This window comes from Papio anubis, chromosome 1 (assembly GCF_008728515.1).
Source record: "Papio anubis isolate 15944 chromosome 1, Panubis1.0, whole genome shotgun sequence".
NCBI lineage: Eukaryota > Metazoa > Chordata > Mammalia > Primates > Cercopithecidae > Papio > Papio anubis.
Window position 1 is genome coordinate 211,289,039 of NC_044976.1, and position 69,852 is coordinate 211,358,890.

The 69,852-nt window shown below is 41.9% G+C and overlaps 1 protein-coding gene across 1 annotated transcript; it reads left to right on the top strand.

The window, feature by feature from the left end:
- Nucleotides 1–1,610: 1,610 nt before the first annotated feature.
- On the top strand, nt 1,611–38,889 carry EXO1 (exonuclease 1). Its single transcript, XM_031667760.1, has 16 exons — nt 1,611–1,931; nt 2,312–2,607; nt 3,978–4,155; nt 5,893–6,012; nt 6,966–7,089; nt 9,814–9,951; nt 10,965–11,177; nt 12,967–13,154; nt 13,845–13,941; nt 14,484–14,709; nt 19,564–19,838; nt 21,230–21,384; nt 26,146–26,253; nt 26,629–26,704; nt 34,437–34,690; nt 38,608–38,889. The coding sequence occupies exons 3-16, from the start codon at nt 3,995–3,997 to the stop codon at nt 38,741–38,743; spliced, it is 2,271 nt and encodes a 756-aa protein (XP_031523620.1). The 5' UTR covers nt 1,611–1,931; nt 2,312–2,607; nt 3,978–3,994; the 3' UTR covers nt 38,744–38,889.
- Nucleotides 38,890–69,852: the final 30,963 nt, after the last annotated feature.

Sequence of the window (69,852 nt, forward strand, 5' to 3'; positions counted from 1 at the left end):
GAGTCTTAAGCTGGAAACGTATGGGATACACCATTTATTTCAGCATTTAATAACATGCCATCACGATTTGTGACTTAACTGTTTGATAAACATGTGTTTTGTCTACAGAACTAGACCTTCAGTTCCTTGGAGACACAAGTCATCTCTTTATGTCCCCCATGCCACCTGGAACTGACAGGCACACTTAAGGCAGTAGTAAATTACTGCACACATTGATGCAAATGGTTTTGTCCTCCCAAAGAGTAAAAATATTCTGTTAGTGAAACGTATTGTAACTAGCGTTTCTTTTTCAATTTTAGTCTTTGAACACTGCAGCCAAGAATCCAGTTTGAAACCTTGGGAGTCAAATTCATAGTAAATACAAGAGCCGTTCACAGTGCAGCAAACTCTCATGTTAGTTTTATGACAGATTCAGTGACACTGGAATGGACACCTTTTTGATTCTGGGGTTCCTTCCTAAGACCCCCATGTGTGACATATTCATGGCTGGATTCTAGATACTGAAGCAGTTACTACAGCTGGTTAGTCCAATGATTATAAATAAGAAGGCTTTTCTACAAACACACGCTGCCCACATTGAAGTTCCTCTTTAATCTACTGCAGTTTGAAACTGTCCCCCACTTTCCCCAAGAGTCCACTCCAAGCTAGTTTAGGATGAGTCTACCACAGCCTTTGGAAGAGGGAGGGAAGATAACTTTTCTCATCTCTCCTAGTCCCAGCTCTAAAGACCAGAACCAGGGAGGAAGCAACACTACTCTTCCAAACACATTCCCCAAACGTCGCACCTTTTCAACAATTTTAGTAACAAATTTAAGGCATCATAGATGCCTTAAAAATTGGCATGATAGATGTTACATTGATCGTGAAAAGACTTTAAAAGAAGGGAGAAAGATGTAAAGAAGGTAATCAAATGGGGAGCATTTTTTAACAATGTGCTCACTTCTTCCCCTTCAATTCCTTGAATTGAGTCTGAATTATCACTCCTATTGATCTCTGAGCCCAGAACATTACTTTGTGGTCTGGCCTCAGGTTTCTTCCAATTTTTTAAATCACAATATTCCTAAGAGGGCAGCGACGAGGTCTGGGGTATTATGAGGACTGGAAACCTAGCCACAAGTGACCATGAAAGTCCAAAATGCCTTCAAAGTCTGTCTCTAAGGCCCATTTTCAAGGTCTTGTTATATAGTTAATTTTCCCCCGACTTATGTCAAAAATAAACGAGGCTGTGTTCTAGGTAAAATGGTAGGGACAGATTTTAATCACTACTACTACTGCAATGGGGAAAAGAGCCCAGCGTGAACTGAATTCAATTGCGATTTGTACAGAGGCGACCGGGCGTTTTAAAGAGAATGAAGGAATCAGGATGGGACTCATGACGCCAAGGGGGGACTGAGCAACTTTTCCAGGTTTGAAAAACCTCAACACAAACGCGCGACGGCGCTCTATCAACGTCAGCCTCCCGAACCGGGGCTGTACCCAGGAGAGAACTACAACGCCCAGCAGCCCCGACGGGTGTAAACACTCCCAACTTCCGGGGCGTTGCTCACCATCTGCCAGCAGCGCCAGTGCCACTCGGTCCCTCAAGAAGCCGCAGGGGTTCGGGCCGGCAGCAGAAGCTGGAGTCGTAAGGCAGTGGGCCGCTGTCTGCCCAGCGAGACGGAGGGCTCAGGACGCGACCCTGTGTGTTGGAAGCTGCAGGAGGCGGAGCCGGGTTGCGGGGTACGCGTTGACGTCACATCCGCTGGGCGGGGCCGCAAGGAACCCGCGCAAATTGAAAGGTCAGCCTTTCGCGCGCGGTGTAGCCAGGTTTCCCGTGTTGTGCGTCGCTGGCCGTGAGTGCTCTGGCTACAGTGAGTTAGGGGCGTCGGGGCGGGTTTCTCCAACCCCAATCGGCTCCGTTCAAGGGGAGGAGGAGAGTCCCTTCTTGGAAGGTGAGAGGAGCGGGCTGTGCGGAGGCTAATGGGTGGGTTCCCTTGGGGGTCGACCTGTGCGTCACCTCCGACCCTCCTCTCGGGATTCGGGGTCTTCCAGGAGGGGAAGGAGAGAGTCTGGTGTGATCTTCCCATCCCGACAGCAGAGCCCTTAGCCTGAGCGGAGTGTGTGTTGTTTTGTTCCGAGGGGACGTCCGGCCACGAGAGGTCTGCAATTCAGTGAATGGAGGGAGAGAGAGAGCAGACGATTCCGGGCTGGAGCAGGCGCCGGGGTTGCCAGACTTCTCTCATTTTCCCGCAGAAGCTGGCAGTCCGGGTTTTACACGCAGTCTCTGCACCTTTAAATGTTGACAAGTACATTTTCCCATAATGTTGTGCAGACCTAAGGAAACGTGTCGTCTGGAATGGGCTTGGGGGCCACGCCTGCACATCTCCGCGAGACCGAGGGATAAAGTGAAGATGGGGCTGTTATTACCGCGAGTGCCACATGCGATCTCTTTGAGATATGTACTCCGTCATTCTTACTGTTGCACGCAGCCATTCTTACTACGCTAAAGAAGAAATACTTATTCGAGGATATTTGCCTGGCCCCGAAGAAAGTTATGTAAATTTCATGAACTATTATATCCGTTTTCCTCGGAGTGAGAGAAAACTCTCTTTAGATAGCATCTGAGAGGTAAGAGACTTTTTCTGAAACTGTGGCTTGAGGACCACCTGCATCCAGATTAGCTCCTTTGTTTAAAATTTATTCACAGGCTGGGCGCGGTGGCTCAAGCCTGTAATCCCAGCACTTTGGGAGGCCGAGGCGGGGGAATCACGAGGTCAGGAGATCGAGATCATCCTGACTAACACGGTGAAACCCCGTCTCTGCTGAAAATATAAAAATTAGCCGGGCGTGGTAGCGGGCGCCTGTAGTCGCGGCTTATCGGGAGGCTGAGGCAGGAGAATGGCGTGAACCCGGGATGAGGAGCTTGCAGTGAGCCGAGATCCAGCCACTGCACTCCAGCCTGGGCGACAGAGCGAGACTCCGTCTCAAAAAAAAGAAAAAAACAATTCATTCACAGCAGAACTAGTGAATCCCAGTCACAGAGTGGAGTTGAGAGTCTAAGAACCTCTGAAATTTGAGAACTGGACTAGAACCTTTAGAGCTCTGATAAGGTGTCAACAGGGTAAAGCTGACTCCTGATCTTGTACTTTCTTTCTTCCCTTCCTTCCAAACTTAACGTTTGGTAGGAGAGATTTGTATTACGAAATGCTAAGCAACTGCTCAGTGCCCATTACTAACTTTTTATTGTAGAGTTGTGGAGGGGAGGTCGTTTCTTAAGAAACGGCTGTGACAGTTCCAGAATCTCTGTATAGAAAGGGCTTAGGGGCCTGGAATGGAAGGGGGTGGAAAGTTAAAGCATTTGTCTTGAAGCTGTATTTGCATAGCAGACGCAGTTTCACAATTCTTTGGGGTAGCTTTCAGAGAGACTGATGGAGTTGCCCCTAGACACCACCACTGTTTATTACCAGAATGTTCGTGCTTAGAATAATGCATTCTACTAGCAGTGAATTTCAGTCCTAAACAAGTACAGGATCATTTCTGTAATCCTTTTTGAATTTTTCCTTTGTTTTTTCATTGAAATGCTTATGTTCCTACAAACTGTTTTGAGTTTCTGCTCCTATTTGAATTTGCATGTTGACCCTTATAATTAATACCCTTTGTAGAGGCAATGTGATGCCATCCCACACATGGTTTTTTTTGTGCCTGGCTCCTTGAAGCCTGTGTTAGGAGTGAAAGTGCCAAAGCACTTTGGAAAGAATAAACAAACATTAAGCAAATGTCAAGTGGCATTAGAGGTAGTATTAGTGATTAATGTAAATTCTACCCTATGGAAATTGTTTGACAGGGAGGAGCCCAGCTAAAATACTAAAGAGCAGTGATTCTTGAATATCTGAACAATTTCTGCCTTGGACTCCAGGCTTTCTCTTTATTTGTCTAAAATGTTTTGATAAATATTTTTCTTTAAATATTACTGTTCTCCCTGTGTCTCTTCATATCAGGTAGTTAATTTGGCACCATGGGGATACACGGATTGCTACAATTTATCAAAGAAGCTTCTGAACCCATCCATGTGAGGAAGTATAAAGGGCAGGTAGTAGCTGTGGATACATATTGCTGGCTTCACAAAGGAGCTATTGCTTGTGCTGAAAAACTAGCCAAAGGTGAACCTACTGATAGGTAAGTCTAAACCTTATATTAATTCTTTGACAATTAAGAATGAGACCTACAGTACCTTTTTTTCCCCCAGAAACGGATTGTTTTCACTCAATGCCAGAACTTATCAGGAAGTGAAAGTTGTATGTTTTAGAATATTCCCAAATCAGGGATGACTGCCTTCTGTGATAATAGGCCTAGTTTTCTTTCTTTATAATAAGCCGGAGTATCAAGACACTGATGGACAAAGACTATTCATATCTCCTTTATTTTATTTATATATATATATATTTATTTTTTTATTTTTTTGAGACGCAATTTCTGTTGCCCAGGCTGGAGTGCAGTGGCACAATCTCGGCTCACTGCAACCTCCGCCTCCCAGGTTCAAGCAATTCTCCTGTCTCAACCTCCCAAGTAGCTGGGATTATAGGCACGCACCACCACGCGGGGCTAATTTTTGTATTTTTAGTAGAGACAGGGTTTCACCATGTTGGCCAGGCAGGTCTCGAACTCCTGACCTCAAGTGATCCACCTGCTTTGGCCTCCCAAAGTGCTGAGATTACAGGCATGAGCCACCATGCCTGGCCCAATTCTTAACCTAAGATAAATGTTTTAACAAATGCTTTGAAATCCATGATAATTTCTGACTCCCACATTCTTGGGTACAGAAAACATACTGCTAATCCTGGTTAGCAAAAAAACAAATGTGTTATAAATTTCATTATTATTTCTTATTTGCTTTCTTCTAAATTTTGCTTATGATCAGCAGGTCCCAATCATTGTTCCATGCCAATGCAAGTTCACTGTCACTGATCTACAACAAATAGAAAAAATAAGGATAACAATGTAGTGAGTCTTTCATCAAGATGACTATATGATTTAAAAGGTCATCTTTTATTTTCTTTATTTTAGCTGCTAAGTTTGTGTTATGCAAAAAGATTACCTTTAAAGATTGTTTTCCCCTTCCTGTTTTTGAGCTAAAATGTCCTTTTCTTTATAAAATGATAGAAGTTGTAAATGCAGTTGTTTTTGTTCCAATACCTAATGTAATACCTGACCCTCGATTGGATCCTGGATTTGGAAAAAATAGTGGCAGTGGTGTCCTGGAGCCAACTCATATGGGCTGTTTATACACCATGTCTTCTCAGCTCAGCATTCATTGAGTTCACCTAGGTAGCTCATCTGCCATTGAGGAATATTTATCTCAGGGAAATCAGGCACCTCTTCCCCGAGAACTGGTTGTTAAACATTTACCAGGACACCACTGAATATAAGAAACATTACTGAGACAATTGTACCAATTATAATATAAATAGTATTAAATAGTATTATATCACTATTAAATTACTTAGCCATGATGTGGTATTGTTGGAAGAATCCAGTGTTTACTGTACTATTCTTTCAACTTTTCAATAGATTTGACATTTTTTAACATAAAAAAATGAGGGGAAAAGACCAGATTTGAAACCAAAGATGTGAGAATTAGAAGGGATATCAAAGCTTTTTAATTCACAGGTAAGGAAACCAAGGCTTGAAGGATCAAGTAGTTCACCAGACATCACTTGGCTCATAAGTATCCAAGGCAGGATTTGAATCCAAGTCTAGTAAGTTAGAGTTCCAATTCCTACGAAAACATTTGCTTAAAATAACAAAATAAAAAACTTTCTCTTTTCATAGTTTTCTCATCTGGCTTAAAATAGGGCAGAAGTATTACCTTAAGAAAGGCGAAGCACTGAAATGTATTTTTCTTTTTTTCCATAGGTATGTAGGATTTTGTATGAAATTTGTAAATATGTTACTATCTCATGGGATCAAGCCTATTCTCGTATTTGATGGATGTACTTTACCTTCTAAAAAGGAAGTAGAGAGATCTAGAAGAGAGTAAGTTAATTCTCTACTTAATCTCTAACTTAATTGCACTAAGATCAGACACTATAGTCTATATGATACCAATTTTTAAAATTTTAAGCCAGGCTCAGTGGCTTGCACCTATTGTCCTAGGTACTCAGGAGGTTGGGGCAAGAGGATCACTTGAGCCCAGGAGTTAAACACTTTAGTGCTCTATGATCATCTCTGTGAATAGCCACTGTTCTCCAGCCTGGGCTACATAGTGAGACCCAGTCACTAAAAATTTTCTTTTTCTTTTTATTTTTTGACAGTCTCACTCTATCGCCCAGTCTAGAGTGCAGTGGTGTAATCTTGGCTCGCTGGGACCTCCACCTCCCAGATTCAAGAAATTCTTGTATCTCAGCCTCCCAAGTAGCTGGGACTACAGGCACGTGCCACCACGCCCGGCTAATTTTTGAATTTTTAGTAGAGATGGGGTTTTGCCATGTTGGCCAGGCTGGTCTCAAACTCCTGGCCTCAAGTGATCTACCCGCCTTGGCCTCCCAAAGTGCTGGAATTACAGGCATGAGCCACTGTGCCTTGCCTAAAAAAAATTAATAAATAAAATTTTAATTTGTTGAGGCTTATTTTATAGCCTAGTATGTGAACAGATTCCCTTAAATGTTATTGTATCTGCTACATTATTATCACTTTTGTTTAAAAGTATCTTAGTTACTATATTTTCTTTGACATAAAGAATTGCTGTGGAAAAGTGTAATGGTAATCTTGTGTGTTTGTGTGCATATAATCATTCTAAATCACTTGTTCTTTTTGCCTTAGAAGCCCAGAGCATCTGGGTTAATGTTCTCAAGGACCTGGGGTGTACTTTCTAATGAGTCAAAAACTTTTTTCAATTCTAGGAAAGCTTCTTGAATTATAGTTTTGTTACAGTTTCTTGAGTCAGCGCCTTAAATGTTTTATATTTTAAAAATGTTCTTCCCTTGCAGAAGACGACAAGCCAGTCTTCTTAAGGGAAAGCAGCTTCTTCGTGAGGGGAAAGTCTCGGAAGCGCGAGAGTGTTTCACCCGGTCTGTCAACATCACCCATGCCATGGCCCACAAAGTAATTAAAGTAAGCCACTGGAAAATGAAGACAAAGGGGCAGATGGGCAGGTTCACCAAAGCTAGTTACAACTTGTTTATTAATGGGAGAGGAAGAAAATCAAGGGTGGAAAATTGTTCTAGGCCTAACTTCAAGTAAAGGGCAGATGTCAGAAGAAGAAGGGAACAGCATCATTAGTTAGAGAATTCTGACTTCAACAATTTCCGAGGAGAAATCCTAAGGCATAAGTAAGGCTCTCTCTTTAGTCATATTGTTCCATAGCAGTGGAAGGAACAGGGCCAGACACGGTGGCTCACACCTGTAATCCCAGCACTTTGGGAGGCTGAGGCAGGAGGATCATTTGAGCTCAGGAGTTTGAGACCATCCTGGGCAACATGATGAGACCCTGTATCTATTTAAAATAAAAAAAATAAAGAGATAGAAGGAACAAATTCCTGGAGGCATCGGTCTCACCCAACTCACCTATAGTCTTCAGCACTTACTGTAGCTGGCACTCCTGAATGACAGATCTGTGATTTAGCTTCGTTGCCCCAGGCACCCTACAGACTTCTGTTCCCTTTCGCCGCCTCCTTGCAGCAGCTTCTTTCCTTATTCCTGTACATCTTAGTGTCAAGGTGCCCACAGTCCCAGCCCTCACTTTCCCCTTTTTAGAGCCTACTTGGTAAAGGCGTTGTGGTTTTATTGTTCGTTTGCTTGTTTTGAGGCGGAGTTTCACTCTCGTTGCCCAGACTGGAGCGCGACGGCACGATCTCGGTTCACTGCAACCTCCACCTCCTGGGTTCAAGCGATTCTCCTGCCTCAGCCTCCCAAGTAGCTGGGGTTACAGGCATGCGCCACCACGCCTGGCTAATTTTGTATTTTTAGTAGAGACGGGTTTCACCATGTTGGTCACGCTGGTCTCAAACTCCCAACCTCAGGTGATCCGCCCACCTCGGCCTCCCAAAGTGCTCGGATTACAGGGGTGAGCCACCGTGCCCGGCCTGTTAAAGGTATGATGAGGCCGGGCGCGGTGGCTCAAGCCTGTAATCCCAGCACTTTGGGAGGCCGAGACGGGCGGATCACGAGGTCAGGAGATCGAGACCATCCTGGCTAACACGGTGAAACCCCGTCTCTACTAAAAATACAAAAAACTAGCCGGGCAAGGTGGCAAGCGCCTGTAGTCCCAGCTACTCAGGAGGCTGAGGCAGGAGAATGGCGGGAACCCGGGAGGCGGAGCTTGCAGTGAGCTGAGATCCGGCCACTGCACTCCAGCCCAGGCGACAGAGCGAGACTCCGTCTCAAAAAAAAAAAAAAAAAGGTATGATGATAAAGGTGGAGTCAGCTTTTTCTAGCTTACAGTTCTGACATCCAGTTCCTGAGCTAAAATAGGCACTACAGTTCCGATTTTGGCTTTGTCATTTGAGTCTCTGGCTCTTTCTGTATGGGTCAAGCTAGAAGGAAAGGGTGAGATGCAGGAGAGAGAGAGTGTGATGTATAGGGAAATGTGTGCTCTGTGTAGTCGGGAGAAGAGAGGCTGCATCGTGTGCGGAAGTAGAGGAGAAACCCTGATTGGACATAAATAGTGGTGTAAAAGGATGAGAGTAGGACTATTGCTGGACAAAAAAAGAAAAAAAAATGAGAAAAATAGCAAATTGCAAATTGTCACCAAAATTGATAGCAGCAGGATCTTGATACCTCTTTCCTCCTCTTTTTTTCTTCCCCCTTTTTTTTTTTTTCCCCAAAGCCTCTCTTCAGGCCTTGGGAACCATTTTTCCATAGTTTAGAACATGGAAGTTCCAGTTCCAACTGGCTAGATTTTGACACAGAGGCTATGATAGGGACTGTTTTTCTTAGCAAGGTTATTTTAAAAGTATTTTTTCATAATGCATTGGTTTAAATATAGTGCTATAGTCTATAATATATATGTAAGATATATTATTAGAGGAGAGTTGTATTTCTGTGTATACATATACACACACGTGTATATATTTTCCCCTAAGACATTGCTGAATATGGTCTATAATTTTATCAATACTATGTCAGTACACTGATTTTCGTAGCCTGACAGGACAACCTGTTATTTTTATGGGGAACATATATTCAAAACTCCAAACAAATGTATATTTTTGGAACATAGCCATTCTTAAGATGGAAGCTTTCTATAATATAAAATAATTGGGCCAGACACAATGGCTCAACTCTTACAATGCCAACACTGGGAAACTGAAGCGAGTGGATCACTTGTGTCCAGGAGTTTGAGACCAGCCTAGACAACATGGCAAAACCTTGTCTCCACAAAAAATACAAAAAAATTAGCTGGGCATGGTGGCATGCACCTGTAGTCCCACCTACTCGGGAGGCTGAGGTGGGAAGCCCAGGAGGTCAAAGCTGCAGTGCGCCCTGCCGGCTGGCACTACTGCACTCCAGCCTGGGTGACAGAGCCAGAACCTAGCTCCAAAAAATAACATAATTACTTGTGTAACTTGTAGGATTCTTTTTTCCTCTGGCTGTGTAGCAGTATTTCTTTTCTCCAAATTTTATAAATTGAGTTTTAAAAAAATGTCTTAGTGGCTATATAATTAGTTCAACATATACTGAAACTTATGGTAGAAAAACTCTACTTCAGAGGAAATGATTTCTCAAAGTAATATTAGCATGTGTGTGCTGAGGCTAGTCATAAAGTGGGTTTGAAACAGGAAGTTGTTTAGTACTTTCCAAATGCCGTGCTAGAGATTCACTTTGATTCTCTTCCAGGCTGCCCGGTCTCAGGGCGTAGATTGCCTCGTGGCTCCCTATGAAGCTGATGCGCAGTTGGCCTATCTTAACAAAGCGGGAATTGTACAAGCCATAATTACAGAGGACTCGGATCTCCTAGCTTTTGGCTGTAAAAAGGTACTCAACTCTGACTACTATATATTACTTTTCTATGTAGATAGAGGTAGTGTAAATCAAGAAGCTGAAGATTTTCCTGTCCAGGAAATTATTATAATTTATAATATTTACAATACTTATAAAGTTTTATAAAATAAATTAATAGAATAGTTGCAACTGACATCTATTTTTATAATGTTAATAATTATTTAAAATGAAAAGAAGGGTTTTGCTGCTTGATGTTTGTGTACTCTGGATACTTTTTCAAAGTAAGCCCTTTAGGTTGGAGGGGTTTATTATTGTTTTATGCAAATTATTTAGTAGAATGTGGACCTATCAGTTTTATTTTTTAATAATAACAACATATGCTTTATATTTCTTGATTAGGTTAGGTATACTAACTTATGTACTAATGGGTTGCGATGCAGTTATTTAGAATTATGTATAAAACTATTTCATGGAAAACTTTAGGGGAGAATTAAGATACAAAACTACAGGATGTTCTCATTTTTGTTAATGCCTATATTTATGACTAGAAGAGTCTCTATCAAAAGGTTAATTAATGCTAGGCTACAGTGATGAATGAGGGAATATGGATGACTTGTTTTCTTCCTGAACTTCTATGTTTTCCAAATTTTCTACAATAAACATGTATTGTTTCAACAATAAGGAAAAAGATTACTGAAAAGGTACAAGTGACAGAGAAAGAGAAAATGTTTTTTGTATGCATTACTGTTTGATTATCATGTCAACCCTGTAACATAAGTAGGAAATAAAGAGATGCAAAAAGAGCTTTCTTTATACCAGAATTGTGACAATTGAGTCCTGGCTGTATAGCCTTGTCTAGTTGTATCCTGTGCTTCAGCATAATTTATTTGTAAACTTTGTAGTCATCAGCCTGTCTATCTGTGTCTCCTCTCTTTCAGTGTTATGGTGAAGAACAAGAAAGATTTCTTAAAATTATTGCAGTGGCTTAGATAATGACAAATAAAAGTGGCCCTTCTAGGTATTAACAATTTCCCTTCCTTTTGAAGGTGATTTTAAAGATGGACCAGTTTGGAAATGGACTTGAAATTGATCAAGCTCGGCTAGGAATGTGCAGACAACTTGGGGATATATTCACAGAAGAGAAGTTTCGTTACATGTGTATTCTTTCAGGCTGTGACTACCTTTCATCACTGCGTGGGATTGGATTGGCAAAAGCATGCAAAGTCCTAAGACTAGCCAATAATCCAGATATAGTAAAGGTAAGGGTGAATTGCTAAGTGTCATATTCAGTTTCTGAAGCATTTCCTTAATAAAATAATAAATCAGAATATGGATTTAAATATTCTGTTATGTGAATCACCTATATTACATTACTAAAAGGAGCAAATGACTGAGGCACTAGAACTTTGCTTTAGCAACCAACATATATTGGGAAAATCATGTTTTCTGCAATTGGCAAAAAAGTAGTGATTTTTAAAATAAAGACTAGTATAAAGAGTCTCAAGGGCAAAATATTATGGGGTAAAATTAAACTCAGAGTCTTTTGACTTCTGTGCTATAACTCTATAGTAGTGGTTCTCAAATTTTTTGGTCTCAAGATCCATTTGCCCTCCTCAAGCTCTTTATGGTAATATTTTTTGTTTGTGTAGGTGATAGCTATTAATATTTACTGAATTAAAAATTAAAACAAATTTAAATGTTTATCAATACACTTAAACTTTATAATAAACTCATTACATGTTAGCATAAGTAGCATGCTTTTCTGAAAAATAAAAATGATAAGAGAGAGGAATCATGCATTTATGCAAATCTCTTTAATGTGGCCTAATAGTAAGATAGCTGTGTTTGTATGCAAGTTGAACATCCCTAATCCCAAAATCTGAAATGTTCAAAAATCCAAAACTTTTTGAGTCCTGGCATGGCAAGTGAAAAATTCCACACCTCATCTCATGTGAAGGGTACACAAAATTATTAAAAATACTGTATAACGTTACCTTCAGTCTATGTGTGTAAGGCTTATATGAAACATAAATTGAGTTTTTTTTCCTTCACCCTCTTGCTGTCAGTATGTAGAAATGTAAATGAATTTTACGTTTAGACTTGGGCTCCATCCCCAAGTTATCTCATACTGTGTATATGCAGATATTCCACAATCTGAAAAAAATTCAAAATCTGAAATACTTCTGGTGCCGAGCATTTTGGATAATGTGTACCCAACCTGTATCTGCTGCCTCATTAAATCTCATTTGATATCATGTGTCATATATCCTCTGGAAAATTCTGAGACTCTGGACATCACTACTTTGTAGTTCCTCTTAAAAAGTAAACATCAAAGAAGCTCATTTTCCCCCTTGGATATTCTCTAAAGCCCTTACAGTTTGCAGAGCAGAAATTCCATTTTTCTGTTTCCAAGAGTACAAAGCATGAGTCCTCATGGCTAAGAGTGATGTAATGTAATGGGAAGATCTCTAGGTTGGAAGATAGTGTCCCAGGTAGGAATAGGACCACATGCCTTAACTAGCCTGTGACTCCAGGATCCCTTTGGTTCTCTGGGTCTTCCCTTTTTCATCTATGAATTTACTGTGCAATGTTTAGGATCCTTTCCAGTTTTAAGCATCCATGACTGTCACAGAAATCAGAATGTCAACTTGGTTTAAAAATATGATCTCGGAATATTTGGATTTTTTTTAATTTTCAGGTTTTGGATGTTCTTTGTTTTTTCCTTTCTTGATAAAAAGGACTTTGAAGTTGAATGAATAATGTATCTCAGAGTTACACCTAGAAACACAAACTTGATGTATTATATAACTGTATGTTTTTATCCCTCAAATTAGTAATAGAAAAAACAAAGAAAATACTAGTTATGAGACTTAGAATTTTAAGTGATACAACATGGTTGTGTTAGCTGGTGGAATTTTTTAACGTAGATGAAAGCAGTGAATGTTTCAATCCCTCTTCATGACCCTGTAATGTAAATCAGTCAGCCTTGAGGATAATATGTTCCCTGTTCTTTAGTTGCAGATAAAATATTTTTGCATGCATTGTTAGGTTATCAAGAAAATTGGACATTATCTCAAGATGAATATCACGGTACCAGAGGATTACATCAAAGGATTTATTCGGGCCAACAATACCTTCCTCTATCAGCTAGTTTTTGATCCCATCAAAAGGAAACTTATTCCTCTGAACGCCTATGAAGATGATGTTGATCCTGAAACACTAAGCTACGCTGGGCAGTATCCTTTCTGAACCAGAATGGTAGAATTTGAGTATTTTTCTTCAATATTTTTATGGTGATATTTTTTGTGAGGCCTTTAGTAAAAAGCTTACACATTATTTTTTGCTTTTTTTTTTTATAGTGAAATCTGTATATTGTTCATTTAAATTACCATGCTAGTAAAAATTTAGAACAACTTTTTGTTCATAAACCAAAGGCTATGCATTCTCCTTAGACTGACTGACAGGAGCATACAGAGGGTCCGTCACTTACGGTACACATTCCAAAGGTGGCTCTTGAGAGGACCTCCTCGTGGCAAGCAAGCTCAACTTATCAGGAGGAGCATTCTGGGCATTTGAGTGCACCAGGAGAGGATGCCCTTCCCATAGCCACCGGCCATGTGTGTGTAGGCTGATTCGGAGCCCTGAGTCACTTAGGTGGTGGCTAGGACTTTCCCCTCTGTTTCCCTTGAAAGGGAGGGAGTCAATGATGGCATGGGCCCTCGTCAGAAGACACCAATTCCTGCAGGGACAGATAGAGACTAGCAAACTCTGTCTGTGCTTTCAGTAATGCTGATGCATAAAGTAAGGAGACTCCATTTAAGTCATAAACGTATGGATTTTCTGTGACAACAGACAACATTTTTCCATCTTAGTATTATTTGGTTGGTTGTTAATAAATACCTTTTTCCTTAATCTTACTAACCTAGATATGTTGATGATTCCATAGCTCTTCAAATAGCACTTGGAAATAAAGATATAAATACTTTTGAACAGATCGATGACTACAATCCGGACACTGCTATGGTAACATTTTGATGACCACTCTGTGAAAACACATTTTAGTTATGTCTCAAGAGCTGTGATTAAAGGCAAATCTTCATACACTAAAGCGTCTTTTAAGCGTTTCTATATCCAGGCTCTGTGCAGAGTGTACATTAAAAACAACTTGATCCTAGAGAAATTACATGTATTAGAGCATAGGGATAGTGGTTAATTTTTTAAAATTAAAGAAGTGACTGTTATTTATTATCAAACCCTTATCCTTGAGCATTTCTTTGACTATACCAAGCATTTGATGCCTTTTTTTCTCATCTCACCCCGTTCAGCTTCTGTGGCATTTGGCTTTTTTTTTCAGAAGAAAAACAGGCCTAGGAATATAAGAAACATTTAATGGAAAAGTATAGGACCAGCAAAGTAGGAAATGTTATTCAAGGACAGCTGTTTCATCAACAGCTATTCTTTTTAAGGGTAACTTAAGATGTTTATTTATAATTTATGTTGATACAGAATGAAATAAATTGATTATTTTCTTTCTGCAAATAACCTTTTTCCTTTTCCTTTTCCAGCCTGCCCATTCGAGAAGTCGTAGTTGGGATGACAAAACATGTCAAAAGTCAGCTAATGTTAGCAGCATTTGGCATAGGAATTACTCTCCTAGACCAGAGTCGGGTATTGTTTCAGATGCCCCACGATTGAAGGAAAATCCAAGTACTGTGGGAGTGGAACGAGTGATTAGTACTAAAGGGTTAAATCTCCCAAGGAAATCATCCATTGTGAAAAGACCAAGAAGTGGTACGTATTTCAGTTTTGCAAAATGCTGGTGAATATGGGTCATATTTAAGAAATCATTGCCCAATGCAAAGTCGTGAAGATTTTCTCCTGTTTTCTTCTAGAAGTTTTATGGTTGTATTAGTCCATTTTCACTCTGCTGATAAAGACATACCTGAGACTGGGCAATTTACAATAGAAAGAGGTTTAATGGACGCACAGTTCCATGTGACTGGGGAGGCCTCACAATTATGGTGGAAGGTGAAAGGCACGTCTCACATGGTGGCAAACGAGAAGAGTGAGAGCCCAGTGAAAGGGGTTTCCCCTCATAAAACCATCAGATCTCATGAGACTTACTCACTACCATGAGAACAGTATGGGGGAAGCAGCCACTATGATTCAGTTACCTCCCACCAGGTCCCTCCCACAACACATAGGAATTATGTGAGATACAATTCAAGATGAGATTTGGGTGGGGACACAGCCAAGCATCATCATTAGTTTTAGCTCTTACATTTTACAGTTTTAGCATGTGAGCCATTTTGAGTTAGTTTTTTTTTTTTTTTAATATGATGTGATGTAAGGATTATGGCTTTTTTTTTACCTTGTATATATGGCTGTCCATATATTGTTCCAGCAATATATGTTCCAGCACCCTTTGTTAAAAAGTTTTCCTTTCCCCGTTTAATTGCCTTGGCACATCTGTTTAAAATCAGCTGACCACATGTATGTGGATCTTTTTCTGAACTCTGTTATTCTATACCATTGCTCTCCATACCTATCTTTACATCAGACAAACTTTTGATTACTGTGGCTTTATAGGAAATCTTGAAGTGGTACAGTGTAAGTCTCTTAAGTTTGTTTTCTTTTGAAAAGTTGTTTTGGCCATTCCATGTTTTTCACATTTCCATGTACATTTTAGAATTTAGCTTTTTAATTTCTATTAAAAAAAGGCCAGGCATAGTGGTTTGCACCTACTTAACTGCAGTGTTTTGGGAGGCCAAGGCAGGTGGATTGCTTGAGCCCGGGAGTTCAGGACCAGGCTTGGCAACATACTGAGACCCTGTCTCTACAAAAAAAATTTTTAAGGCCGGGTGCAGTGGCTCACACCTATAATCCCAGCACTTTGGGAGGCCGAGGCAGGCAGATAACTTGAGATCAGGTGCTCCAAGACCAGCCTGGCCAACATGGCAAAACCCCATCTCTACTAAAAATACAAAAAATTAGCCAGGCATGGTGGCACACATCTGAAATCCCAGCTACTTGTGAGGCTGAGACAGGGGAATCACTTGAACCTGGAAGGCAGAGGAAATTAAGAAAGTTGTCAGCTGGTTATTCTCCAAAGCTACAGCTTCCCTGCTCAAAGGGTCTTACTAGTTCAGAATACATTATCGTAAAACAAAAAATAAAAACAAAAGAAATGTTTTAAAAATTAGCCGAATATGGTGATGCGTGTCTGTAGTCCCGTCTATTTAGGAGGTTGAGGTGGGAGGATCACTTGAGCCTCTGAGTTCGAGGCTGCAGTGAGCCGTGGTCACATCACTGCGCCCCAGCCTGAGTGACAGAACAAGACACTGTCTCAAAACAGATAAAAAATAAAAATAAAAAGTCTATTGAGATTTAGTTGAATCCATACATCAATTTGGAGAAAGTTGACATTTTAACAATACTGAGTTTTCTGATTCATTCAAGTCTTTAATGCTTTGTAGTTTTCATTGTACAGATCTTAACATATCTGTTGTCAAATTTATCTTTATATATCAGATTTTTTATGCTGCTGTAAATAGTGTTTTCAGTTTTGTTTTCTAGTTGTTAATTGATAGTATATAGAAATACCGTTGATTTTTGTACATTAATCATATATTTGCAACCTTACATCACATATTAGTTCTAGTATCTCTTTTGTGGAATATATAGGATTTTCTATATAAATGACTATGTCTCCTGTGAATAAAGATAATCTTGCTTCTCCTTTTCCAGTTTAAATACCTTTTATTTATTTTTCTTAGTATAGGAATCTAAGCTTGTTTTCTTTTGAACTGCCTAATTTCAAGATTACACTGCCTGACTTCAGGATTTCCTATAAACCACAGTGTGTGATGTAACAGTGTGTCTGATGTAAAGATAGGTAAGGAGAGCTTTGGTGCAGAATAATAGAGTTCAGAAAAAGATCCACATATGTGGTCAGCTGATTTTGAACAGATGTGCCAAGACAATTAAATGGGAAAAGGAAACTAGAATCTCTAGTACAATATTGAACAGAAGTGCTGAGAGTAATATACTAGGTATTGGGGAAACCTGGGAATATTTTCGCCACAGAGGATGTTTAACATGGAAAGAATGATTATAATTGCTTCCTTCTCTCTTAACTTCCTTCCCTCAGACATCTACATCAGTGAAGGAAATAGCAACAATTAAAATAAAGACTTGCAGATTTTAATTCATGCTTTTATTTTTCAAGTTTAAATATAGATTATACATATTCAGCTGAAATATCCTGATTCCTTATGAACCTAAATGATTTTCATGATAATTATCTCTGAACCTTTGTTTCTTCATATGAAATAAAAGGTTTTTGTGTATGTTATATAAGATAATATATACTTGTTATAGAAGAAGTACACTGTACATACATGTTCTTTCCTTCCTTCCTTCCTTCCTCCCTCCCTCCCTCCCTCCCTCCCTCCCTTCCTGCCTTCCTTCCTCCCTTCTTTCAACAGAGTGTGGCCTGTGCCACCCAGGCTGGAGTGCAGTGGCGTGTTCTCAGCTCACTGCAGCCTCCACCTCCTGGGCTCAAGGAATTCTCTACCTCAGCCTCCCGAGTAGCCGGGATACAAGCGTCCACCACCACACCTGGCTAATTTTTGTATTTTTAGTAGAGATGGGGTTTCACCATGTTGGCCAGGCTGGTCTTGAACTCCTGGCATCATAATCCACCTGCCTCGGCCTCCCAAAGTGCTGGGAATGCGGGTGTGAGCCACTGCACCTGGCCTGTACATGTTCTTTCATTTTCTTCTGCTATGATCAAGATATGCTGTCCATTTTATGTAGATAGCTCACTATCAGCAAGTTTACAAGTTCTTTATGTCAGACTAAGTCTGCTTTTTTGTAACTACAACTTATCAATAGGTTTTATCCCCTTTCTACACTCACAAACACAAAAACAAAACAAAAGAACTAGAGCAAGTTTAATTCCTATTTTATGTACCAGCCCCTCAGATGATTTAAAGATAGCCATTGTGACCCTCCTAAATTTCTCTTCCAGGCTATTATGTTCCTTGGACATTCAGGTTGTGCTCTGGATATAATACAGGTTTTTAATAATAGCATAATTGTTAAAGTGAGTATGATTATTGAAATGTGGTCTGCTTACCACAGAATAAATATTTAGAATTGTGGCACTATTTCAGTCCTGTGCTTGTATTATTGCAAACTAAGATTGCATTCACATTCTTGCAATCTGGAATTTGCTGAGTTGATAATTGATATTTGCCAGTTGCTGTTAAGCCAGGTCTAGTTACATTTTAAACTTAAATGTGGGTTAACTCATTCCTCTTACAATAATATTAATTCATTTTAGTTCATTGTTCTGCCTGTTGATTTTTTTTGTTTGAATCTTTGTATTTTCTAACAAATGGGTATTATCTATGTCATCTGGAAATTGATGAGTCTAAAAGTTTTGGTTGCAGTATGTCTGCTTTTATAATGTTTAACTGAATCAGAGCAAGTACAGAAATCTGGAGCATATGAGACAGACTTCCTTTTGACTGACAGTTGCCAGTAGTAGTCTTCTAGGCCTGCGCAACTTGCTGCAAATCCCCATAACTAATATACAGTAGATAGCGCTTTGCATCGTCTGCTAGGATGATGCGAGAGACACTCAAGTGTCTTGCCAAATTCAAGACATGCTTAACTTACGGAGTCCCCAAACAGCTATGCTAATAACCTTACTGAGAAAAAAAAAATGAGGTTAATCTGGTGTGGCTTCTGAAAGCCTTGATGGGGAGCCTGGAACACTTGTTTTTCTTCTTCTGCAAGGACTCACAATTCCCTGCATAATTAACAGATTTCACTTTTGCCAGGAATCAACATCTAATTTGCTGATACAGCTTTTCAAAAATCTGTGCCTTAAAAATATGAGACATCTTGTTTCTGGTATTTTGGTAGCCCCAACCTATCTTATCAACTTCACAAAGCTTACGGTAGTGTGCACTTACACCTCTGTGGAGAAGAAGCTGTACAGACTCAGAATCAGTCAAAGTGATTCAAAGAACCTTAGTGCTGACTCTATGTACTTACCTATCTCAGACTTTAAACTTTTGTTATTAGTCTTATGATTTATTTTAGTACCACAATATATTTGACACACAGCAATCTTCTTGGGCCTCATAGTGAAGTAATGAGGATCAGAGCTGCAGCACAAATTACCTAGGACTATTTGACAGTCACAATGTACATCAAAACCCAGAACACATAAACCATATGTATCAATAGCTGCTGGTTTTATTGGAACATCTTAACAATTGATCATTAACCATATATTTACATATAAATTTTCCTGGAGAATTTTTTATATTCAAAATTAGACCCTTAGTATAATGAATACATCGCCACACAGGATTGATTATGCTCTGAAATTTTGATTTGGGTAATTTTAACATGAAATCGTATAAACAGCTGATATTAAACTAATGTGTGAAATTATAAAACAGAGCTAAGGGAATTTTTTTGAATCATCCTTATCCTTATGTTTTCTTTTATGAGGCATGGTTTTTTTTTTTTAAAAATAAGTCCTTATTTTTAGGACAATGTGATGTAGACTGAAGTTAAGGCCAAATCTCTTAACAAAGATTTACAGATAATTTTGTTTTTATTTAGAAGAGTTGTCAGAAGATGACCTGTTGAGTCAGTATTCTCCTTCATTTACAAAGAAGACCAAGAGAAATAGCTATGAAGGCAATAAATCATTGAGTTCTTCTGAAGTGTTTGTGCCTGATCTGGTAAATGGACCTACTAACACAAAGAGTGTAAGCACTCCACCTAGGACGAGAAATAAATTCGCAACATTTTTACAAAGGAAAAATGAAGAAAGTGGTGCAGTTGTGGTTCCAGGGACCAGAAGCAGGTATAGTTATGTCTCCAGAATGTTGATTGTCTGTTGTATTATGTATTCTGTTGGTATTTCTTTTGTCTTTTTTTTTTAAATTAATTTATTATACATTAAGTTCTGGGGTACATGTGCAGAACGTGCAGTTTTGTTGCATGGGTATACACGTGCCATGGTGGTTTGCTGCACCCACCAACTCGTCACCTACATTAGATATTTATTTCTCCCAATGTTATCCCTCCCCTAGCCTTCCATCCCCCGACAGGCCGAGGTGTGTGATGTTCCCATCCCTGTGTCCATGTGTTCTCATTGTTCAATTCCCACTTATAAGTGAGAACATGCAGTGTTTGGTTTTCTGTTCATGTGTTAGTTTGCTGAGAATGATGGTTTCCAGCTTCATCCACGTCCCTGCAAAGGACGTGAACTCATCCTTTTTTATGACTGCATAGTATTCCGTGGTGTATATGTGCCACATTTTCTGTATCCAGTCTATCACTGATGGGCATTTGGGTTGGTTCCAAGTCTTTGCTATTGTAAATAGTGATGCAATAAACATACATGTGCATGTGTCTTTATAGTAGAATGATTTATAATCCTTTGGGTATATGGCCAGTAATGGGATTGCTGGGTCAAATGGTATTTCTAGTTCTAGATCCTTGAGGAATTGCCACACTGTCTTCCACAATGGTTGAACTAATGTACACTCCCACCAACAGTGTAAAAGCGTTCCTATTTCTCCACATCCTCTCCAGCATCTGTTGTTTCCTGACTTTTTAATGATTCCCATTGTAACTGGCTTGAGATGGTATCTCGTTATGGTTTTGATTTGCATTTCTCTAGTGACCAGTGATGATGAGCCTTGAATAAGCATTGAGTCTAGAGGCAAGCAGGTGTAGACCCTGCCTTAATCTGATTACAGTTTTATCATGTATTGTCTTAGTTCTGACATAAACCCCTTTAACTTCTAGTACTTTTGTAATCTCTCTGTACAGAATCAGAATAAAAGAGGATTGTAGCCCCTATTATTAATTTTGCATTACAGACATTCTGTTTTTTGTGGAGTTCCCTTCCCCCTCCTTTTTTTTCTACTTTTTTTGTTTCTTTGAGGGCTTAATACAATTTTGCAAAGTATTTTCAGAAATATATTCTAATGTAGATGACTGGAGCTGTAATATTAATTGAGAACCTGATACCATGCCAGGTGCTATAGTTCACAAATGAGAAAGACAGTTTTTGTTTTCCAGAAGCTTGTAGTTCAGTTGGAAAAATAAATACATAAACAAAAATCTTTCCATACAGTATGGTGAGTACAGAGATAAAGGCATGAATACAGTGTTTTGAGGGCATTCAAGGGGCATCTAATGCTGGGGCAGCGGTTGGAAAGGGTGAGAGGGAAGGGATGAGTGTTGGGTGTCCCTGCCTGGGTTTAAATGACAGGTGAAGCAGGCAAAGACCAGCGCCAAGTGCCTTCCCAGTAGAGTCAGACGGCTTGAGGAAAGGTGTAAAGATGGGGAGCAGCATGGGACCCAGGACAACTCCTTGCTGTCCATCAGTGCTGTGATGACCTCTGCCAGAATTCAAACTGGGGAAAGGTGGGTGGTGAGGGGGGCAGAAATAGGCAGGAGACCATTCACTGAAGGCTTGTATGCCAATGTGGGAACTTTTAGTCTTCTTTAGAGGCGATAGAAACATTGAGAGGGTCGCCGGGCACGGTGGCTCACGCCTATAATCCCAGCACTTTGGGAGGCCGAGGTGGGTGGAGTTTGAGACTAGCCTCACGAAATGGTGAAACCCTGTCCTTACTAAAAGTACAAAAATTAGCTGGACGTGGTGGTGTGCACCTGTAGTCCCAGCTACGTGGGAGGCTGAGACACGAGAATTGCTTGAACCCGGGAGGAGGTTGCAGTGAACCATCACGCCACTGCAGTCCGGCCTGGGTGAGACAGCAAGACTGTCTCCAGAAAAAAAGAAAAGAAAAGAAACTTTGAGAGGGTTTTAGTCAGGGGAGGTGGTGTATGATTTGATCTGTTTTAGGTCAGCCATTCTGAGTGCCTGTGAAGAGTGGGTTCAAGAGGGCCACAGGTGGGGCACAAGGATCAGGTGGACTGTTGCCGTAGTCCCTGGGAGCAATGAGATTGTGAAGAGTCAGTTTCATTTGTGGGTTAGGAATTTAGAACCTGGAGTCAGGCTCCCTGGATTTGAATCCTGTTGTGTTCATTATGAGATGTGTGACATGACAAGTTAACTTCTGGGCACTTCAGTTTTCTCCTTTTAAAAATGGGGGGCTATGTCCAGGCAGCAGTGGCTCAAGCCTGTAATCCCAGCACTTTAGGAGGTGAGATGGGGCCCAGTCGAGGTCAGAATCGAGAGACCATCCTGTGGCTAACTGCAGTGAAACCCGTCTCTAAAAATACAAAAAAGCCTAGCGGTGCTTGAAACCTGTAGTCCCAGCTACTAGGAGGCTGAGCGGGAGAATGGCGTGAACCGAGGGCCCGAGGCTTGCAGTGAGCTGAGATCCGGCCACCGTGCACTCCAGCCTGGGCGGCAGACAAGACTCCGTCTCAAAAAAAAAAAAATGAGGGCTAACAATTATGCGACAGCCTTGGACCAATAGAGGTAAATGAGTTACTATTAGCAGTGCACCTAAAAGTGCTAGGTAGATGATAAACATACAGTCATGCTCTTATTATGTTGACTTTGGATGGTGGTGCCACAACTTGAAAAAAGGAAATATAAGTGTCAGAAGCAGTAGGCATTGAAGTATACTGAAGAGAGAAAAGTTACTAGCTGCTGTATTCACTGGGGCCGAATGAGTAGTCTTTGTTTTCAAGTTTATTTTTTATTTTTATTTTATTTTATTTTTATTTGAGGCGAAATTCCCTCTTGTCGCTCGAGCTGGAGTACAATGGCGTATCTTGGTTCCTGCAACCTCTACGCCAGTTCAAGCAATTCTCCTACCTCAAGCCTCCCGAGTAAGCTGGGACTACAGAGCATACCATACCTTCAACAATTTTTATGTTTTAGAAGAAACGAAGTTTCACCATTTTATCCAGGCTGATCTTGAACTCCTGACCTCAGAAGTGGTCCACACACCTTGGCCGCAAAGTGCTGGGATTACAGGTGTAGTCACCACACTGCCCTGTTTCAAGTTTGTGAATCAGGCATGATCAGCTTTGTCTAAACCATCATGATGGGAGGCCGAGGCATGAAAGGAATGAACCACTGGTGATTTTTAGCGAATCTCACCTCAGGTGATGTTTCAAACCCTTCTTACATGGGTCTTCTCAAGGAAACAGTTGTACAATATGGTTAAATAATAGTTTTGGTTCTAGCTTTTGCTTCTCACCCTGTTCAAGGTGCTTGTTAACAGGTGGAATGAAAATTGTAGCCCACAAAAATGGAACAGTGTTCCTGAATGGCCTTGCACTTCCAGGTGGGCTGGCAGGTGGCTCACCTGTAATCCCAGCACTTTGGGAGGCCGAGGTGGGGCGGATCTGTGAGGTCAGGAGGTGAGACCATCTAGCTAACATGGTGAGGCTCCGTCTCTACTAAAATACAAAATTAGCCAAGAGCGTGGTGTGAACCTGTAATCCCAACTATTTAGGGAGCTGAGGCAAGGAGAATTGCTTAGACAACCAGGCTGACAGAGTTACAGTGAGCCAAAATCCACCCTGCACTCCAGCCTGGAGTGACAAATGAACAAGTCTCGAAAAAAAAACACACACACTAATTAAAAGTTCTAAGTTGACTTCCTCTCACTTGGAACAATTTTTTCTAAAGCACGGTTTTGCTTTTCGGCTGGGTGAGTTAGGTTTCCACTGTTTCTTTCCTTCCGTTGGGCTCTTCTTTGGAGACAACAAATGAGAATGTGTGTCTCTACAGACTTTCATTTAGTCATTAGCAAAATCTTCTAGTTTGAGACTGTGCACTTGGCTGCTTTGTAGCAGTTTAGATGTTTCACTAGCAGCTTGTTCAGAGGTACATTAAGAAACACTGAGAAATGTGTTTTCTATCAGCTTTCTATGAGAAATAATTATCAGGGGTAGTCAGTGCGGTATCATGTTTGTGAGCATGTTATGTAGCAACATTTATAATGACTAGAATGAGGACTGAAACATACAAATCTCAACTTTGGGAGGACAAGGAGGGATAGATCACCTGAGGTCAGGAGTTTGAGACCAGCCTGGCCAGCAGTGAAACCCCATCTCTACTAAGTATACAAAAATTAGCTGGCGTAGTAATGGCGCCTGTAATCCAGTTTCTCTGGGGGCTGAGAGGCAGGAGAATTGCTTGGGAACCAGAAGGAGGAGGTTGCAGAGAGTTGAAGTGCACCTGCACTCCCAGCCTGGGCATGCAGGCTGAGACTCCATCTCAAAAAAAAATTTTTTTAATTAACTGGATATTATTAGGTAGTTTTCAAGTTAATTTTCAAAGTAATTTTCTGTGTTTTCTATTTCTCACAAAAATATTATGAGATACACTTAGGATGCTATCTTCACTATTTGGGGGTTAGAGACTGAGGCTCTGAGAGGTTAAGCGTTCTCAAGGTGTCATAATTGATAGTTGAATCATGGTGACTCTCCTCATCTGGGTGATTCATCTACTATATGCCTCCTGAGCCTATTTCTTCATAAAAAATGGGTGATTATACATAGTCTGTTGTGAGTGAAATGGCGACTCTGTATCAAGCACCTGGCATAATGCCTAGTCATTAGCTTTATATGTGCAAGCATTACCCTCCTCTCTTTAATGGAATGCAAATAAAGGGAGATATCAAACATAATAAGCGTTGTCGCAATTTGCTACCATTTGGGAAGCCTGTTTAAATTAGTATTTTATTTTGTAGGTAGTTATCACAGAAATGCAAGTTTTATCTTCGAGTCTGAAATCCTGATCAATTAAACAGTATAGGCCAGTTGGGAGAAGGTTCTGAGTTTAATTCTGTTTGTTGCTAATGATAATTTTATAACCCTAAGTTGTCACTATCCTTCTCTTTACCTGTGAAATGATATGTGGAAGAATAGTTAGACATCACAGGAATTATGGTTGGTTTAAAATGGGTACGGTGTATGTCTGGGAACTCCTTCCACCTTACTAGAAACCTAGTAAGAGCTTTGCTTCCATGTGCTGCTTCCTGCCCCTCCCCATACCAGCTAATCTAGGGATTTGGTGAAAGGATGAGAAAGGATTTTTACTCTCTGGCATTTAGTAAATATTCTGTTCATTATCTTGGATTTGAACTAATGCTTACTAAGGAGGTAGGTATACTTTAAGTTTATGTTTTATCTGATCATGCATACACTAGGATTTTTAACCTAAAACTCCTTGCCTCCTCTAATAATACTGATCTTTCATTTTACTGGAATTTTTTTTAAGCTGCTATACTAAATAAGTGATACCTCTTTAGTAATGGATTTTAATGATTGGTTTGAAGAAAGTCTTAACCTGTATATTTAAAGAGTGCTTAAGTGTATAAGGTGTACTTATGCTAAGTGGGTGTACCTATTACAAGTTCCCAGATGGTGTATAATGCTAGGAGCAAAGCTAAGGTGAAGGGTAAATAGCTAATTTCTTTAATTTTGCTTCCTACAAAATATGAGAGAGAATAGTTGTAAAATTGTCTTTTGGTTGCATATTTCAACATCTGTTCATATGTTTGACAAATCTTTTATTTGTCTGGGTACTGTGGAGATACAAAAAGGCGTGAGGGAAGTACCTGCCCTCAAAGAGTTTATCTTCTGTTGCAGAGTCCCATAAGTTTAGGAAGAGAACACCTATATGATGATTAGGCATAAATAAAGTACAAGTTCCAGGTACATGTGTGTATAGAACTGCTTTTAGAAAGTCCTCTGGGCAGGCTGTGGCCCATACTGTAATCAAACACTTTGGAGGCAGGGTGGGCGGATCACCTGAGATGGGGCAGAGCCAGCCCTGACCAACATGGAGAAACCAGTCTCTACTAAAATGCAAAATTAGCTTGGCGTGGTGGCGCGACCTGTAATCCCAGCTACTCAGGAGGCTGAGGCAGGAGAATCACTGAGCCAGGGCCAGGAGGGTTGCAAATGAGCCGAGATCGTGCCACTGCGCACACTCCAGCCTGGCGACAGAAGACTCCATCTCAAAAGAAAGAATCCTGTCTCAAAATTTGTTGCATAAATAAATTCTAAATGTGAATGTTGGCATAATCAAAATTTGAGATTTTGGCCCTAAAATTCAGATTTTTATGCCTTTATGAAAATTATGTATTTATGAGACTTTTTCAAAAAGCAATAATTATTCCATTTTGAATCTTGACACCCTGAGAAAACTCTAAAATACCCATACTTATTGTTTCTATTCCTTTTTCCGGTTAGGTTTTTGCATTTCTCAGATTCTATTGACTGTGAATCAAACAAAGTGAGCAGCCAGCCTCTGGATGAAACTTCTGTCACAGATAAAGAGAACAATCTGCATGAATCAGAGTATGGAGACTAAGAGGCAAGTGGATTGCTTCGTAGCATACCGCTTCAAGTGATGACATGCGAGACAATCATATTCAAGTGATCATATTCCAGACAAGGCAACAGTGTTTACAGATGAAGAGTCTCACTCTTTTTAAGGCAACAAATTCTGGGACCATTTCTGCTGCTTTGGGGCAGCTAGAAGTTGTTTTAGTTGGACTGGAGGTCTTGGAGATTTTTCAAACGTAAGCCCTCTCCAAGCACAGCATTGCAGCAATTCGGAAAGCAATTCCCCCTCTCTGCCTGAGATTAGTATGTCTGGCGTGTCTCAGTTAAAGCCGAAGGAGTCCAGTGATGATGAAGCTCATCTTGCGAGAAAGTGTTCTTCACAATCAGGAAAGTGGAGGAATTCTCCTGCAGAGTTCAAATGCATCCGAGCTTTCTCCAGTGCTCAGTAAAGACTCGATTCAGGGTAAGTCAAAATCCTGAAGACTCGCTTTTCAGAATTTACATGTAAGAAAAAATAGGTGTTACTCAAATCATTGAAATTTTCCTGCACATAAATGGCGAGCTATATTAATTTTTCATTCTAAATTCTACTGCTTGAAAGTTCACATTTTATGCATGTGAAGGACTTCTCTGTATCTTTCACATTTTAAACTCTATGCATGTAAATTAACTCTGTGTATTTCTGAATCACTTGCATGTGTTCCACTGGTGGGTATCTCAAGGTGTGTACAGTTCAAACCTAGGCAAGTGATAATCTGTGAAATGAAAAATTATTATCGGTTTATTGTTCAAATCCTTAATAATACTTGAATTCAGATAACATTTAGGAACCCATATAAGGGCCAGTCGCGATAGCTCATGCCTGTAATCCCAGCACTTTGGGAGGCGGGTGAGTGGGATCACTTGAGGCCGAGGCTTCGGAGACCAGCCTGGCCAGGCACAGTGGAAACCCCTGCCCTCTACTGAAAATACAAAGAATATTAGGCAGGCAAGCCAAGTGATGGGCTACTCGTGATCCCAGCTATTCGGGAGGCTGAGGCAGGATAACGCTGGAACCTGGGATGTGGAGGTTGCAGTGAGTCGAAAGATTGAGCCACTGCACTCCAGCCTGGGTGGGACAGAGTCAGAGACTGTCCTCAAAAAAAAAAAAAAGAAAAAGAAAAAGAAAAAAAAAAAAGAGAGAGACCTATAAGGAAGTGGCCCCAAGTTAATGCAATGGTAACTCATCTTAAGTTTAGTACTCTCCAGAAATGTGGCTTTCATTGGCCTTTCTTAGCCCTGCTAAACACCTTATGACAAGACAAAACAGTAATACAAGGATGTTGTAATTTGTTTTAAATTAATAAAAGCATCCTAACCAGTTTTTTCTTCTAGTAATATATAATGTATCTTGTATTCTATTACAAAACTCCAAATAAGTACAGTCGCAGTTACTTAACTATATGTTCTGGAGACATGCATTGTTAGTGATCTGATTTGGTCGCTTGTACAAAAACATCAGTAGGAGTAACCTAGAACTTAGATGGTCTAGCCTATCATAGGTTAGCCTGAGCCTGAGTTAAGGAATCTTGTGGAAGGAAGAATGGAATGGTATTATAGTGAAAATACTGAATATGTATCTGAAATACGCAGACCAATCAATACATGGTCTGCTGTTGAAATGAAATATGCTTTGCAAAATGAGAGACTGTACTGCTTTATAAAGATCCAGTGATATATTTTAAATGACATGTTGGCAGTAGCTTTTAAACCTTGAGTTATCTCAAATAAATGTAATATAACATTCTTCTTTATCTCATGGAACTGGTAATAACTCACCAAGCTAGGTGGAAACAATGGCAGGCCATGGTAATATTTGACAAAATTTTGGATACCTGATAATTCCAAATATTGAACAGCATCTAAGAAATCAGCGTAGCTTTTATTTATTAAAGAAGAAAATATTTTATTCAAGTTCCCAAAGGAAACTAGAGATATACTGGACTGGAAATTGAAGAAAAAGCCAAATTAAAATGTAAAAATAAGTTGTTTCATGGAGAAAAGCCGAATGCATATATTTGAACCCCAACCTGTCCCCAGCCTTTTTTACATTTTTTTTTTCCTCAAAATTAAGCAGCCTCCTGAGCCAGAGTAGGCTCAGAGACTTCCTTCTGGCGTTTTTTGTTGTTGTTGTTGTTGTTTTACACAGAGTCTCACTGTGTTTGCATGGAGTGCAGGGCACAGTCCTGGCTACTGCAACCCCTCCTCTCCTGGGTTCAAGTGATTCTCCTGTCTCAGCCTCCTGAATATTTGTTGGGATTACAGGTGTACAACGCAATGCTCTACATGTTTTTTGGTAGAGATGGGGTTTCACTATATTAACAGGCTGGTCTCAACTCCTGACTCAGGTGATCCACCTCTGCCTCAGCCTCCCAGCTGCTGGGATTCAGATACAGCCACCCTTACTCACCTTCTTAAGCAGCTTTGTTGTTGAAAGAAAGAAAGAAAGAGAAAGAAAGAAAGAAAGAGTTGTTGTTTGAGACGGAAGCCCCGCCTCTGTCACCCAGGGTTGAGTGGCTCGGATCTTTTAGCTCACTGCAAGCTCAGCCTGCTCACGCTTATTCTCCTGCCTCAGCCTCCCGAGTAGCTGGGACTGCAGGCGCTCGGGCCACTTCGCCTGCTGTTTTTAGGTATTTTTAGTAGAGACTGTGGTTTCACCTGTAGGCTTAGGATGGTCTCCAACCTCCCAGACCTGCAGATCCACTGCCTGGCTCCCCTCCCAAAGTGCTGGATTATAGGCTTTGTTTCACCATACCACCCCTTCTTATTGCTTTTTTCAGAGGGCTGGCCGAGCCATACCTCTGGCTTCCTGAGGCTTCCCGCTTTTCTTTTTTCCCTTTCTCTTTTCACTTTGCTCTCTGGCTGGAACCATCTGAGCACTGTGTACTGGACTAGAAAGTGTTTCTTTTATTTAAGGGGAACCTCTCCATCTTGGTCTCGTCTTTGTCATTTTACTTCGCCTGCATCTCTCTTTTTTACTGCTACACTTTTAAAATATTGTCTTGAAATATCTTCATAAAACATCACTGTTAATTCTAGGAGGATATTAAGTGTGCTGAGTTCCTAGCTTTTTATATTTCCAGCATGCACTTACTATTTCATTGCATTTTGGAAGTTGCTTAGCTTAGGTTTTCCTGGGAAGCCTTCATCGGCTCCTCGCCTGTAGGCTGGAGCCATACATTGTGAATTCTCATTTTAGTTCTCCGCTAACTTTTTAATACACTAATAAGCAGAAATATGAATCCTCCTAGCCATCACGCTTCCCAAAGTTAAGAAACTAAACAAAACTAGGGAACTATTCATTGGGTTATCTCTTTGCTGTCAGATGGGTAGAACTCTACTAGAATAAATAGTTAATTCTCAAGAATTGCGATGCTGACAGTTAACGAAAAATGATATAATCTTTCTTGATTCAGAAATGTTTCAGAAAGCTGCAGGGATGCCCTAAATACCTGGGAATATCAGTTTATAGGTTCAGGAAGAAGAAAATGCTCCAATATTAGAGCCTTCTGTTGGTAGCGTTCACTGTGAAAAGCAACACTCATAGATTCTGTGTTGAGTTCTCGAATTGCTATTTGAGGTTGAAGTCATCTTAGACCTTCCCAGATCTCAGGGAAAGATGATTTAGCCCAGAGTCACAATAATTTAGCTAAAAGTGAGCGCACGTTAGGGTTTCTGTAAGGTATACAAGTTAATGGGGTGCTTTTTCACTATTCGTTTTTATTGCCCTTTTTGTGGTGTTTTTGCTTCGTTTGTTTGAGTCTGTTCTGTTGGCGTGAGGGCTGGATTGCAGCAAGCATAATCTTGCTCACTGTAACTCCACCTGCTCAAGGCTGATTCTAACCTCAGCCTCCCAAGTAGCTGGAGATAACAGGCATGTGCCACTCACCAGCTAATTTTTTGGGTATTTTAGTAGAATGAAGCTTACCATGTTGGCCGACTGGTCTCGAACTCCTGACCTCAAGTGGTCTGCCCAAAGTACTGCACTGGCCTCCCAAAAGTACTGGGATTACAGGCATGAGCCTCCACACCTGGTCTCATTGTCCTCTTTATTTGACTTTTCATGGGAATGCAGATTGCAAGAGAACCTCCGCCTATAGAAAAAGTCTTATCTGAGGAAAATTGGGGCAGAGGGTAGGTCTGAAAGTCATCGGTAAAGGTGAAGTGCATCGGTCAGATAATACTACTCCACTTGAAAGCGGATACCTTTTTCTTAAAGTTAAATATGTTACTTGATTAAAAGAAGGGATGGAGCTGCAATCGTTCAACTTATTTTAGCTAGTAAGATGAAAACTGTTCACTTTCACACATGTAACTCAACATTTTACAGTAGCAGACTCGTATTTTATCTGACTCAGCATTTTACATCCTCTTCTAACAGTTCATAAAAAGACTTTAATTTTAAGTAGATATTTTATGTAATTGACTCCTCTCCTTATTGAAACATTCATAGCTTCTTCCATGAAATTGGCAGACATCATCCTTTCCATATTAGATTCAAGCTTTTCTTTTATTGATTCTCTCCCATGGTCTTATTGTGTATTTTCCATTTGTTGAATATTGGTTTGTTGTCATAAAAATTCTATAGTAAATATTATTTTATTTTATTTTTCATCTGGGGACTCAAGGAATTTGATTGCAATACTTGCTACTTGACAGTCAGTGACCAGACCTCCTGCCACGCTTATCTCATTTCTCAAAAAAGACACACCTCTACGAACAAGTAAAACATTTATTTAATTTTTTTAATTTCAGAAGCAGTGTATGCTTACAACTAGAAAATGAGTAGTAAAGCAGAATTAAAATGGAAATACCTGTGACTTCTTTTATATATAAAATGTCTGCTTTAAAACTTCATGCTTGACTGTAGGTGTTTAAGCTGTGAAACTTATTTTCTTGCAGTGTATGAAAGATCATTTTCCATGTACTTTTAGTCAGCTAATGTGATGACTTTATAACATGCAGTTGTATGGGTTTTACCAATCCTCTTCTTGTCATTTACTCCTAAATTGTTTTGGGTTTCTGGCAAATAATACCGCAAATCCAAGATCTTGTGGATAAATATTTATGACATGTTCTTTAATTAGTCTGTAAGGATTCATTCCATGGAGTGGTATACGCGAGTCCCAAGGCGTGTGATTTAGCAGCATTGATACTAGTCCTAAAGGCATGTGATTTAGTATTTCGATACTAGTCCCAAGGCGCAGTGTGGGATTTTAGCATTCACTAGTCCCCATGCTGCAGGATTTTAGCACATACTAGTCCTACATGTAGGTGATTTTAGCATTGATATCGAACGTCCTAAGGCGTGTGTGATTTAACATTGATACGTGAGTCCCAAGGCTGGTGTGATTTAGGCATTGATACGTAGTCCCAAGGCGTGTGTGATTTAGCATTGATACATACTGCCAAAAGGCCCCCTAGAAACTGTGTACCCATGGTTTTTTAAATCCAAATATATAGATATTTGTGTTACTACATAGTAAAGCATATTTTATATATTAAGCACAAATTAAAGCATATTTTATGTATTAAGTGTTCTTGTTCATCAGTATAAAAACACTATTTCCTAACTTAAAAGATGGATAAAGGTCATAAACAGGTCACAAAAGGAAAAGTACCAATGGTTGATTAATATATGTTTAACCTCATTTGTTTAACCATATGTTTAACCTCATTAGTAATCAAATAGTGCAAATTAAAATAATAAAATTGTTTCTTGCCTCTTCATATTTCCAAAAAATGTTTTTAATTATACTCATTTTTTTATGAGAGTATAGAATCACATATTTTAAAAGGTAAGTATTGGTCTGCCATTTCTAGAAAAAAATTTGAAAGAGTTCAAATAATTCAAACCAGTAAGTGCATTCTAGAACTTTAGCCTAAGGAAACATTGAGAATTTAAATACAAGAATACTTAATACTGCATTGGTTATAATAGTGAAAAATTGGAAATAATCTAAATAACAATAAGGGATTGAATTATTAAATAATCTTTGGTTTTAGCTCTTAGTGATAGAAATATTGGTGAACTTTTTTCTGTTCTTTTTCTTGTATTTTTCTACCATGAGCATATATTATGTTTCTAGTACCATAAAAACTTTTTTAAATTGTAATACAGGCCCTGCTTATCCATTTGAAAGAAGATGTCCGTCTCACACAATATAAATATCAATTCTACCATAGTCAATATGGGTTGCTATAACAGAATACCAGAAACTGGATTTGCTTAAATGATAAATATTTATTTCTCACAATTCTAAAGGCTGGGAAGTCCCAGGTCTAGGCACCAGCAGATTTGGTGTCTGGTGAGAGCCCACTTCCTGGTTTGCAGACAGATGCCTTCTTGCTGTGTCCTTACATGGTAGAGGGAGAGAACATCTCTTTTGTACCTCTTCTTATAAAAGGGCACTAATCTCATTCCTGAGGGCTCCACTCTCATGATCTAATCACCTCTCAAAAATCCCACCATCACATTAGGATTTAAAGGGTTAGGCCTTCAACATGAATGTGGGGGGCACACAACGTTCAGTCCATAGCAAATTCCAATACATTAAAGATACAAATATAAAATATGTAAATATGAGATTATTTTTTAAATTTTTGAGCAAGAAGGCTTTTGCAGTCATATCTACTAACTTGAAAAGACATTCATTATTATTGAAAAGGAAAAATATGTTAATAATATGTATAGTGGTGTTTTGTTTAAATACTTTATTCATGTGCACATTTGCATGTTTGTAGTATCACATTAAGAAGTCTGGAAAGATACATGCAGAATAATTTACAATGATGGATATGACTGGAGATGTAGAAAGTACTTTTCCAAAAGGAGTTATGTCTAGATAGTAAAGCATCATATTATTATTATTATTCTCAGAGATTTGCCTTGTCAGGGATTTAACTACCACTTCTGTTTTGGTGACCCTCCAGCTGAGCTTTCCCTGATACCCGTCTTTAATACCTAAAATCAAACTCGTGCCTTTTCCCTCTATTTCTTCTCAGAATGTTTTTTATCTATTAAATAAAATTCTATTATCTGCCACTTAGTTTCAAAATCCTAAGGTTGTCCTTTTCCTTCATAATTGTCAGTTTGATCCTTCTACAGCAGTTAGAGAAAAACAACCAAACATTGATACCTTTCCAAATTCTAACGTTTCTTTCTTTGTCTTCTTTTTTTCTCCCCATCACCAACACATATTTAAGGATTTCATCTTTACTGTGTGAAACTTTAACTTTTCCATTCTTTATACACACACTGCCAGATTCATATTATAAACCTTTTTTAATATACCTCATTCTTACTATCCTGAGAAGCAATAACAAAACTTCATTGTCTCCATTCTATCCACAGGGTAAAAATCAACCCTTAGTAGAAACAGCCTAAATGTCAATAGAGGTTTGTTTAAGTAAGTTATGGCATATATATACAATGGAAGAACAGGCAACCTATTCCAAATAAAATTCTATTTCTTGTGAACTGAAAAAAATATCTAAGATACATCATTAAGTGGAATCAAGATACATTAAGTGAGAAAAATGAAGTGCACAACAGCGTGTATTATGCTGCCAGTTTGTGTGTGTGTGTGTGTATGTGTGTGCACGCGTGAGTCTGGATGCACAGGAAGCTGGGAATGCACAGGAAGCCAGGAGCAGCAATTGCCTCTGGAAAGGGAGGCAGTGAGAGAGATTCATTTTGTTCTCTGTTCCTTTACAAAAGAGAGAACTTTTAAATTTTATGCCAGGTTTACTGTTACCTGTTAAAATAATTCATGATGACTTCTGTAATAGATGTTTATAAATAGCACATTTTTACCATTGCTTATGGGTTATTTTGTTCTTATGTATAAAGAATAGTTTGACCGGTCGCAATGGCTCACGCCTGTAATCTCAGCACTTTGGGAGGCCGAGACGGGTGGATCACGAGGTCAGGAGATCAAGACCATCCTTGCTAACACAGGGAAACCCCGTCTCTACTAAAAATGTAAAAAAATAGCTGGGCATGGTGGCAGGCGCCTGTAGTCCCAGCTACTCAGGAGACTGAGGCAAAAGAATGGCGTAAACCCGGGAATTGGAGGTTGCAGTGAGCTGAGATCGCGCCACTGCACTCCAGACTGGGCAACAGAGTGACACTCTGTCTCAATAAATAAGAATAGTTTGAAATTAAAGTGAGTTGCTTTAACAAAATGGCCTTAAAATGGGTGTTTAATCTTCAGGTTCCTGGGCTATATAAAGCCAGTTCTGCAGACTCTCTTTCTACAACCAAGATCAAACCTCTAGGACCTGCCAGAGCCAGTGGGCTGAGCAAGAAGCCAGCAAGCATCCAGAAGAGAAAGCATCATAATGCCGAGAACAAGCCGGGATTACAGATCAAACTCAATGAGCTCTGGAAAAACTTTGGATTTAAAAAGTGAGTTGCCTTGTTTCTTATTCTGAAACAAGATAAACTGTTATTTTCTGTAATTTCCATCCCTTTCTCCCAACTCTTTCTAGTTTCGTATGAGTCAAGTTTTGTTTCTCTCACTATAAAATAATTATTTTTCTCTCTTCCCTTTAACTGATTCTTTATACTTAATTTCAATTTCTATACCTTCTTTTCATAAAAAGACGGCAAACTAAAAAAAACCAGTTTTCAGTCTGGTTTTGGGGGCTCTCTGATGTTAAGCAAATTGCTTTCCTAGGCCTTAAGTCTCTTGCCTTCCTTTTTTTATCTCTCAGGATTGTAAAGAGAAAAAAATTTTATTTTATTTTATTTTATTTTATTTTGTTTTGAGACAGAGTTTCGCTCTTGTTACCCAGACTGGAATGCAATGGTGCAATCTCCGCTCACTACAACCTCCGCCTCCCAAGTAGCTGGGATTACAGGCGTGCGCCACCATGCCCGGCTAATTTTGTATTTTTAGTAGACACAGGGTTTCTCCATGTTGGTCAGGCTGGTCTCGAACTCCCAGCCTCAGGTGATCTGCCCGCCTCGGCCTCCCAAAGTGCTGAGATTACAGGCATGAGCCACTGCACCTGGCTGAAAGTAAGATTTTTAAAGAAGGGCTAGAAGTACAGTGCTATATCATACTTCTCTAATTTATCAATCTTAAAATGGGGAGACTCATTGGATTTATATGATGAATTTGCCAGATTTGCAGTGTATGTGGCCAGCACTGCTTTAAAAGAATTCATCCTCTATATAGTTAAATTTTTGTTAACCATAATACTTCCTTCTGTTAGACCACAAAATTAGCCGCAGAGTAGCATTACCTTATAGCTATTTTCTCATTCTCAATAAAAGAAATGTGCTAAGTTTAATAAAAGATTTTTTTAACTATATGGAATGATAGGATTAAACCTTACCTAATAGAAACATTGTCATAGATGAGGTGGTATGAGTGGGAAACACTTTGTGAATAAGTAAGTGCTGGACAATCGTTTCTTATTTTCCATTGTGCAAAGTCTAGGATTAAACCGTATGACAGCAGTTTTCAAACGTTTTATTTTCAGGAATGCTTTATACTCTTAAAAATTATTAAAGGCCCCAAAACACTTTGGTTTATGTAGGTTATATTTGTCAACACTTACCCATCATAGAAATTGAAATGAACATTTAAAAATATTAATTTTAAAATAACGATAAGCCTATTACATATGAATGTAGATAGTACATTTAAAAAATAAATAGCTGTATTTTCCAAATCCCCCTAAAAGGTAAAAAAAGTGGCACGGTTTTACATTTCATTTTGCAAATCTTTACTGTCTAGTTTGCAAATCTTTACTGTCTGGCTTAATAGAACTCAGCTGGATTCTTATATCTGCTTCTACATTTGATCTGTTATGATTTGGTGTTTTGGTTGAGTATATGAAGGAAATAGACATTTGTAGTTAGAAAATATATATTTTGATAGCCCTTTTAGATGATGATAAATTTTCTTCTCTGCTGTTATGTCTAAATTCAACAACTTGTAGTTTCTTAAGGTTAGTTGTAGTGTAGAATATGAAACCATATCAACTGACTTTTTGTACTCTGTTATATTACAGTCCACTGGTGTACCTTTCTTCTGTTGCCTAGGGTGGAATGGCACAATCATGGCTCACTGTATCCTCGACCTCCTAAGCTCAAGCAGTCCTCCTGCCTCAGCCTCCTGAGTAGCTGGGACTACAGGCGTATGCCACCACCCCCAGTTAATTATTTAATTTTTTATTGCAGGTGTGAGCCACTTTGCCTGGCCTACACTGGTGCACTTTTAATGCATCCTTTACATGTAACATCATGAGTTGGTCATTTGGAAAATATTGGGTCATTGAGATGTACTTCCAAATATTGATATATTTTATTATACAATATAAGAAAAAAGTCGCAATCAATGAAGCCTTTAACATTGGAAAACCATTGTGTGGCAGATATGTTTTCCAAAATTTTAATTTTCATATGAAAGCTTGAATTTTATCATTAGCAACAAATACTGTTATTTATTTTTCTTTAAAGTAACAGACTCTCTTTGTTCATTTTATTTGTTTGTTTGTTTGTTTATTTATTTTGAGACAAAGTCTCTCTTTGTCACCCAGGCTGGAGTTCAGTGGCACAATCTCAGTTCACTGCAGCCTCCGCCTCCTGGGTTCAAGTGATTCACCCGTCTCAGCCTCCCAAGTAACTGGGATTACAGGCACCTGCCACCATGCCCTGCTAATTTTTTATTTTTTGTAGAGATCATTTCGCTGTGTTGGCCAGGCTGGTTTCGAACTCCTGACCTCAAGTGATCCACCTGCTTGAGCCTCCCAAAGTGCTAGGATTACAGACATAAGCCAGCACGCCTGGCCCCTTTTTGTTCATTTTAGAGAAGTCCTGAATGACCTTAGTGTCACATGCTTTTACTTGAGATAAACTATCATACTTCTATACACAATAGAAGTGTTTTGTTTGTGCTTTCCATTTTGCCACAGAATATTAAAAAGCATACCAAAAAATTAGCCGAGCGTGGTGGCATGTGCCTATCGTCCCAGCTTCTCAGGAGGCTGAAGTGGCAGAATTGCTTGAGCCCAGGAGGTGGAGGTTGCAGGGAGCTGAGATTGCAGCACTGCACTCCAGCCAGAGTGCAACAGAACGAGACCCTGTCTCAAAAAATTTAAAAAAAAAAATTGAAGTATACCAAAGGGTTGAGATTTAATGAAATTAGTGATTTTTACTGCTTCCATCAAGAACATTTTTGAGACTTTTCTTTAACTGCAAGTGCACGGAGGTGGAGAATACAAATAGTGCTGGTATGACTTGTATGGTGTGATGCCACCGTGTTGATTGACACCGAGTTGTCAGCAGTTTCACTCAGTTCTGCTTTAGCAACATCCATACAAGTGTCAGCACAGTGGAAAGGAGGAACAAAGTCTGAATATTGTAAGAAGAGTTTTGATCTTGGAAACCTGTTGAAAGGATCTTGGGACTCTCCAGGGGTCATGGAACATGCTTTGAAAACTGTTGCTAGAGAGAAATTAAGGGTGCAACATATTCTTAAATACCTTTGAGAAAAAAAGACTTCCTGGTGTTTAATTTTTGTTGACAGGAGATAGAATTACCTGTAATATCTTCATAACAGGATTAATTTTTATAGATAGCTTCCTTCCAGAAAAGAAAAAAGAAAAAACAACTGAGAGGAGAATAAAAGATAGGGCTTAGGCCGGGCACGGTGGCTCACGCCTGTAATCCCAGCACTTTGGGAGGCTGAGGCAGGCTGATCACTTGAGGTCAGGAGTTTGAGACTAGCCTGACCAGCATGGTGAAACCCCATCTGTAGTAAAAATACAAAAATCAGCCAGACGTGGTGGTGCAGGCCTGTAGTTCCAGCTACTCGGGCTGAAGCAAGATAATCACTTGAACCCAGGAGGCGGAGGTTGCAGTGAGCCAATATCATGCCACTGCACTCCAGCCTAGATGACAGAGCAAGACTGTCTCAAAAAAGAAAAAAAAAAAAGGTAGGGCTTCACCAGGGCTTAACCATTTGTTCCTACTTCACTTATATTGGTTCTTAACCATACTTGAGAAGGGCACTAAGGAGAAAAGAATTAAAGTATTGGAATCATTCTGCCTTAGCTAATATATCGAGTGGTGGCCCAGCACCTACACTGAATGGTGATTTTGAAAGCAAGAAGAGGCACTAAGAAGTAAGACTCCGAATGTATGGGGAGCGCTCACAGGAGAAGCTGATTGTGTTATATAATGAATTGAACGAGATTATACAGTAAACTGTCTTATCCTCTTCATATCCCTCTATTTTGTCCAGGTAGAATATTTCTTCTCTCATAATCAGTACCCTAAAAATACCAAATTTATGTTATTGTATTTTGCAGAGATTCCGAAAAGCTTCCTTCTTGTAAGAAGCCCCTGTCCCCGGTCAGAGATAACATCCAACTAACACCAGAAGCGGAAGAGGATATATTTAACAAACCTGAGTGTGTGCGTGTTCAAAGAGCGATATTCCAGTAAATGCAGACTGCTGCGATGCTTTTGCCTGCAAGAGAATCTGATCAATTTGAAGTCCCTGTTTGGGAATGAGGCACTTATCAGCCTGAAGAATTTTTTCTCATTCTGTGCCATTTTAAGAATAGAATACATTTTGTATATTAACTTTATAATTGGGTTGTGGTTTTTTTGCTCAGCTTTTTATATTTTTATAAGAAGCTAAATAGAAGAATAATTGTATCTCTGACAAGTTTTTGGAAGTTTTAATGTTAATTGGGAAAATCCCCTGGAGTTTATAAAAATCTACTCTAAATATTTCTGTAATGTTGTCAAGTAGAAAGGTAGCAAATGGAGAAACTACAGTCCTAGAGGAAATCACTGTTTCTCCAGGCTTTAAAGTTTTCCACTTGCCTTTCCCATCTGTCCTTCAGGGTTGAATTGAAAATAAAGTTGAGATGGGAGGGGTAATTGGAAGGGTTAAAGATCATTACACAAATGAGACAGTGCTCTCTTATCCCTGAAGGTTTTGGTTGGATTATAGGTTGACACTGAAGGAAAATTTTCAGCATCATATGAAAGGAAGTACTTCTTATATCATTAATATTTTTAAACTTCAAAATAGCCTCAGTTTTAATATATATTTTTTGAAGTGTGGACTAAAGCTTCCTTAACATATATTTAAAACTAGTCCGCTGAACGCTGCATAAGATACTAAATCTGCAAGGTCTGTGACACGTACTCTCTGCAAAGAAATGGGCAGATGCATGGAAAGAGAACCAGCTGCTAACTGAGGAGCTGAAGTGACAGGAATTAAAGGATTTCTGAAAGTATTTGTGATACAGAGGATAAAGGAAAGAGCCAGAGTATTTATATTTTTAAGTGAGACTCGGTAGAGGACTCTAGGAAAATGAGATCAGAGTGGAATAAAAGCTAACTAAAGCTATTACAAAATAAAAACTAAAACCCAAAAAGGCCCAATCTGAAAAAGACCTAATCTTAAGAACAAAAGCAGTTTTGAATTCTCCGTGCATGTTTCCTGTGATAAAACAAATTAGGAATGTGAATCAAACATTGTCTACAAATATTTATCCCCTCACTCACTAAAAATGCTACGTAAATGACAGAAAAGGAATAAGACAAATCCACAAGGGTTAACAGTGGAAGAAGAGACATCAGGCAAGGAAACTGATGGATGAGTAGTAAGTGATTTAACAAAGAAATGATCATTGTCAGTGGCAGAAGACTAGAAGAGGTAAAAGTCTGATAAGCTTGACAAATGGAGACATGCAGATTCCTCTAAAGCCAGAGGTGCAGAGTAAGACTGGAAATAGGATTGGTTTTGGAAATCTTTTTTTTTTTTTTTTGAGAGGGAGTCTCGTGCTGTCGCCCAGGCTGGAGTGCAGTGGCGCGATCTCGGCTCACTGCAAGCTCCGCCTCCCGGGTTCACGCCATTCTCCTGCCTCAGCCTCCTGAGTAGCTGGGACTACAGGCGCCCACCACCGCGCCCGGCTAATTTTTTGTATTTTTAGTAGAGACGGGGTTTCACTGTGGTCTCGATCTCCTGACCTTGTGATCCGCCCACCTCGGCCTCCCAAAGTGCTGGGATTACAGGCGTGAGCCACCGCGCCCGGCCGGAAATCTTTAAAAATAGTGTGGGAGAAGGGGCAGATGGCAGCAGTGCCAGTTTCCAATCTCCAAATCACCATATAATAGCAACTGGATAGCAAAATAAAAATCCATGAGCAACGTAAGTGGGTGAAGATAGCCACAAGACCACAAGCTGGCATTGGCTTCAGTTCAGGCGAAGCAGAGTGAGGAAATGGCATCTAATGACCTGAGGACAGTACAGCAGGCCAGGTTTTGAAAACAGCACTCAAGTGGGAGAGGCTTTGCCCATTTTGAAGGTGGGTGAGTCCAGGAGGCTTGTATTAAGGTCTGAAGGACTGAAGCAAACTAGCCCCTAGGAAGTATTAGAACTGATTCACTGAGTTCACCAAGGTTCTCTTCCAGGACAGCGTTCCCCACAGAAGAGAAACTGCTGCGGGGAAGCCAAATCGAAGAAGAGAAAGATGAAGAGAAGGTCCAAATACAAGTAGAATAGGGAATCATCAACCCAAATCTCTCAGCAGAATACTGGTTTTGAACACTTAAAAAGAAACTTAGAGAAGTTCCCATGAATCATGTTTCCTTCTCAAAGTTTAGGAAACAGAATTTTACTTAAAAAGAAACTAAGGAAAGTTTTTAGATGAATCTCATACAAAGTTATTTTAATGAAAAGAAAGAGAAGATTTCTGGATAATGAAGATGTATCAGGAAGATAGGTCCACAGAGCAGAGCAAAACTTGTTTGTTTAAAATGTGCTAAAAGATATTAGAAAGATATAAAATATGACAAATTTAGGATTACAAGAATCAGAAATAAGCTCAAGAAAACATTGTAAATAAAAACATCAGAGATGCAATATAAACACTATGGATAATGTCTTTTAAAAGAGGTAAAAATAAAAAGGAATAAAAAATCAATTTTTTGTTTAATTAGAAAATGACAAAGAAGACCCAACATACAGATAATGGGAATTTGAAACAACAAAACCCTATTATTTTAGAAAATGTTTTATTTAAATATATAAAACAATATTTTAAAAGTGAACTCTGGTACCTAAGCAGCAGCTAACACCAAGACATAAATAATATACTTTAAAGGAAGAAAACTTTGGCTAGGCAAAACCAGGTGAAATGTAAGATGATGATCAGACTTTCTTCACAATTATACTTTATGCCTGAAGAAAATGGAGTGATCATTTTTGAATACCCAAAGAAAAATGTGAGCTGAGGTTTTCATATCTAATAAAATTGTAAGTATAAAAGGCTGGCACAAACTTATCCAACACAGAAAAATTTGGGAAATGGGAAATGTCGTTCCCTTAAGCGGTTTATCAGGAAGTTCAGAAAATGAGCTCCAGATAACCAAAATGACTAGAGAAACAGTGACAGACTGGCGGTGAGTAGTAAACGTATGTTGCTTATACACTTAAAACTAAGAGTTAAAGCATCGTATATAAAAGCATATGCAAAAACATTTGGTTTAGCTAGTGGTAGTCTGATATTTTGGGACTGTGTGTATCCTGTGGAATAGAATAATTACTATTTATAGGATATTTGAAATCCTGTTTTCTTGAGAATCAGGGTCCTTTTTTTTTTTTTTCAAGATGGAGTCTTGCTGTGTCGCAATCTCAGCTCACTACAACCTCCGCCTCTCAGGTTCAAGTGATTCTCCTGCCTCAGTCTCCCAAGTAGCTGGGATTACAGGTGTGTGCCACCACGCCCAGCTTCATTTTTGTATTTTTAGTAGAGATGGGGTTTCAATATGTTGGCCAGACTGGTCTCAACCTTAGGTGATCCACCCACCTCAGCCTCCCAGGGTGCTGGGATGGCAGGCATAAGCCACTGCACCCAGCCTAGAACCAGGGATTTTAATGTGAGAAAAAGGAGAAAGAGAATACAGAACATGTAATTTTTTTGGGGGGGGGGGGGAAATCCCATGGCTATGAATTTGAATTGGACGTAGTGGTATAAATTCATGAATGTATATTGAATACATTTAGATACGTGTGAATACACACATTCATCAGTTTGTACCAGTATGTTCAATACAAATTCATAACTATCAGGATGTTTAGCACATCAGGTTGTGGTTTTAAAGTACCTTTTGCTTTTTTCATTAAAACGAGGATTTGGGGAAAATAGTCTGGCAGGAAATGTAAAAGATAAGCCTAGGATATCTTGTCACAACAAATAGAGGGGCTGGGTGTAGTGTGTCGTGCCTGTAATCCCAGGACTTTGGGAGGCCAAGGTGGGTGGATCACCTGAGGTCAGGAGTTGGAGACCAGCCTGGACAACATGGTGAAACGCAGTCTACTAAAAATACAAAATTAGCCGAGAGTGGTGGTGCATGCCTGTAATCCCAGCTACCTGGGAGGCTGAAGCAGGAGACTTGAAACCCGGAGGCGGAGGTTGTAGTGAGCCGAGATCGCACCATCGCACTCCAGCCTGGGCAACAAGACGAAGCCCGGTCTCAAAAATCCAAAACAAGGCCAAGCGCGGTGGCTCATGCCTGTAATCCCAGCACTTTGGGAGGCCGAGGCGGGCGGATCACGAGATCAGGAGATCGAGACCATCCTGGCTAACAAGGTGAAACCCCGTATCTACTAAAAATACAAAAAACTTAGCCGGGCGTGGTGGCGGGTGCCTGTAGTCCCAGCTACTGGGTAGGCCGAGGTAGGAGAATGGCGTGAACCCGGGAGGCGGAGCTTGCAGTGAGCCGAGATCGCGCCACTAACTCCAGCCTGGGCGAAAGAGCGAGACTCCGTCTCAAAAAAACAAAACAAAACAAAAATAGAGATTAACAATTTCCAAAAGATTCAAGAACCAGCTTAAAGGGGCACCCACTGTGCAAATGTGGGAAACTTTGGTCTTCAAAGAAGATAATTGCAATTTATTAAAACCCATCATAAACATTAAGAATAATTGGTCACCTTGTAGGATGATGGAGTATTCATTGTCTTGAAAACTTGAAGCAAAAAAACCATTTTTCCTTTCTTTCCTCTATGAACAGTACAACTGGATAACTAAATGGCAGATGAAGGAACTATCTCTTTCTAGTGTTCTAATAATTAAGAAAAGATCATATCATTTTTCATTACCCAGTGGATCAATAAATTTGGATTTTGTGCATCAATTGCTATAACATCACAAAAAGGCCAGGCCACGGTGGCTCACGCCTCTAATCCTACCACTTTGTGAGGTCAAGGTGGGAGGACTGCTTGATCTCAGGAGTTTGAGACCAGCTTGGGTAGCATACTGAGATCTCATCTCTACCAAAAAAAAAAAAAAGTTTTAATTAGCCAGGCCTCCTGGCATGTACCTGTATTCCCAGCTACTCCCATGGCTAAGATGGGAGGATCACTTAAGCCCACCAGATTGAGGCTGCAGTGAGCTGTGATTGTGCCACTGCACTCCAGCCTGGATGACATAGCAAGACCCTGTCTCAAAAAACAAGAAAAAAAAAAGACAACCAGATATTTTATGCCTGCTAATGAAAGAACTCAATATCACCTATCACCTATTTTTGCTACAGAAATTAGAAATGAGTCCGATGATGCCTCTGGGTTCAGCTGCCTGCTACACTGCAGGAGATCCAGAGGACAGTGGAACGTGTTGAACTGAAGCATGAGTGTACAACTAGCAAAATTCAGACTTGGGAGGCTCAGGTTGGGGGATCTCTTGAGCCCAGGAGGTCAAGGCTGCAGTAAGCTGTGATTGCATCACTCAACTCCAAACCGGGTAATAGAGTGAGACCCTGTCTCAAAACAAAAACGAAACAAAGCAAAAAAACTCTAGTTAAATTCTTACTCTGTTATACAGAGGCCCCGTCTTCCTTCCATGCTGTCCCAGATAAGCCAGTGCTAGCATTGTGGCTGTCCTTGGGCCCTCCCATCTATCCTTAGAATTCAGGCTACTTTTGCCCTGCAGTCTTAACCCTCTAATGTTGTTTTTTGTTTGTTTGTTTGTTTTGAGATGGAGTCTCACTCTGTCACCTGGGCTGGAGTGCAGTGACATGATCTCAGCTCACTGCAACCTCTGACTCCCGGGCTCAACCTATTCTGCTTCAGCCTCCCAAGTAGCTGGGATTACAGGCGCCTGCCACTATGTCTGGCTGATCTTTGTATTTTTAGTAGAGACAGGGTTTCACTATGTTGGCCAGGCTGCTCTTGAACTCCTTACCTCAAGTGATCTGCCCAACTCAGCCTCCCAAAGTGCTGAGATTACAGGCCACCACACCCAGACCAGCCCTCTAACGATTTAAAGGAAAGTTATTATTTTGTAGATTATCTGGTTTTTATTGTTATTAATGTGAGAATGAATCTTTTTTCCAGCTTCGTCCATCCTAGGTAGAAATAAAGTCCCAAATCTTTGTTTTTTAACTGGTCATAGAGGACGAATCGCCATCCTTTATTCATTCCTTGATCATCTCAGGCTAGAGAAGTCTAGGGATAGAGCTGTCTATAACTGGACCAGAAAAATTAAGTGGGCTGTAGCATAATCACATAGTTGAAACAGGTAAGTGAGTCATCTGTGGCTAGAGGCAAGTCCTGGTCACTTCCCTATTCTACCCCAATACTCAACTTACTGCATTCAGATGTTGCTTAATGGCTAGATATGGCTTTGAGGTTTATGCTTTTATTAAATATGTCAGTTCAATTTTACAATGGAAAATTCTGAAGATGGATGGTGGTGATGGTTGCACAATATGAATGTACTTAATGCCACTTAATCATCCACTTAAAATTGTTAAGATGATAAGAATTATGTATATTTTACCCCTATAAAAAGATTTTCAAAGGCCGGGCGTGGTGGCTCATGCCTGTAATCTCAGCACTTTGGGAAGCTGAGGTAGGCGGATCACCTGAGGTCAGAAGTTCGAGACCAGCCTGGCCAACATGGTGAAACTCCATTGTGTTTTATTTATTGATTGATTGATTTAAGACGGAGTCTTGCTCTGTCACCAAGCTGGAATGCAGTGGCGTGATCTCGGCTCACTGCAATCTCCACCTCCGGGGTTCAAGCAATTTCCCTTGCCTCAGCCTCCCGAGTAGCTGGGACTACAGGAGCGCGCCATCACGCCCAGCTAATTTTTTGTATTTTAGTAGAGACAGCGTTTCACCATGTTGGTGAGGATGGTCTCGATCTCCTGACCTCGTGATCCGTCCGCCTCGGCCTCCCAAGTGCTGGGATTGCAGGTGTGAGCCACCACCGCGCCCGGCCACAGTGGGTTTTCTTTAACACTCACTGGCTCATGGTTTAGGGGAGGCAGAATAGCTGAAAGAACTCCAGCTAGGGATCAGAAGACTTGGTCTGTAATTGTGACTTGCCTAACACTCTAAGTGACTTTTAGAAAGCCACTAAACCTTTACTGTCTTTTTTCTCACAGGATAATCATGAGAGATTGATCTCTAACTCTGAAATTGGCACTCCAGAGTTCTGTGAATGAAAACACAGTAAATAAACTCCACAAGAGGGCAGCTCCTCCGCACCTGAATGGCTTCAGAGCCCTTCCAGGCACGTTTGAGGTCATTATAAAACCACTTTTTATACACTGTTTTATTTTTATTTATTTTAATTATACGAGAAGCACACAAATAAATTCCCACATAAAAAGTCCAACATTAGAGATCAATTTCAAGTCTCTTTTGAATAGTCCCCCTAATTCTAGTTTCCTCCCCTGTTACCAGGTTGTTTTCTGAGACTTTTTGAAAAACACAACTTCTGCAACTAATTTTTTCAATCTGCATATAATTTGAACATCATTAACGTCTATGTCTGCATAAGAAATACATAGATATTAATATACTTCTCTTTACTCTCCTTAAAATGCTTGTGTCGTAATTTACTTCTTTTTTTTTTTTTTTTTTTTTTTTAGACGGAGTCTGGCTCTGTCGCCCAGGCTGGAGTGCAGTGGCCAGATCTCAGCTCACGGCAAGCTCCGCCTCCCGGGTTTACGCCATTCTCCTGCCTCAGCCTCCCGAGTAGCTGGGACTACAGGCGCCCGCCTCGTCGCCCGGCTAGTTTTTTGTATTTTTTAGTACAGACGGGGTTTCACCATATCAGCCAGGATGGTCTCGATCTCCTGACCTTGTGATCCGCCCGTCTCGGCCTCCCAAAGTGCTGGGATTACAGGCGTGAGCCACCGCGCCCGGCCAATTTACTTGTTTCTTAATGACATTTAGATTACCTTTTTTCAGTATTCAAACAATGCTGCATTGAATATTTCAGTACTGTACTTTGAAAAAAGTGAAGAGCCTCACAAGACTTCATGGTAATTAATATTTTATTTAATTAATTAATTAGTTTTTAATTTTACTAATTTTTGAGACTCCACCCAGGCTGGAGAGCAGCGGCGTGATTTCAGCTCACTGCAACCTCTGCCTCCCAGGTTCAAGCGATTCTCTTGCCTAAGCCTCCTGAGTAGCTAGGAGTACAGATGCATGCCACCACAACTGGCTAATTTTTTGTATTTTTAGTAGAGAAGGAGTTTTGCTATGTTGACCAGGCTGGTCTGGGACTCCTGACCTCAAGTCATCCACCCACCTCGGCCTCCCAAAGTGCTGGGATTACAAGCATGACCCATTGTGCCCAGCGGTAATTAAGATTTTAAAGCTAATTTATTAAGCCAAAGGAGGAATGTTTTAATAATTTTACTAGCCAGAAAAAAAATATATAAAGTCAATTCATAGAAAGAGGGGAAGATGCTTGGCAGTTTTCCTTGGTAGCATTAGGTTACTCCATTCCATGATGTAAATCATTCTGGGATACCATTTCCTGCTACGGCATTTTACCAGGTATGCTTTTGACTTAGATCAAATTAGATACAAGTAGCAAATGGCTCAGCTAATGCAGATAACAGAAACAAGAAAAGAATGATCCAGTGTTGCCACCCAGGAAGGGTAGATGCTGTGTTCTGGTTACCTTTTTTTTTTTTTTTGAGACGGAGTCTCGCTGTTGTTGCCCGGGCTGCTGGAGTGCAGTGGCGCCATCTCAGCTCACTGCAACCTCCACCTTCTGGGTTCAAGCGATTCTCCTGCCTCAGCTTCCCAAGTAGCTGGAATTACAGGCGCCTGCCACCATGCCTGGCTAATTTTGTATTTTTAGTAGAGACAGGGTTTCTCCATGTTGGTCAGGCTGGTCTCAAACTCCCAACCTCGGGTGATCTGCCCGCCTCAACCTCCCAAAGTACTGGGATTACAGGCATGAGCCACCACGCCCGGCCTCCTGGTTACTTCTGTGTACCCCACAGTGGAAACGAAATGTTGGCAGGTAATGAGCCAGAGCAATTCAGATTTCATGTGTAGAAGAAAAGTTCAACATAAAAATGTCTGACAATGTTAATGTAAAATATGGTCAGCCTTCCACGTTCTTATTATGCAAAATAAAACTTTCATCTATTGTGGACGGCAAGCCACCCAGGTGCCGAGGCAAGAGACCGAGGGCACGAGCTGTTTCAGTGTAATAAAATATATAAAATAACAGTTATACTAGATATAGATCATAGATATGATTATATATGGACATCATTAATCATTAGTTTGTAGCAGTTACTCTTTATTCCAATATTATAATAATCCACACTCTACAATCATAACTTAGGAAAACCCAGGCCATACAGAGACAGGAACTGAGGGGACATAGTGAGAAGTGACCAGAAGACAAGAGTGTGAGCCATCTGTTATGCCCAGACAGGGCCACCAGAGGGCTCCTTAGTCTAGCGGTAACGCCAGAGTCTGGGAAGACGCCCGTTGCCAAGCAGACCGTGGTCTAACCGTAGCCTCAGTGCCAAGGAAAAACACCCGCTACTTAGCAGACCTGGAAAGGGAGTCCCCCTTTCCCCGGGGGAGTTTTAGAGAAGACCCTACTCCTCCACCTCTTGTGGAAGGCCTGACATCAGTCAAGGCCGCCCGCAGTTATCCGGAGACCTAACTGTCTCCCTGTGATGCTGTGCTTCAGTGGTCACACTCCTAGTCCACCTTCATGTTCCGTCCTGTACACCTGGCTCTGCCTTTTAGATAGCAGTAGCAAAATTAGCGAGAGTACTAAAAGTCTCTGATATGCAGAAATAATGGCGTAAGCTGTCTCTCTCTCTCTCCCTCCCCCCGCCTCGGCTGCCAAACAGGGAAGGGACCCCCGTCCAGTGGACACATGACTCAGGTGACATTACTTATCATTGGAGATGACTCACACTCCTTACCCTGCCCCCTTGTCTTGTATCCAATCAATAGCAGCACAGCCAGGCATTCGGGGCCACTACCGGTCTCCGCGTCTTGGTGGTCGTGGTCCCCCGGGCCCAGCTGTCTTTTCTTTTATCTCTTTGTCTTGCGTCTTTATTTCTACAATCTCTTGTCTCCGCACACGGGGAGAAAAATCCACCGACCCTGTGGGGCTGGTCCCTACAATCAATAACAAATGTTCCTGAAGAACATTTGGATTTTTTCAGAATCCAAATGTTGAATGTCCCATTCAAGCTGTCAGGTTCCAAATCCTGTGTTTCCTGAAGAGACAGGTCTGGGATCCAGCTGCAAAAATTCCCAAGATGCCAACCTTCAGGTCATGGTGCCTGACTGGTGCTGTATTCTCCTTCCAGCCTTGAAGATTCTGAAAGTGGAGGTTTCTTAAGCAGATACAGAGCTAATGGCCAGGTTTCTTGGGGGTACATTACAATAAATGCAAGAGGTGCAGAAAGCAAGAAATTGCTCAGGATCTTAGAAAAATGGGCTTGGAACTCCATTTGTGTCTGCTGCCTTCTGCAACTCAGATTCCAAATTGTTTTCCAGACTTGTGTTAGAGTTATTGGTGACAGAAAATCTTTTTTCATCCCCATGGATAAGACACAAACACCTGCAAAGCTGACTCATGAAAGGAGACAAGGCACCACTATGATAGTGGATTGCGGGAGCTGTGAGGTAGGACCTTACATTTTTTAGTTTTTTTGAGTCTCTCTCTGCTGCCGAGGCTAAAGTGTAGTGGAGCGATCTCGAAAGATTTTCCAGGACACGTTTTGGACTTCAGCATTTAGCCACGCCGGCCAAGCCTGGTGCGGAAATTCATGAAACAACTTAAGTCACTGCCCTGGCTCACTCCGCTGTGCCTAGGCAGAGTCAGGGAAGACACTCTTCATGGTGGAGTGGTCTGGAATATAGAAGCCTACTAAGAAATCCTTCTGACTGCAGAGGCCAAGTTCTCTCCATTCCCTGGGAGCTCAAGGACTCGGAGTTGGCTCAGAAACCATTGCCCCAGCTTCCTAGGCAGGAGGAAATGCAAAATTAAACAAAAAAATGAGTTGTTGTTTTTTTAAATAGGTAAAAATCAGGAAACTACTATTTTTCCTTCTGTCCCTCAGCAGACTTGGAAATGTTTGGCCATTTTCCTCTCCATCATCCTCATTTGACTGAAGACTCTTCAGATGTCAAATAACTCAGCATGGAATGGTCCCAGAGCAGTCCCCACAGCAGTGAGACCCCTAAAGATCATGGGCCATCTAGTAACAATAGAACAGATGCTAATGGTCCTGTTTATTTGATTTGTTTCTTCATTTGCTTAGAGACAGGGCCTTGCTCTATTGCCCAGGCTGGAGTGCAATGGCAAGATGGTGGCTCGCTACAACCTCAACCTCCTGGACTCAAGCGACCCTCCTGCCTCAGCCTCCTGAGTAGCTGGGACTACAGTGCATGCCACCACGCCAGCTAATTTAAAAAAATTTTTTTTTGTATTGATGGAATCTCACTATACAAGCTAGTCTCAGTCTCCTGGCCTCAAACAATCCTCCTGCTTCAGCCTCCGAAAGTGCTGGGATTACAGGTGCGAGCCAATGTGCCTAGCCTGATCCTGTTTATTCTCAGGAAAAGGATGGGTGTGAATCATGGAAGGACCACTGTGCTCCTGGATCTGGGGCAAGGAAGTTGTCAGCGTCAAGAGCAGCATCTTTTTCTAGACAGGAAAGCTAAGTCCTAAAACCATCCTGCGTAAAAGAAGTGCACTAGGATAGAATATCCTGGTCTGGGAACAAAGAACTGGGTCAGTCTAAGCATCTGTTTGGTCCTAGGCAAGTAAGTTCATTTCTATGGACCTCAGTTTCATCATCTATTAAACACCAAATCTTAGTTATGATAATGGTCCTACCCACATTCCTGAAACTGCAGAAGTATGACAGAATATGCTGGAAAACTGCAGAGTGCAATGATACTTTGATAACGTACCAGGATTTTAACGCTAGTTTCACCTCTTTTTATCTGGGCAAATTACTCAACCTTTCTATTGCTCACTATGAAAAATGGCAACACATTTCAGGGTAAGGCGACCCAATCTTCTATCTGCTTTATAACTGTGGTATTCAAATGTCCTCACTTGAGAATCACTTGAACCCGTGAGGCGAAGGTTGCAGTGAGCCGAGATCGCGCCACTGCACTGCAGCCCGGGTGACAGAGCGAGACCCCATCTCAAAAAAAAGTCCTCACTTGAGACTAATTCTGTCAGAGCTCCTGAGCTAAGGCCTATGAGACCATATTATAGTGCAGACTAGTATTACAGTGCTCCATTGCAAACCTTAATTTCTTTGGCAAAGATAAATTCTTTACTAATAGTGAGCAAAGTGACTTTCTCTGACCAATATACAGATGGTCATTTCATTTCCAACCTCAGAACTGACCTCCTGCTGCCCACGGAGGGGGAGTGGGAAGAGGGGAGGGAAAGAAGGGGCCTGATGTCACTCAGCCCTACAGAGGGGCCTCTTCAGGCTCCTACAGGCTGTTTGGAAGCTGCTGGAAGAATGAGTTAGGTCCTGGTTGCAGGACTTTTTTTTTTTTTCTTTTTTAAGTCAGACACAGACACAGCTGTTAAGTAAAACGCTGCCTCCACTGAAAATCCCAAGCCTCAGATCTTTCAAGCAGAGGGAGAATTTAGTAAACTTCTAGAGGTACCTTTCTGGCTGACCAGGGGGAAAAAAGAAGAGAAGCTACGGCTCGCTTAGCCGTTTGCTTATTCTTTTATACTTGAAATAGTCACAGCAACCAGACAAGAGGAAATTGCTGGAATCTGGGCGAAGTTCCCAAACAAGGTCCCAGTGAGACACCGTTGTACTTCTGTTAGGGGGACCTCTGATCCTATTCTTTGAAAAAACAAAAAGCGCCCAATGGTCTTCTCTTTGTTCCAGGTTCCTAAGACACATAGAACTCTGAGTCACATTCTTAGGCACTTGTATCAGAAGAAATTTATGCCGAAATTCTTGACAGGTGATAGTGGAGCGCTACCCCTAGAGAGACGTTCCTGCCACTGCTGGACAAAAACTAAGTTCCTGGTCCCACGGGAGGTGACCGTGGTTTAGTCCCTCAGCACCATTCGACAGGTGACACAGTGTACGTGTGCATGTGCTGTGAGCACCTGGGCCTTTTGGAAGGACGGGATCTGGCAGAGAAGGAATGAGAAGAATTTATGTTTTACTTTTCCCTTCACTTGTGCCTTTAAAGAGGATGATCTCATAAATCACCTATTTTAAACAAGCGGTAAGTATCTCACTAGCAAGCCTAAAGCAAATGAACTCACACCTCTAATCCCAGCACTTTGGGAGGCCAAGGCGGGCGGGCCTTTTAGCACAGGAGTTCAAGACCAGCCTGGGGAACGTTGTGAAACCCTGTCTCTACAAAAAATAACAAAAATTAGCCAAGTGTGGTGGCATGCGCCTGTAGTACAGCTACTTGGGAGGCCGAGGTGGGAGGGTCACTTGAGCCCAAGAGGTGGAGGCTGCAGTGAGTTTTGATCATGCCACTGCATTCCAGCCTGGGCAGCAGGGCGAGACTCTATCTCAAAAAAAAAAAAAAAAAGAAAGTGAGAGCTCCCAATGTTGCTGTAACAGCAGGTTCTCTGTGTTATTCTAACGTTTTACTGGCACTGTATTTCAATTATTAAATTTCTCTAATAAGTTTCCAAAATAACCTTTGGAAACTAGTCCAGATAACTTTGTTTCCAGGTATTTGTGAAGCCCACTGACAGCATTTTGCCCCTGAGTGGTTCTTTCCCCCTGATGTCAGGGAGGAAATTTTCAGGAGGAAACGCTCAGTCCACCTGCGAGAATCATCGAGCGGAGGAACCAGGCCTTTCCCTCACCCAGCTTCCACCTACACAGGACAACACAAGGCAGGCCAGATGCTGATAACTGACAGATAAAGCTGAAGGGATTGAAGTTGTCACCTGCCAGCTGAACTCAATAAAAATGATATGCAACTCAAAATAGCTGATAGGGGCTCAGTAAATAAACTTGGCTCATCTGGGCGCGGTGGCTTACACCTGTAATCCCAGCACTTTGGGAAGCTGAGGCGGGCAGATCACTTGAGGTCAGGAGTTAAAGACCAGCCTGGCCAACATGGCAAAACCCCATCTCTATTAAAAATATAAAAATTAGCTGGGCATGTTGGCACGCACCTGTAGTCCCAGCTACTCAGAGGCTGAGGCAGGAGAATCACCTGAACCTGGGAGGTGGAGGTTGCAGTAAGCAAAGATCATGCCACTACACTCCAGCCGGGGTCACAGAGTGAGACTCCATCTCAAAATAATAACAATAGTAATAATAATAATAATAATAATAATAAACTTGGCTGGTCAGTCTCCCTGAACTACATACACCCTCTCGAAGGTTTTGGCTGATGCAGACAGCTTCTTCAGAACATCTATTACAGTATTTTAATGAACTCTTACAGAACACTGCATTCTCAGAACTGCTAAGGTTAATGGAGTGGAGACTAAGGACAACTAAAGGAAAACCAAAGTCAGGCTTAGATCCCAATTCCTGTCAGACTTCAGATGCTGTGGGGGCTTGAGTGACTTCACCGAAAAGTGAGTCTTCATTTGTTTATTTATTTATTCGTTCGTTTGTTTGATACGGAGTCTTGCTCTGTTGCCCAGGCTGGAGTGTAGTGGTGCAATCTCGGCTCACTGCAAGCTCTGCCTCTCGGGTTCATGACATTCTCCTGCCTCGAGTAGCTGGGACTACAGGTACCCGCCACCATGCCTGGCTAATTTTTTGTATTGTTAGTAGAGACAGGGTTTCACTGTGTTAGCCAGGATGGTCTCCATCTCCTGACCTCGTGATCCACCTGCCTCAGCCTCCCAAAGTGCTGGGATTACAGGCGTGAGCCACCACACCTGGCCCCGAAAAGTGAGCCTTAATACAACTTCCCCCTTTGTTCCTAATAGGTGCACCCCAAACTCCATGCACTCCCCATTCTTCAGCCCAGTATGATGAATTTCTACATTAATTCATTTAGAAATAGTTAATAATCTCTAATTAGCAATAATTAGAAAGCATTAAGAAGCATCCATTATGTATCAGCCACTGTGCTGGGCTATGTGCATAAATATCCACCAAACCGCAGAGTTTTTACTCTTGGGGACTCACCAACCTTTAATAAATGAGAGTCTGGGCCGGGCGCGGTGGCTCACGCCTGTAATCCCAGCACTTTGGGAGGCTGAGGTGCGTGGATCACAAGGTCAGGAGATCAAGACCATCCTGGCTAACACAGTGAAACCCCGTCTCTACTAAAAATACAAAAAATTAGCCGGGCATGGTGGCAGGCACCTGTAGTCCCAGCTACTCAGGAGGCTGAGGCAGGAGAATGGCATGAACCCGTGAGGCAGAGCTTGCAGTGAACCAAGATCGCGCCACTGCACTCCAGCCTGGATGACAAAGCGAGACTCCGTCTCAAAAAAAAAAAAAAAAATTAGAGCCTGGTAGAGGAAGAAAGGAAATAAAGGTGCAGTTTCTGGACATAGGAGCCGACTGCAACAGCCGGTCTTCAGCTGCCCCCTTTCCCGTGCAGGACCAGCAAGGGCTCACCACAGAGCATAACCATGGTCAGGGCTCCATCCTGGATTAGCCAGTGTTCATTAACCAGGTTCTGAAATTATTTTTCCTCCACGCATCACAGAACTTAACCCCTTCAGTCCTAGTAGCTGGCACAGGGAGTGCGCTGGATGTACCCTCACCCACACAGACAGTGTGTGGAGGATTGGTTGTTTAGGTTGAGGATGCTTAAAGAGAGGATTAGCCATTCCCAACAGGCTTCACCTGCTATGCTAATGAAATGACTCAGAGTCCCTACGAAGTCCAGCCAAATGTGGCTACTCCTCTGTATCTTGAATCCAAGGGGAAGGATTTTAGACTTCTGCTCAGTAATTCTCCTTCCCAGTTGTCACCTCAAGGTGCTTAAGTGATATGTCAGAACATGTGACATAATGCATTTTCTTCATCCCATATAGGAAATTCTTAACTTTAAACTCATGGTGAACCGAGATGTACTTGCTTAGTGTTTTTGAGCTGTATTATTTCTAGCTAATGATGGGAGGGCCTTCCATGTTGAGCTTGACTGAGAATACTGGGGCATTTCAAATATCCAGGAAAGTGTATATAGTTACCATCACACTGGGGATTAAATAAAAAGAACAAAAGAATGAAAGAATGAAAAGAAAGAAGAGGAAGAAGAAGAAGGAGAAGAAGGAGAAGGAGGAGGAGGAGGGAAGAAGGAAGGAAGAAGGAAGGAAGGAAGGAAGGAAGGAGAAAGAAGGAAAAGGAAAGAGGAGAAAAAGAAAGAGAGAAAGAGAAGAAGGAAAAAGAAAGAAAGGAAAGAAAGAGAAAGAGGAAGGAAGGAAGGAAGGAAGGAAGGAAGGAAGGAAGGAAGGAAGGAAGGAAGGAAGGAAGGAAGGAAGGAAGGAAGGAAGGAAGGAAGGAAAGAAGCCAGGCGTGGTGGCTCAAGCCTGTAATCCCAGCACTTTGGGAGGCCGAGACAGGCGGATCACGAGGTCAGGAGATCGAGACCATCCTGGCTAACACGGTAAAACCCCGTCTCTACTAAAAAAATACAAAAAACTAGCCAGGCACGGTGGCGGCGCCTGTAGTCCCAGCTACTCGGGAGGCTGAGGCAGGAGAATGGCATGAACCCGGGAGGCGGAGCTTGCAGTGAGCTGAGATCGCGCCACTGCACTCCAGCCTGGGAGACACAGCGAGACTCCGTCTCAAAAAAAAAAAGAAAGAAAGGAAAGCAAGCAAAAAAGGAAGCTTCTAATAAACCCAGGGCTACTGCAGACAGGTAGAATACCACTTAGGTTTGTTGATGTCTTTTATCTTTATTAGTAGTAGTATTATTTTAGTTAGGATAAAATACACCTAACACGAAGTTGACCATCTTAACCACTGTTAGATGTGCAGTTCAGTGGCATTAAGTACATCTACATTGTTGTGCTACTATCACCATCATTCAACTTCACAACTTTTCCATCTTCCCACACTGAAACTCGGTACTCATTAAATAATAATTCCCCATTTCCTTATCCCTTCAGTCCCTAGAAACCACTGTTCTGGCCGGATGCAGTGGCTCACACCTGTAATCCCAGAACTCTGGGAGATCGAGGCAGGTAGATCACCTGAGGTCAGGAGTTCGAGATCAACCTGGCCAATATGGTGAAACCCCGTCTCTACTAAAAGTACCAAAAATTAGCTGGGTGTGGTGGCGCACGCCTGTAATCCCACCAAGTCAGGAGACTGAGGCAGGAGAATTGCTTGAACCAGGGAGGCAGGGGTTGCAGTGAGCCGAGATTATGCCACTGCACTCCAGCCTGGGCAACAAGAGCAACACTCCATCAAAAAAAAGAAGGAAGGAAGGAAAGAAAGAGAGAGAGAGAGAGAGAGGGAGGGAAGGAGGGAGGGAGGGAGGGAGGGAGGAAGGAAGGAAAGAAAGAGAAACCACTGTTCTATTTCTGTCTGTATGACTTTGACTAAGTGCCTCATGTGAGTGGCATCATACAGTATTTGTCCTCTTGTGACTGCCTTATTTCACGTCTCATAGTGTCCTCAAGGTTGGTCCGTGTTTTAGCATGTGTCAGAATATCCTTTCTTCTGGAGGCTGAATAATATTCCATTGTGTGTGTCCACCACATTTTGTTTCTCCATTCGTCATTGATGGACACTCGGGTTGCTTCTACCATATCCTTTAACTTCTGTGCCTTGGTTTCTTTACCTGGAAATGGAGAATCAAGTGGGATAAGGGCTGAGGTTTTGTATAAACACTTAAGCAGTGACCAGATTTAAATGACTGTTTCTGCAGGGTAGGCAGGCAGATAGATATAAATGAGACTTTGAAAGACCACTAGCAAATCCGGGTGCGGTGGCTCACGCCTGGAATCCCAGCACTTTGGGAGGCTGAGGTGGGCAGATCATGAGGTCAGGAGTTCGAGACCAGCCTAGTCAATATGGTGAAACCCTGTCTCTAAAAATACAAAAATTAGTTGGGCGTGATGGTCCACACCTGTCATCCCCCCTATTCGGGAGGCTGAGGCAGGAGAATCGCTTGAATGCAGGAGGCAGAGTTTGCAGTGAGCCAAGATCGTACTGCTGCATTCCAGCCTGGACGACAGAGCAAGACTCTGTCTCAAAAGAAGAAAGAAAAAACAGAAAGAGCACTGGCAAGGACGCAGCGGCAGGAGGGCCTCCTGCGCTTCTGCAGCCGTGCTTTTCATAGTGCGATCTACTGCTTCGCAGTCACGCATGTTCCCGAGCTGCTTCCCAGATCTGCCAAGTCAAAACCCCTGCAGCATGGTGCTCAGGAATCTGCACTTTCTTTCTTTTTTTTTTGAGACGGAGTCTCGCTCTGTCGCCCAGGCTGGAGTGCAGTGGCCGGATCTCGGTTCACTGCGAGCTCCACCTCCCGGGTTCACGCCATTCTCCTGCCTCAGCCTCCTGGGTAGCTGGGACTACAGGTGCCCGCCACCTCGCCCGGCTATATTTTTGTATCTTTTAGTAGAGATGGGGTTTCACCCTGTTAGCCAGGATGGTCTTGATCTCCTGACCTTGTGATCTGCCCGCCTCGGCCTCCCAAAGTGCTGGAATTACAGGCTTGAGCCACCGCGCCCGGCCAGGAATCTGCACTTTCAATACTTCATCTTCTAGGGAATTCTAATATGCTGGAGTCTGAGGACCACTGCCTTTAGTTTGGGAGATAAGGCCTCTCATACGGTGGAAAAACACTGGCCAGACAGAGGTAAGTGGAAAAAAAAAAGCCTTTGTCTCTGCCCCACCTCGCCACCCTCCGCCTCCCGGTTCTCCTGCCTCAGCCTCCCTAGTAGCTGAGACTACAGGTGCATGCCACCGTGCCCAGCTAATTTTTGTATTTTTAGTACAGACTGGATTTTACCATGTTGGCCAGGATGGCCTCTATCTCTTGACCTCGTGATCTGCCCTCCTCGACCTCCCAAAGTGCTGGGATTATAGGCGTGAGCCACTGCACCCAGCCCAATAGATTGAATTTCATAACAAACAGAAGTTATTTGCTTAGCATTTTTGTGTTGTCATGTTTCCTCGTCCTGTTTGTGTTCTCCTATTTCATCCATGGAATGGCCTCACCCTTTTGACCCAAATGGGAAGCTTATAGTTAAATCTCAGGGAAGAAGGAGGGAGCAATTCAGTCTTCTTGAGTGTCACGAGGCTGCAGATCCCTGGGCTGTCTGGCAGGTCACCCCCTCACCACCCTCCTGCCCATCCCAGGAGCCGCATGGTCCTGAGAGCCACGGAAGCCTTTTACTTGCTGGTGAACAACAAGAGCCTGGTCAGCACGAGCGTAACCATGGCAGAGATCTACAGAGACTACAAGGATGAGGATGGCTTCGTGTACATGACCGACGCCTCCCAGGAGACGTTTGGCTGCCTGGAGTCAGCAGCCACCAGGGATGGGAGCAGCCTTGAGGACAGACCCTGCAGTCCTCTCTAGCCCATGTCGGGAAGGATGTGTGCTCTGACAGACATGTCAGACACTGGCAGAAGGGATGGCTCTGCAGTGCTGGCTTTTAAAGGGGCGCAGGGTGGTAAGGATGGCCTAGAGAGGCAGCCGCAGGTAAGGACACTGAAGCTATTTCTGCTTGGTTTCTCTTTTTATGCTCTTTCTTGACAAGACAGGTTTTGATTGCTCTTGGAAATTTTTTAAGTACTAACTTTTTTTTGAGCAAGAAATGGTTAGTTAACCTGCGTGATGGTTTCGTGTGATGAACTGGAGATCTATTTTACTGTCTTCTGTGGTAGATGTGGGCAGGTCCTTGAGGAGTTTGATTTCACCCCCTGCGTGTGGGCAGGAGTCCTGGATATGGCTCTCATCCTCCGGTAGGCTAGAAAAGCTACTTATAAGGTGGTTTCAGGGCTGCATTCCAAGGGGGCAAAGTGGAGGGTACAAGTTATCTTGTGACCTTGGCTCTGGACGTGCCCGATACCTTTTTTTTTTTTTTTTTTTTTTTTTTGAGATGGAGTCTCACTCTGTTGCCCAGGCTGGAGTGCAGTGATATGATCTCCACTCACTGCAACCTCCACCTCCTGAGTTCAAGCAATTCTCCTGCCTTAGCCTCCCAAATAGCTGGGACTACAGGCACCCACCACCACACCCAATTTTTTTATATTTTTAATGGAGATGCAGTTTCACCATGTTGGCCAGGCTGGTCTCAAACTCCTGAATTCAAGTGATCCACCTGCCTCAGCTTCCCAAAGTGCTGGGATTACAGGCGTGAGCCACCGCGCCCAGCCGGCTATCATTCCTACTACATTCTTTGGTCAAGCCCAGATTCAAGGGGTAGGCAAATAGACATCACCTTTTCAAAGAAAAAGCTTCAAAGACTTCGTGGCCCTATTTCATCTAGCTCATCTTCTAGTAAACACACCTAGCTATTCCTCCACCAGCCACAACCTACACTTCCTGTGGTCTAGCTCCACCTGTAAATGCATAACTCCCACGTTCCACCTTCCTTTCCCTGCCTTCTCCCAACCCTCTGCCTCCCTCAGCCAAGGTTGGGGGTGTGGGCAGCCCTGGCCTCCCACCTTCACTCTGCTTCCGGCTGCACTCGGGAGAATGCCCTGTGACTCTCCACCCTCACTGTGTTCCCTGACTCTAGGCAGAACTTATTCTGTTCCTATGAGGTGTACAGCGGTTTAGTCCTTACCCTGTGACCCACCTCAACATCCTCAGAGACCAGACCTCGGAAGGTTTCTGCTTTGGAGTAAGTGTGCGCCCGATATAGTACTTACCTACACACACACACACACACACACACAGTTCATACCTGTACACACGTCAGTGTTATGTAGAAAGTGGCATACCATAGATGCATAGTAAAATACACATTTCCAAACTTTATTTCATTCATTAAACAGGTTTGGGCTGGGTACGGTGGCTCATGCCTGTAATCCCAGCACTTTGGGAGGTCGAGGCGGGCGGATCACCTGAGGTCAGGAGTTTGAGACCAGTCTGTCCAGCGTGGTGAAACTCCGTCTCTACTAAAAATACAAAAATTAGCCAGGCGTGGTGGCACATGCCTGTAATCCCATCTGCTTGAGAGGCTGAGGCAGGAGAATTGCTTGAGCCCGGGAGGTGGAGGTGGAGGCTACGGTGAGCCAAGATCGCACCACTGCCCTCCAGCCTGACCAACAGAGTGAGACTTTGTCTCAAAAAAAAAAAAAAGCAGGTTTCTATTGTATGCTCACAATAGGTCAGCACGATGTGATAAGGGCATACAGTACTCTAGATAGCACTTAAGGCATCTAACTCAGATTTGAAGTCCAGGAATAACTCCTGAAGGTAGTGACGTCTAAGCAAATATATGGTGAGAAATAATTAGCCAGACCAAGAAGACAAGGAAGAATATTCTAGGCACAGCAAACAGGATGGATTGTTCGAAAAGCTATAATAGTTTCGGTGTGGCTGGAGCTTTGAGAAGCGAAACAGATAAGGAGCAGTGACATATGAGGTCAGAGGGGCGTAAGGACCTTGAGGGACAGTTAGGAAGAGTGGACTTTATCCTGAGAAGAATGGAAGGGACAGTAAATGCTTCTTTCTGACGCATATATTGTTAAGGCAAACTAAATATGACCTGAGAAGGACTTCGTACTTTTATATTTGAGTCCTTGTGGATGAACTCTAACCTAGCTTAATAGGCAGACAAGATTAAAAACCTAACCTAGGGCCAGGGTCAGTGGCTCACAGCTGTAATCCCCACACTTTGGGAGGCCACGGTGGGTGGATCACTTGAGGTCATGGGTTCAAGACCAGCTTGACCAACACGGTGAAAACCCGTCTCTACTAAAAAAATGAAAAATTAGCCAGGTGTAGTGGCACACACCTGTAATCCCAGCTACTTGGGAGACTGAGGCAGGAGAATTGCTTGAACCCAGGAGGCGGAGGTTGCAGTGAGCCAAGATTGCACCATTTTACTCCAGCCTGGGCAACAAGAGCAAAATTCCGACTCAAAAAAAAAAGAAAGAAAGAAAAAAAAGAAAACCTAACTTAAGAGTATGTGCCTGAAACAATAGCTGAGTCTCGGCCAATCCCAGCAGCCATACTTCAGCCAGTTATAGACTGCTGAGGGTTCAAACTGTGTCCAAATACGGCAAACACTGAGCTGTAACCCAATCCAGCTCTTTCTATACCTCACTTCCTATTTCTGTACATCATTTCCCTTGTTTTATCTGTAAATCTTCTTCCACCGCGCGGCTGCATTGGAGTCTCTGAATCTGCTCTGATTCTGGGGGCTGCCCAATTTGTGAATTGTTCATTGCTCAATTAAACTCCTTTGAAGTTAACTTGGCTGAAGTTTTTATTTTAATAATATATATTTGCAGTTGGCTGGGCACGGTGGCTCATGCCTGTAATCCCAATCCTTTGGGAGGACAAGGCGGGTGGATCACTTGAGGTCAGGAGTTTGAGACCAGTCAGGGCAACATGGTGAAACCCCGTCTCTACTAAAAATACAAAAGTAGCCAGGCATGGTGGCAGGTGCCTGTAATCCCAGCTACTTGGGAGGCTGAGGCAGGAGAATCATTTGAATCTGAGAGGCGGAAGTTGCAGTGAACGAGGTTGTGCCATTGCACTCCAGCCTGGGCGACAAGAGCAAAACTCTGTCCCCCCACCCCACACACAAAAAAAAAAACAAACCCTATGGTCTCATCTCCATTTTAGAAAGATCACTCTGCCTGAGACAGCCATTGGAAGTTTTTTATTTCCTTTTTAGAAAGGCCACTGTCTGCACACGACTGAAGATGTTATATGAAAATATGGAAACAGGTCACTGGAAGGTCTTAAGGAAGAGAGTGATAAAATGAGATTTGCATTCTAGAGCTTTGATGTTCTAGAAGAAGCTTAAGAGAGCATAAAAAGATTAGGAGCTGAGGAGCTGGAGGAGCTTTGGAATGGAGATAAGCCTTCAAGCCTCAGGAGCTCTGTGTCCTCCATGGGATTCATTGGGGGCAGTACTTCAGCCAGTCCCCAAAACTGGACAAGTTCATGGAGACGCTGGACTCTGGCACTACCTGGAGCCCGGCAGTTCCATTGTGCCCCACAGCTCAGGTGAAGCCTAGGAGGAAGGCAAAATGCTGATTGGCTACAGGAAGAGATCCCTGTGGCTCCTCCCCCAAATGTGGGATACTGGCTACAGAATGTCCCAATAGTTCAGGCCGGGTGCGGTGGCTCACACCTGTAATCTCAGCACTTTGGGAGGCCCAGGCGGGTGGATCACTTGGGGTCAGGAGTTCAAGACTAGCCTGGTCAACATGATGAAACCTCATCTCTACTAAAAATACAAAAATTAGTCAGGTGTGGTGGCGCACACCTATAATCCCAGCTACTCCAGAAGCTGAGGCAGGAGAATCTGTTGAACCCAGGAGGTGGAGGTTGCAGTGAGCTGAGATCGCACCACTGCACTCCAGCTTAGTGGCAGAACAAGACTCTGTCTCATAAACAAAGAATGTCCCAGTAGTGCTATCCTGATTGAAGAGGTTTCCTTCAGAGAAACCTGAAGAACACTGGGGACCTTTTTTAGATGCTCTCAGTTCAAAAAGACCTCTGTGTGAGGAGCGCACATGTGACCTTTTGGAGTGCCTGGGCACTCCTCTCTGCTACAGAACTACAAATGCTGTTTGGAGACCAGGAGCAGGTGAATGAGGACAAGACAGAGGTGCTGCACGTGAGGCTGCAGGCCTGGGGCTGGGAGGAGGTAAGGATGATCCAGGAAGCAGTGGTGTGGAGGAGATCCCTGAAAGAGCCACACGGAGTCACGAAGCAGCGAGGACACAGAAACCACTCTAGGTGCGACAATCAGGGGCATTTAATGCAGGGAATTTGTTATAAGATGTTGAAAAGCTGAAGGAGCAACACAGAAAATGGGGTAGCTGAAAGACAAAAGGGGGTAAAAGAGGGATACCCAGAGATCAGAAAGAGAAAGAAAGAGAGAAAGATTAAGGTGTGGGCCGGGCATGGTGGCTCACGCCTGTAATCACAGCACTTTGGGAGGCGGAGGCGAGTGGATCACGACATCAGGAGTTCGAGACTAGCCCAACCAACATAGTGAAACCCTGGATCTACTAAAAATATAAACAATTAGCCAAGCATGGTGGCAGGCGCCTGTAATCCCAGCTACTCAGGAGGCTGAGGCAGGAGAATTAGTTGAACCTGGGAGGCGGAGGTTGCAGTGAGCTGAGATTGCGTCACTGCACTCCAGTCTGGGTGACAGAGCGAGACTCCGTCTCAAAAAAAAAAAAAAAAAAAGATTAAGATATGGAAAAAAGGGTTGTAGCCTCCAAGCCAGCGTCTATTGTTGCATTTATTTTAGGGAGATCCACAGAAGCTGAAAGTGCTTCTGTCCTTCCGTCCTCTCAACCTTCCATCACTGCACTGCTGTGGCTAAAAGGAGACCAAAAGACTGACAGCAGGTGGCAAAGGGAATCTAGGAGACGTAGCGTTCTGTGCCCCAGCCCTCTCAGTATTTAACAGCACACAGAAGGGAGCAGAGGGAAAAAACAGGTAAATGAGTGATACCTTCCCATTTGCTCCAGCTTATGTGTTTTATTGTCACCAAGTATTTAAATTTTTTTAAGTTCCACCAGACATTAATTTTACTGCCTGATGAAATCAGAATTCATATACAGCTATCCATAAGTGTACTATTTTCTTTATTATTATTATTTTTTGAGATTTGCTGGCAATGAACTTGTTTTTTTCTTTATCTGAATATGTCTGTATTTACCTTCAATTCTTACGGATCATTTTATTCAGTGTATAATTTAAGCTTTGCAATTACTTTCTTTCAATGTATTAACGGATCTTTCTGTATTCTATTTGTGTAGCCTTGCTGCTTTGTCTTGTTGTTTTGTTGTTTTGTTTTGTTTTGTTTTTCTTTTTGAGACAGAATCTCGCTCTGTTATCTAGGATGGAGTGCAGTGGTGTGATCACACTGCAACGTCTGCCTCCCAGGTTCAACTGGTTCTCCTGCCTCAGCCTCCAGAGTTGCTGGGACTACAGGCACACACCACCATGCCTGTCTAATTTTTGTATTTTTAGTAGAGACGGGGTTTCACCATGTTGGCCGGGCTGGTCTCGAACTCCTGACCTCAAGCGATCCACCCACCTTGGCCTCCCAAAGTGCTGGGATTACAGGCTGAGCCACTGCACCTGGCCATCATGGCTGCTTTAAGGTAACCTCTCTCTCCCTCTCTTTCTCTCCATCTCTCCTCTCCTTTCTTTCTCCCCATTTGTCTCCTGTCTCTCTCTTCTTTCTCTCCCTCCCTCTCTCCTCTTTCTCTTCATTTCTCTTTTTCTCTCTCTCCATCTTTCTCTCTACCCACCCCCATTGTTTCTCTCTTTTTCCCTCTTTCTTTCAATATTTTAACATATTCTTTGTCTTTGATTATCTACAGTTTTACTGTAATTTTTTCGGTATGATTTACTTTTCATTTATCTTTCTTGGCATTCATTAGGCCTCCTGAATCTGTAAATTAGTGCTGTGGGCCATGCGTGGTGGCTCACGCCTATAATCCCAGCACTTTGGGAGACTGAGGCGGGAGGATCACCTAAGGTCGGGAATTCGAGACCAGCCTGACCAACATGGAGAAATCTGGTCTCTACTAAAAATACAAAGTTAGCTGGGCGTGGTGGCACAAGCCTGTAATCCCAGCTACTTGGGAGGCTGAGGCAGGAGAATCGCTTGAACCTGGGAGGGGGAGGTCGCAGTGAGCTGAGATCACGCCATTGCACTCCAGCCTGGGCAACAAGAACGAAACTCTGTCTCAAAAAATAATGAATAAATAAATAAATAAATAAATAAATACTGTCCACCCCCTTTCTGTAGAACTTTCCAACATTATCCCTTCAAATACCACCTCTGCCAATGCTCCCTCCTCTCCTTTTGGAACCTTCCAATTCTGTCCTCTGAGTCTCTTATTCTCTCTTCCCTGTTCTCCATCTTTCTCTCTCTCATTCTATGTAATATCTTCTGGTCTACCTTCCAAATCTGTTATTTTTCTCTTCTGTGTTCAATCTGCTTTAAAGCCTCATTTTGCTGAGTTATTAATTTGGGTTATTTTATTTTTTCGTGGGTAGAAGTTTTATTTGGTTTGTTTACAAATCTGTTATATCTCATGTCATCATCTCCTATTTACCAAGAATGTTTTAAAGCCTGTCATATGTTTCAAATAATAATCATTACATATAATCTGTTTCTAATAATTCTAGCATATGAAGTCTTGGGGGGGTCTGTTATCTGCTGGATTTTTGTTAGTTCTTGTTCATTGCATCTTATTTTTTTGTTGTACTAATTTATCTTTGATTTAGTGCTACCTTTGCCCTTGAAAACATATTCGTGAGGTCTTTCAGAGGCCTGGGATGAAGATGCCTTTATCCAGAGAGGTTTTGCATTTACAACTGCCAAGCACCTGGGTACTAGGAATCTGTAACCATGTTTAAGTAAACATGTCCCCTATACCTAATACTGTGAATTTGGTCTGTGAGCACTCACCAGGGTCAGCATTTGTTTTTCAAGTTCAGGGATCAGCCTTTTCCCCACTCAACCCCAAATTCTTCCCATTCAAGAGGGACCAGGAAAAGAGGGCTGGGTATACTTGTGGTTCAGTCCATCCTTCTGGGTCTCAGCTCAGTTTCCCAGCTGCCTCCAGGCAGATGCTCTTAGCGCAGGAGTGGACTGTGCTGTTCCCACTCTCTTGTTTCTTGACCTCCAAATTTCGAACTCTATTTTTATATATAATTTATGCTTCTAAGAAGTTTTCCATACTCTCTCATTTTAACTTGTCTTCCCATAGGAATGTGGCCCAAATAACAGCCTGCTGTCATCAAAAATGGAAGGTCCCCCTCATCATCTTTATACTTTTTTTTTCTTTTCTATTAAATGTTGGATCAACCCAATGTCAGTTAGAGGCCAAGAAAATGTTTGCGTTTCCATAATTCTAATCACTTCCACCTTTTACACACAGTCCGTGTGAAAGTCAAATAAGATACTATAGGTAAAAGTTCCCCTTTCTTTAAATTTGTAAATACTGTCTTTCCAAAGAGAATATAAATTCCTTTACATATAATTTAGCTTTGTTTCTTGTATCACACATAGCACTATTTCTTGCAAATAATAAGGAATCTAAAAATATACTTCATATGTGGTTGTTGTGAGAGATGTGAGTAGAAAATTATCTATTTGGCTGGGCGCAGTGGCTCACACCTGTAATCCCAGCACTTTGGAAGGCTGAGGCGGGCGGATCACGAGGTCAGGAGATCGAGACTATCCTGGCTAACACAGTGAAACCCTGTCTGTACTAAAAATGCAAAAAATTAGCCGGGTGCGGCAGCAGGCACCTGTAGTCCCAGCTACTTGGGAGGCTGAGGCAGGAGAATGGCGTGAACCCGGGAGGTGGAGCTTGCAGTGAGCCAAGATTGCGCCACTGCACTCTAGCCTGGGCGACTGAGCGAGACTCCGTCTCAAAAAAAAAAAAAAGAAAGAAAGAAAGAAAGAAAATTATCTATTTTTCCCAGGTAATATGGTAAACCCTCACTTAACATCATTGATAGGTTCTTGGAAACTGTGACTTTCAGCAAAATGACTTACAACGAAACCATTGTTTTTCTTCATAAACGATGTTATTATGAAACATTATTTGAGGACCTGCTATATGTCATTTTTCTTAAAGTCACACTTTTCAAGAATCTATTGAGAACATTCAGTGAAGGCATACTTATTATACTAGTGTCACAGCTCTTAAAATAATAATCAGGCCAGGCACCATGGCTCATGCCTTTGGGAGGCTGAGATGGGCGGGTCATTTGAGGAAGCCGAGGTGGGCGGATCACTTGAGGTCAGAAGTTTGGGAGGCCAAGTTGGGTCGATCACTTGAGGTCAGGAGTTTGAGACCAGCCCGGCCAACATGATGAAACCCCGTCTCTACTAAAAATACAAAAATAAGTGGGCACGGTGGCTGGCGCCTAATCCCAGCTACTCAGGAGGCTGAAGCAGGAGAATTGCTTGAACCCAGGAGGAGGAGGTTACAGTGAGCTGGGACCATGCCACTGCATTCCTGGGTGACAGAGCGAGACTCCATTCAAAAATACATACATAAAAATTAAAATTAAAAAACCCTCCAAAACAATAGTGGATTGATTAAATAAATTATGTGTTAATTATATAATGGAATAAATTATAAGCCACTAAAAATGACATTGGAGAAGACTATTTAATGGCATGGTAAAATAATTTTGATACATTAAATAAGAAAAAGTAAGTTACAAACAGTATATATGCTCTACATGTCCTCAGACATGTGTCCAGACTCAGAGAATGTACACACCAAGAGTGAATCCTATTGTGAACTCTGGACTCTGGATAATAATGATGTGTCAGTGTTGGTTCACAGGTTGTAACAAATGTCACTTCTGGTGAGGGATGTTGGTAGTGGGAGAGGCTGCATGTGTGGGGATGGGGGCTATGTGGAAATCTTTGTACCTTCTGCTCAACATTGCTGTCAACACAAAACCACTCTTTTAAAAAGCCTTTTTTTTTTGGCCGGGCGCGGTGGCTCAAGCCTGTAATCCTAGCACTTTGGGAGGCCGAGACGGGCGGATCACGAGGTCAGAAGATCGAGACCATCCTGGCTAACACGGTGAAACCCCGTCTCTACTAAAAAATACAAAAAACTAGCCGGGCAAGGTGGCGGGCGCCTGTAGTCCCAGCTACTCGGGAGGCTGAGGCAGGAGAATGGCGTAAACCCGGGAGGCGGAGCTTGCAGTGAGCTGAGATCCGGCCACTGCACTCCAGCCCGGGCGACAGAGCCAGACTCCGTCTCAAAAAAAAAAAAAAAAGCCTTTTTAAAATCATGTAATTTAAAGAAATTAGGGGCTGGGCATGATGGCTCCTGCCTGTAATTCTAGCACTTTGGGAGGCCAAGGCGGGTGGATCAGTTGAGGCCAGGAGTTCGAGACCAGCCTGGCCAAAATGGTGAAACCCTGTCTCCACTAAAAACACAAAAAATTAGCCGAGTGTGGTGTCACACACCTGTAATCCCAACTACTCGGGAGGCTGAGACAGGAAAATCGCTTGAACCTGGGAGGCGGAGGTTGCAGTGAGCCAAGATCGTGCCATTGCACTCCAACCTGTGCGACAAAACGAGACTTCATTTCAAGAAACAGAAAACAAACAAACAAAAAGTTAGCCAGGCATGGTGGTGGTGCCTGTAATCCCAGCTACTCAGGGGGCTGAGGCAGGAGGATTGCTTGAACCCTGGAGATGGAGGCTGCAGTGAGCTGAGATCGCACTCCAGTCTAGGCAACAAGAGCAAAACTCCATCTAACAACAACAACAAAAAGAATTTAGGGAATTATTTATGGGGAAATTATATTCCTGAACACTTTGTATTCAAAAAATAAGACAAAAGATGAAGGCAGCATTGTTTTCCTGGGATGTGTGTGTGCGTGCATGCATGTACCTGTGTGTGCATGTACATGTGTGTGCATGTGTGTGTCTAAAAAAGTTAAGTGAAAGGTGCTTATCACTGCATTTTACTATTTTTTTCCCTCTGTTTCTGTGACATATTATATCACTACATTTTAAACAGTGTCTCTGTTTTCTCCAAGTTTCGAATCTAATTTCTCCAAGAATTAGATCATTCTAAGGATAGGAAATGATGTATCCAACGCAGCAGAGGTTCTCTCACTCTTATTGTTACTCTGCTGCAGACATCTGCTATTTCCTTCAGTCTAATGCAAAGACAAGTGGCCAGGGCTATGACCATGGCCTGAAGACTTTGAGCAGAAATATGATTGGTTAGGTGATGAAGTCCTGGTTACTAAATATTTGGATGCAGTAGGTTCCAATATGTGAAAATGGAATATAAAAGAAAGCTATAACAGAGCTTAGCTTTTTATAACCTTAGGTGGCTTTAGTATAGGTTTCAACATTTGTGGAAAAAGTATAGGTTTCAACATTTTTTTCTACTTGGAGAATAAAATAAGTTTGCAAAGAAAAAAAATAAGACAGTAAGTGCCACATAAACCTAAGACTGTCAAAGAAAAATTAGCATGGAAGGGAACACATCAAAGTATCACCAACCTTGCTCATACATTGCTGGCTGAAGTGTTATTTGGTAAAAACTCCATTAAAAACAATTTGGCAATACCTATCAAAATTATAAATTCACATACCCTTGGATGCAGCAATTCTGTTTATATGGGTATTTTATGCTCACACATTTGAAGATAATATATGTGTGAGCTTACTAATACAATTTAGTGTGAAAAAGTTTGAAAGTAAATTTAAAACATCAGGGAGAACTTGTCAAGTAATTATGATATTTGACTAAATATTATGGAATTATAAGACAGAAAGAGGAAACTTCTTGAACTTTTGGAATAATTTCTAAAGTATATTCTGAGTGAAAAAAACTTAGATGCATATATATTAAATGGTTTGTATTTTCTATGCTACTGTATTAGTATGTTGTTGAATTGCTATCAAAAAAAAAAAAAAATACTTGAGGCCGAGTGCAGTGGCTCACGCCTGTAATCCCAGCACTTTGGGAGGCTGAGGAGGGTGGATCCTTTGAGGTGAGGAGTTCGAGACCAGCCTGGCCAACATGGTGAAACCTCATCTCTACTAAAAATACAAAAATTAGCCAGGTGTGGTGGCGCATGTCTGTAGTACCAGCTACTCAGGAGGCTGAGGCAGGGGAACCACTTGAACCTGGGAGGCAGAGGTTGCAGTGAGCTGAGATCCCGCTACTGCACTCCAGCCTGGGTGACAGAGCAAGACTCCATCTCAGAAAAAAAAAAGAAAGAAAGAAAGAAAGAAAGAAAGAAGGAAGGAAGGGAGGGAGGGAGGCAGGGAGGGAAAGAAAATACCTGAGACTGAGTAATTTATAAAGAAAAGAGGTTTAGGCCGGGCGCGGTGGCTCAAGCCTGTAATCCCAGCACTTTGGGAGGCCGAGACGGGCGGATCACAAGGTCAGGAGATCGAGACCATCCTGGCTAACACGGCGAAACCCCGTCTCTACTAAAAACACAAAAAATTAGCCGGGCGAGGTGGCGGCGCCTGTGGTCCCAGCTACTCGGGAGGCTGAGGCAGGAGAATAGCGGGAACCCGGGGGGCGGAGCTTGCAGTGAGCTGAGATCCAGCCACTGCACTCCAGCCTGGGCGACAGCGCGAGACTCCGTCTCAAAAAAAACAAAAAAAAAAGAAAAGAGGTGT

Excerpts from the sequence above, each read along its gene's own strand:
- EXO1 (XM_031667760.1), top strand. The coding sequence starts at position 3,995 with ATGGGGATACACGGATTGCTACAATTTATCAAAGAAGCTTCTGAACCC. Across the intron at positions 7,090-9,813 it reads TGGCCCACAAAGTAATTAAA|GCTGCCCGGTCTCAGGGCGT; the intron begins GTAAGCCACTGG and ends ATTCTCTTCCAG. Across the intron at positions 26,705-34,436 it reads CAGTAAAGACTCGATTCAGG|TTTGAAATTAAAGTGAGTTG; the intron begins GTAAGTCAAAAT and ends AAATAAGAATAG.